The 72089-nt window shown below is 43.2% G+C and overlaps 1 long non-coding RNA gene across 1 annotated transcript; it reads left to right on the top strand.

Moving 5' to 3' along the window:
• The first annotated feature begins 20137 nt into the window (after positions 1–20137).
• LOC146831423 (uncharacterized) lies at positions 20138–49696 on the top strand. Its single transcript, XR_014961287.1, has 2 exons — positions 20138–20450; positions 48677–49696. It is a non-coding gene; the product is annotated as an uncharacterized LOC146831423 (long non-coding RNA).
• The last annotated feature ends 22393 nt before the right edge of the window (positions 49697–72089 follow it).

Genomic DNA, 72089 nt, shown 5'->3' with positions numbered 1-72089 from the left:
TTTCCTTACACCTGAATGAGGCCTGTCTCCCTTGCACAATGCTGTCTCCACCCCCTATGATCATACTGCACCAGTGAGGACAGAACTGGTTTGGGCTGGGCTCAGAGACGCTTGCACAAAGAGAAAAAATACATTTTGGGGTATAAGCATTAGACCTAAAACCCCAGACCTTTAGACTACTTCTGGAAAGAAGAGGAACATCTGCCAAGGACAAAAACTCTGAGGAGCTGTGGGAAGGTGTACTGCCACTTTGCTGTGTGTTGCGTGGGGTTGTCCTGCAGTTGCTGTTTCTGCCAACGACAGGACAAAGACTGGAACTTTACTTTAAACCTGCTTGAAGAAGATCTCCAAGTGCCTGTGCGTGCTTGCCTCCTGTTCTGAAGTCGTAGGGCCACAAAGACTTCACCCCAAGCTCCCCTTAACTCTGCTGCTGGGAGTTCTGAACTGCCAGGAGGTGCCTGCTCTAGTTATAGGCCTCTGGAGGTTGTTCTTGCTACTGGGAGCTGGAAGAAACTTGAAAAACTACACAAATTGATACATCCCCCTTCTTGCAGCAGTTTTCCCAACACAGTACCGTGGTGCGAGAACAATTGCCATGCATTACCCCGCTTCTGCCAAAACTGATGCAGCATCTGTTGCAGCTGCAAGAACTGAGGCATCGATGGATCACGGCTGAAGAAACTGACGCAGCGCCGCTCGACGCCGCCACATTAATCGCCGCCGCATCCCGGATTTCCACGCTTCGTACCTGTGCGGCAAGTTTTTCTGATACATCAACCGCGGACCAGAATCGTCTTGAGTTGACGCATCAGTTGCCCCTACAGACCGGACATGACGCATCACTTCTCCTGCATGCAGCAGAAGTGTCACATTGCCTCCCCATGGTCTCAGGAACTGACGCATTTCTTGGTTTTCGATGCTTCCCATCTCTGCGGCTGTTTGACCGTGTGAATTTTGTCGCAACTACAGGTACTTTGAGAGAAATCACGCATTCATAGTTTTCTATGGCCTCAGTTGCTTGAAACCTTTTTAAAGTCATATTCTTATTACATGTATGCTGGATTTTTGTCATTTTGGACTTGCTTAGTTTAAATAAAGATGCTTTATTTTTTCTAAACTGGTGTGGTGTCCATTTGTGGTGTTATCATTGTATTACTGTGGGTTTTGAATACAAATACTTTACACATTGACTTTGGGATAGGCCTGTCTGCTCATGCCAAGCTAACCAGGGAGTGAGCAGGGGTTATCTAAAGTGTGTATCTCCCTTACCCTGACTAGAAGCACGGCTTCCTGCTTGGACAAAGGTACCTACCTCTGCCAACTAGAGACCCCCATTTCTAACATTATTCTATTCCCTCCATATAATACATGGTCTTGCTTATCAGATAGCTCATTGAATGAGCCTTAAGCCACTCATCTTTCTCAAGTAGATAAAATGAGTACTATTACAATGGCTAATAATAACATGTGTCATTTACAAAACTGTAGCAGCAAATGGGACATTAGAAAAAGTTACATGTGTTGTCTTGCGCCTCTGTTGCTGTATAATTGCTGATGTCTCATAAAATAAGACTGAATAATAGAATTTAATCATGAACTAAGATGGCGCTGAACACCTGATCCCAGGAGATGTTGCTACTGCTACTACTAGTACTGCTTCTACTACATTTAACTAGTCTGAACCAAGCATTGGAAACCAGCACAAAGACCCCTGACAAAGATTTAAGGCAAACACTAAGGCAATCAAGCAGGACAGTCTCAGGGACCGTTCATACTACAGTGCTGGTCTCGAAGCATACAAACTTGCAATAGTGTAACTTTCAAATGTGCTGCAAGGCTTCAGTTATACAAACTAAAAGACAGCAATGACAGAGGAGGTAAATAAATACTAGGGGCCCTATTACAATGCCGGTTGGACGAGTGTCCGATCAGCAATGTAGTGGAAGCGGGACCACCAGACAAGGAATCGGAGGTCCCGCTTCCATCATTTGGATGTGACCGCCTTCATGGCGGCTTGTGCTACTTGAGAAACATCCATGCACTGTGTGGCAGGCACCATGCAGCGATGCATGGATGTTTAGGGGGGCACCAGAGGTGCCACCCAAGGCCTGTGGCGGATGACCATGGGGACAGGGGCCCTGCTAGGTGCCCCAAAAAAAGCCTTTCCGCCAGCCTTTCTTATGTCAGAAGAACCAACATGAAAAGGCTGCCGGAAAGGTGGATTGCAATCCCCATGGCAGTGACTGAGAAGGCACTGCCTCCATTGTGGGGAATGCAATCTGACAGACTGACGTCCCTACGGGCTCCTTGAGTCCATCAGAAGCTGTCAGTCAGTCCCTCCATCAATGCGGTCTGATCGACTGCATCGCAATGCAGTGGTCTGACAGTGGCCACAGATGTCGGTGGGACTGACACAGACAGGCCATCAGCGCGCCCCCACTGACATCGTAATGAGGCCCTAGGTGCAAGGAGTGAAGAGAGTGAAATGATTCTGGGTGGAGGAGCAGAAGAGGGAGATACTACTATCTTAGCCACCACAGTCATAGCTATCAGTAACGCAGTGGCTCCAGATCCAGGGTGTAAGGAGTCCATGTGACCCAATGATGTCTGTCTTTTACTAGCCCCGCATGTGGGTATCTCTTTTACCTCACTTGGTTGCCATCATACACACTGTTAGCCACATTCAACATAAGGCACCACCCTAACTATTGCATCCACATGTCATATTCTAAACTTCCATCAGCAAACACCTTCATGCCAGATTTCACTCCATGAAGACTTAGCTATGTGTCTGTCATTAGCTCCATCCTCCAACCTACTTACAAAATCACAAGGGTGACTTCCTGGTAGTCAGTGCCAGCTTTATGGTGGTGCGACTGGTGCTGGCACACTAGCTGCTAAGCTCGAGACGAATGTGGGGGCACCATTGTGTTAAAGGCTGAGGTGAGACAAGAATAGTTGGTAGAGATCGAGGTGTGCCTGCCATTTTTCAGGGAAAAGCAATAACAGCAAGACAACTCTGGTGGTTAATGCACTTTATGGAGAGATCTGTGATTTGTCTACTCACACAGTTTTGATTCATCATAATGTAACACAGAGGCTTAATATTCCTGCTGCAAAACACAATGTGAAACATGTAGATCACAAATTTTTATTTTATGTAGATAGCTCAGTGTGTTACTGCTTTTGTCACAGAGATTCTTTGTCGCTTGCAGTTCATAAGGTACAATCCTTCTTATATAGCACAGTCAGCTATGAACATGCATCAAAGAGCTGCATTCAAACTGCAAGTTATAGGTTTAGAACTTATTGTTTGTTTCTTAATCATTTGTCAGCATATTAAAAGAGTGCATTTATGGTAGAAACTAGAGGATGTACTCACACGAATATGTTTAACCATGATGATTAAGACGTTTTAATAAAGTTTGATTAATGTAGGAACAAACTCTGTATAAACTATTGCATTTGTACTGATGAAGAGACCCGATGTTCCTAACCATGAGCTATATTTTCTATGTACCCCCTAGTAATCTAAATTTAATATATGGCCATCTTTATATATGTAGGAACTTATCTAAAGTCAAAAGAGAGATGAAATATAATGTATGCATTAATGTTACATGTAGGTAATTATCAAATGTAGTTCTCAATCATACTTGCCTTTGAATAATTTGATGATTATTAGTATGATTTAAGTCACATGAACTAAAATGTATTAAAGAATTTATATTTGTTTATATTAATTTGTACATACGCATATAAAATGTGCACCATTTAAATAAATGTTTAACTTAGCGTGACTCAAAAGACCTGTATTCCTTCATGCTGCTTTCTGTTAATTTGCTGTGCTCGTTTTGCTGACTCAACCAATTCTTACAGGTACTCACATACATTGTTAGTTTAGAATAGATACATTTTGTACTAGCGAAAGATATGTGGCTTGAGAACCAGGCCTTCATGACGAGCACATGGGAACCCTGTAGACGAATAGAGGACTATTATGTTTTAGCCTGAGCATGTGAAGGAGACGTTGTTTCCATGTCCAGTGTGGGGCTCTGTCTGGATGTTGCAATCTGCAACATGTGAATTCAAATGGAAAATTCAACAAATACAATGGACTTCTATGGATGATGTGACCAAACTCTTGGACTATGATATACTACTCACCCTGTTTGAGGAGTGGATCGCATGAGGAGCAGATGGCTTCGGTCTTTCTTTGTGGGCTGTGTTCTAGACTTCTTTGCTGAACCCTTTTCCGCAGACTCTAAGCAGATCCTTCCTTGGGCTACTACCCGAACCCTTTTATGCTTCCCTGACCACCCCCTGAATGGACTTTGAGATGATTACCTCTATGCCCCTAAGATTTCTGCTGTATGTGTGGCTTCGGCGAACACTGATTCCTGACCTACTGAAGACTCTTGTTTGAGCTTATGTAATGATAATGCTGGTGTTACTTATATTTCTGCACCTTCTCCCTATCTTCTTACAAGGAACTCTTTAATTTCTGAATCCCTTAGATACTCAAACCATTATGTGCCTTGGACTGTGCTTGGAAGACTTAGGTTGCTAATGTATAGAAAAGACAAATTGAGATTGTTTTCCAATCATCAGATCTTTAGGTTATTGTTCTGTGTAGCAGCAACTGAACTGCTTGTTTGTTTAATCCTTGTTCACTTACATTTCTTTTGGAGGCTTGGCCTCCCTGTTGTAATCTTATACCTCTACAGTATGGTCTTAAGAGTGATTTATTTGAACTTGATTGCTAATTTTTAATAAACACCCTTGAACTTGGTTACCCATTCCTGGCCCTCATTGTATAGCCACTGTTAATCATATTGTAGTTGATGATCATGCAATGCTAACTCTCTTTTGCCTCAGTGTGACTTATAAAAGATCAATTGGAGGACCAAGATAGAAAGTAAGTAAGATTAAAGAGATCCAGTAAAGGTGATAATCAAAATGTTGTGGTCCAGAAATGCTGGATCATCACTGTTTTACGTTTTAAAATCTGAGCTTACGATGCAGATTTACTAACACTTTGCAACAGGGTTTGCATCACAAAACTGAGGCAAATTAGCCACAAAGTGTTGATTTGCAATGTAATGCCCAGTGCAAATCATGACTTGCATTGGGATGTAACCCTAAAGTAACACAAAATAGTGTTGCATGCTACTTCGCCCTACTTTATGTCAAGGGGCCAGGTAATACTTTGGCATTCTCATGCAACCACCGATGGATTTTGACACTAATCCTCATCTACTAGCATTGGTAGAATGGGGTTTGCGTCAAAATAATTCTATTTGTTAGAGATGGGCCAGGAGTCCCCTCCAATCACAAGCAAGTGCCAACCTTAAACGTGGTACCACTGAACACTCTGGAACTTTCGAAGAATAGATAAAGGATTCTTCCTGCTGTTTGAGACCTGTGAAGGGACCTGAAAGGCTCTGTCTGCGTCCACTTGTACTAATGAAAAAGAAGTGGAATTCAAGGGTTAGTTGGCTACAGGGTCACAAACCTCAACAGAAGAGCCCAGCTGAACAGTTCAACATGGACCTGTCTTAGACCCTGCTGATGTCTTCTGCTGGAGTGAGTCAGTGAGTTCCTGAGGCCCTTAAAACTTTGGCTGTGTCAATGTGTGCTCCTCCTAACATCCTGAAAAAATGGGACTTAGAAGCTTTTTAGCTCCAAACAACTTCAGAGTTCCAGGAGTCGATCCAAGCCAAACTGGCCATGGTGCGTTGTCACTGGGCTAAACCCTGCTCTTAACATTTCTGCTGCAGCAAATCTGTTTCAGCTGGACCTCACAGAGAAGGTATCTGGGGTTGTGGAGTCATCTTCAGCTACACCCTGCATCCTTGCCCCACTAGAGGACATGCCAAATCTTACAGTGAAGAAAAGAAACCATCCAAGTAGGTGTAAAATGGGCATATATTGGAGTCTGGGATTTCACCAACAATCCCTGAGCAGCTCCATATCTCAACTGATAAACTTGGAACTCTCCAAATTTCTAATACAGACCAATGAAAGATCAGAAAAAGTGCAATTGAAAACCATAACATATCCCCCTCCCCACAACAAAATAAGAAATTTCAATAACAGGAAATATGCAAATGTAAACATCAACAATACTAGTAAAGGAAATTAAAAAACAGAGAAAATTGCATAAATTAAGAACTTGCAACTAAAACCCTAGAGCAAAATGCAATCACTCAAAAGGAAAAATACAAATCAGTTTATGTGACAATCCGTCCACTACACCAGTCTGCTGCATTACCTCTGACTGTTCTTAAATCTTTTTTGTGTAGGTTCAGCAACTCTGGGAATGCCCCCCACCCTCCAAATTCCCCAAAAAGAGACTAACAATATAATTTATATATAGGCAGGCAGTCCGCTTCTTCATTGCTCTGGCGGAGGTGTTCTCCTCATTTAGAAATGACCACCAAGCTGGTAGTAATTTCTAAAGGATTGTCAGGAACTACATCCATTCACTTTAATGGACAGTATTCACAACTGCATGTTCCGTGGTGCTCTTTGTGCCATGTCACAGTATCTAATGCTTCAGCAATGTGTGGTGCGTTAATATAAGTTACTATTCATAGGTATCTGAAGATTATTTGGCATGTAACCTAAGTGTGGGTCCTACCACTAGCTAATTATAATGAGCTAAGGGCCAGATGTACTGAGGTTTTTTGCCGGCGCAAATGGGTTTTAGACCTGTTTGCGACCGCAAAAAACATGTGACCCATGTACTAATCCTATTTTGCGAGTCACAAATCAATTTGCGACTCGCAAAATAGGATTAGCAACTTGCTATTAGGAAGGGGCATTCCCAGGGCGTCCCTTCTTAATAGCGACTCCTGAAGCTATATATGACTGTTTTGCAGCCGTAATTGCGGTCGCAAAACAGTCACAGTTTACCACCTTTCACAGAAGGGTGGTAAACCACTCGCAAATGGGAAGGGGTCTCCAGGGGACCCATTCCCCTTTGTGAGTGGCTCTCAAAATATTTTTTAAGGGCAGGCAGTGGTCCCAGGGACCACTGCCTGCCCTTAAAAAATGAATCTGAAAAGTTTAATTTCTATTTTTTAAATGCATCCCATTTTCCTTTAAGAAAAACGGCTGCATTTGAAAAAAAACCTGCTTTATTTAAAAGCAGTCCAAGACATGATGGTCTGCTTACCCCAGCAGGCCACCATCCCAGGGAGTGCCAGCCATTCCCAATGGGGTCGCAAATTGCGACAGTCTCATTAATATGCATGAGGCATGCAATTTGCCACCCCATTGGGAATCGCAAACAGTGTCTGAGACACTGTTGTGCATCCCAATTTGTGAGTCGCAAATGCGACGCAATTTGTGAATCGTAAATTGGTGAATCGTACATCTGGCCCTAAATGTGGTTGCCACTCCCACCCCCTAACCCAGGGTGTGCACTAAGTGAAACTTCAGCCATAATCTACTGAATCAACTCTTACTCCTGGCTGTCAGGAGGTCCCACTCAGAGCTATTCCCGGTATTATAAGAGTGCCACAGAGGCTGATCTAGTATGCTAGAATAGTGCACACTGCGCAATGAGGTCTAGAGATGTGTGGCTTTTTGGAGGGTACCCCCCACCCCTACTTCCAGACTATCTTCAGCAGCCTCCAGTACGCTTTGGAAGCTATAGGTCAAGAATAGGTACACATACATATTTTAAGTCTACCAGGAACGCCAGCAGAGTGGGAAGTACGCCCCTATGTTCTTTCACTGATATATAAGAAAACAGTTATATCAAATTAAGGAAAAACATTTGCATGCAGAAACTAAGTACTTGAATGACACAATTTGCACAACAAGGCCATCCTTGTCTCAGCTTCTGAGCTAGCTACTGGATTAATGAGGCCACCAGTAGCTGGTTCAATGCCCTGATGATTCTGGTGGGCACTCCAACGGAGAGATGCATGATTTGTCTCTGTCACGTTCCTAAGTCAGGACATCTAGCACCTTGTTCAAGCCATCCCTGCTAAACTCCTGTGATAAACTGGTTGATTCTGTCTTGGTATGGAACCTGGGTTTTATGTGCATGAGGCTAAGTTCTATGTGAGTCATTTACCTGTTTCTCACCATTATTCTGCATGAGGTTGATCTCCATCTTCTTCCCATAGGGCCTGATTCACAGAAGTAACTTAAAACAAAATCCTAAACTTACTACCATTTTGCTTTTCACAGAAGGCACTTACTCATTTTGGTATTCACAGAAGGCACTTACTCATTTCGGTATTCACAGAAGTTTGGAGTCCTAACTTTAGGACTCCTAAATGCCTTCTGTGAATACCGAAAGTCTTAAAGTTAGGTTTTTCTCAGTTTAGGAGTAGTAAAGTTAGGACTCCTAAATGCCTTCTGTGAATACCGAAAGTCTTAAAGTTAGGATTTTTCTCAGTTTAGTAGTAGTAAAGTTAGGACTCCTAACTTTAGGACCCCTAAATGCCTTCTGTGAATACCAAAAGTCTTAAAGTTAGGATTTTTCTCAGTTTAGGAGTCCTAAAGTTAGGAGTCCTAACTTTACTACTCCTAAACTGAGAAAAATCCTAACTTTAAGACTTTTGGTATTCACAGAAGGCATGTAGGAGTTCTAAAGTTAGGACTCCTAACTTCTGTGAATACCGAAATGAGTAAGTGCCTTCTGTGAATACCAAAATGAGTAAGTGCCTTCTGTGAATACCAAAATGGTAGTAAGTTTAGGATTTTGTCTTAAGTTAGTTCTGTGAATCGGGCCCATAGTGTCTAGAAAGTTTGGTAAATAGGCTGGTAGATCAAATTCAGAAGTGTGGTCCTGAATAATCACAATCTTCATCGCTGGGTCTATTAGGCCGAATTTGATATCATCATTCCGTATTCTTAGATGTAGGGCAAAGCATGTCTTTATTTTAATTGCAATTTTGTGAGAAAGCTCCACTGCAATGTGGGCCCAGTGGTGGCTTCTCTTTTAGGGTATTACTCTGTGTCACCACATACGATAACTTCATAACAAAATGCTCTATCCTGCAGTGCTCTTTCTGTTGTAGTTCAAGAGTCTTTGAAGGTGGACAATTCCTGCAGCAGGGATGAGTAACGGTATAAAGATTGAAGTGCATGTTAAATTGAATGGCTGTCTGTTGATGGCCAGCCTGACATCTGCACTTAAGGCCACTCCAATTGGCACTGTCTTAGGGAGACGGGAGAACAAAGACACAGCCCCCGGTCTCCGAATGAGCGCTGAGTTTGCCTGCTCCAACTAATCCTGGCACTGCTCCCACGTTGTTTACTATTATGAAATGCATGAGAGCAGCATCTGGATTGGTTATGTTAGTTGGTTACAAGCTCGCTATGGGCCCTTGCACAAGAGACAGCAATGAGGATGGGAGTAATAGAAAATGAGAAATTACTGTGTGCTCTTGTTTTGAAAGGAAGATAGTGATTGGCCATGTTTCCATGACTTACTTTGCTAGTGAACATGAACGTCTTTGCAGAAAGCAAATAAGGGCATTTTGTGCATGGGTGTACTGCATAGCCGACAGCATTGAAAGAGCATTCTGCTTCTCTCTCTGGTCATGGATAGCGTTGATGAAAGGTAGTCTTATTCATGCATATGTGCGTTCTCAGTTTGTCAGTAATCTAATCTGTCCAGATATGGATTGGTAAATTAGGAGCTTACTTTCTGCATTTTATACGATTGAATCCTGATAAGGCTGACTCAGCCTTCAATCTATTGGAAACTTGTTGGATGACATGTCATTGAGTACAACTGAGGCATATGTGCTTTCAGAAAAAGTGTATAGAGGTTTTTGAAGCTTAATGGCATATCTCAGACATACATATCTTTTATATGTGGATGTATTGAATGTAGAGATTCTGTACATTCAGTGACTGCATTGCATTCAATCTGGCACACTATTTGTGTTAGAACATTTTTGTGTGGACAGTTTGCCTGGGAGAGCCTCGTTGAACAATCGATTGCAGTGATATTCATGTCTGACATACTTTTCCATCGCACTAGTCAACAGCCTTTAAGCCTCTCCGCTTTTAATAATCACCAGCTGCCACTTTGTGGACCACCCAGCTCTTATGGTGGAATATGTCACCGTTTGTAGAATGAGTCTAGTGTGTTAGTGTCTCAGGAAGGAGGCATGCTATGATCGTCCTGAGATTATTCATGGATCTGGATGTACGAATTCTGAGTCTGTGTGCTCTCTGGATTTCCAGCATCCCTGGTACCAAAATATGAACAGCTCAGGCAGGAAGGACACTAGAAACATAATCATGTTATCTGCCTCCATCCCTTCCAGTAGTCCATTAAGTAAGATATAGTCCCTTCATGAGCGACAATTTAAGTCTATCACTTTCTGTTATACTCGACGCAGTTCTGTGCTCCAATCTGGCTACAGACTGTATAGTCTGTCCAGACGATCTAAATGCTTATTGGTGGTGATCCAAGCTAAGGGACATGAAGTATGCAGGGAGACTGTGTTGGGAGGAAGAAGAATACTTAGGGCCCGATTTTGAGTTTGTCGGGAACGGTACTCCGTCACAAAGATGATGGACTACGCTCTCAACCAAACTGAAAGTCTGCACGCCTCATTTAGATTCGGGTAGACCCAGTGCCGTCTTGACACATGCAAAAAGAACAATTGATGGAAAGAATTCAGACAATGTCATACATTCACCCCAGTAAAAGGATCTGGGCATAAATCCATTGTTTTTTTGCTCCCATGCCATTCTAGTCTAAACCCAGCCATATGCAAATCAGTCTTGACCCTGCTCCCTATGGGAAGAGTACAGCTCAAACTGCTAGGCTAGGTCCCAGGATGCTTATTTCCGGTCTAGGGAGGACCTGGCTTGGCAGTTCGGGCTGCCCTTTTTCCGTGAGGCACAGGGTGAAGACTGATTTGCATATGGCTGGGTCTAAACTGGGGTGGCATGGTGAGCAAAAGAACGATGGATTTAACCCAGTTCTCTTGACTGGGGGTGGATGTCTGATTTGCTCCGCATTCTGACCATCATCTGTGTGTCTTTTGCTTTCTTGCACTAAGTGCGCTGGGTATGTCCAGACGTGGGTCCCGGGCTCACTGTAAGAGTGGATTCAAGCTAGCCTGGCTGATGAGCGGTGATGCCCCAAAACTGTTCCCAGTATGCTAGTTTCCGGTCAAGGTAGAACCTGGCATGAGGCACAGGGTCAAGACTGATTTGCATATGGCTGGGTCTAAACTGGGGTGGTATGGTGAGCAAAAGAAAAATGGATATAGCCCTGATCTTTTGACTGGGGATGGATGTTTGAGTTGCTCTGCATTCCGTCCATCATCTGTGTGCGTTTTGTCTTAACACATTGGCACACTGGGCAGTTGCCCCGGGGCCCTTTTGAGCATAGGAGCCCCATGCAGACCAGATGTTAACACTAATTTTCTGTTAAACATGTTTATTCTTGTGTGTGTTTGTGTAGGCAGGGCTCAGTGCACTGCTTTACCAGGGGGCCTATAATGCTGTTAAGATAGCCATGGGCAGAACTGCAATATGTTGACAATGAAGACTACTCAGCCTCAACTGCCGACATACACTTCCAATGCCATCTGAGTTTTTTCCATGAACCACAATGACATCTGTTCCTGCCAATGCAAGATATGCCAACTGGGCCAGGGGAAATCTGTAAATGTGGTGTACAGGTACTCTGTCAGGGCAATGCAGTACTTTACTCACCCTGATAAAGTAAATCCCACCCCCCAAATTCAAAATCAGGCCCTAGAGGTGTAATTTTATAGACTATTGAACAGATTTCATTCTGCGATGTGGGAGTACAAGTCAGACTGAATCAAGATCAAAAGCTAAAGCAAGTGAAAGAGTTTCTCCACAGTTACATAGTGCTTCGAGTAAAACTCCCCACTGGCATATACAGTAATCCTGCAGATCCAAACTCCAAGTTCAGGGACTAAGAAGGCTGTGGCCAACCAATTCTCCTTTTGTTTTTACATCACCACTAGCCTATTCCTTTGCTTCACTGGATCAACAGCTGCTTTGTAAAAGATGGACCACATTAACCAGAATTGACTGGGAGGGCTACGGAACCGTGTTGCACTTAAAACCCAATATTATTCGATGCTAGAAGGAAATTAGCACCAGTTCTCTCGGTGGGCTCTTGCCCACAATGCCTATCCCCACCCTATATTGCAGATGTCTAGGAGAAATTGTTGATAAATCCTGCATAGGTCGGTATCCTGTGGTCGTTCAAATAGTCATTTAGATAAGAAGCAATCCGCTATGTTGAGGTGTCATCAAGTGTTGTGCATGGGTCAGACAACAAGAAATGTCCCTGCAGATGTCATACATTGGACTCCGGGTTGGCTGGGTATGTACAGGAGAGATTGATGTCATGGATTTTTGCTCTGTAGGTCTAGTTGCCAGATGGGCTGCTGCTTTTTCGATGTCAGCATAAACCTCAAGCCTCTGAAGGCCAAGGCCCACCATTAACTGCCCTTTTACTCACCGGACACACTGTTGGGTGTCACCTGCAGTGGAACACCCATTGCCCTGCCTCAATTGTGCACAGGATAGAATGGGAAATGCTTTGTAACATCTTACAAGCATAATTTCACATTGGAACAATATAGAGAGAAAAGATTTAGGCTGTCTGAACTCAGAATGTAATAACACATCTTTTAGTAAAGATGTTTTTTAAATTGTGTGTTTGAAAATGACACTTTTAGAAAGAAGGCATTTTCTTGTATAGACCATTCTGTGTGGCTCTGCCTGTTTGTTGATTGACTGTCTGGTTTTGGAGTGACAGGGGCTGGGGATGTGCATTCACTGTAGATAGCCACTGGGGGGCTGAGGTGTGCCTGGCCCTTCCTGGGTGACTCAGAGCTGGGCTGAATAGACCATGGCTAAATTTAGAGTGGTGGGAGGCGATTTCCTTACACCTGAATGAGGCCTGTCTCCCTTGCACAATGCTGTCTCCACCCCCTATGATCATACTGCACCAGTGAGGACAGAACTGGTTTGGGCTGGGCTCAGAGACGCTTGCACAAAGAGAAAAAATACATTTTGGGGTATAAGCATTAGACCTAAAACCCCAGACCTTTAGACTACTTCTGGAAAGAAGAGGAACATCTGCCAAGGACAAAAACTCTGAGGAGCTGTGGGAAGGTGTACTGCCACTTTGCTGTGTGTTGCGTGGGGTTGTCCTGCAGTTGCTGTTTCTGCCAACGACAGGACAAAGACTGGAACTTTACTTTAAACCTGCTTGAAGAAGATCTCCAAGTGCCTGTGCGTGCTTGCCTCCTGTTCTGAAGTCGTAGGGCCACAAAGACTTCACCCCAAGCTCCCCTTAACTCTGCTGCTGGGAGTTCTGAACTGCCAGGAGGTGCCTGCTCTAGTTATAGGCCTCTGGAGGTTGTTCTTGCTACTGGGAGCTGGAAGAAACTTGAAAAACTACACAAATTGATACATCCCCCTTCTTGCAGCAGTTTTCCCAACACAGTACCGTGGTGCGAGAACAATTGCCATGCATTACCCCGCTTCTGCCAAAACTGATGCAGCATCTGTTGCAGCTGCAAGAACTGAGGCATCGATGGATCACGGCTGAAGAAACTGACGCAGCGCCGCTCGACGCCGCCACATTAATCGCCGCCGCATCCCGGATTTCCACGCTTCGTACCTGTGCGGCAAGTTTTTCTGATACATCAACCGCGGACCAGAATCGTCTTGAGTTGACGCATCAGTTGCCCCTACAGACCGGACATGACGCATCACTTCTCCTGCATGCAGCAGAAGTGTCACATTGCCTCCCCATGGTCTCAGGAACTGACGCATTTCTTGGTTTTCGATGCTTCCCATCTCTGCGGCTGTTTGACCGTGTGAATTTTGTCGCAACTACAGGTACTTTGAGAGAAATCACGCATTCATAGTTTTCTATGGCCTCAGTTGCTTGAAACCTTTTTAAAGTCATATTCTTATTACATGTATGCTGGATTTTTGTCATTTTGGACTTGCTTAGTTTAAATAAAGATGCTTTATTTTTTCTAAACTGGTGTGGTGTCCATTTGTGGTGTTATCATTGTATTACTGTGGGTTTTGAATACAAATACTTTACACATTGACTTTGGGATAGGCCTGTCTGCTCATGCCAAGCTAACCAGGGAGTGAGCAGGGGTTATCTAAAGTGTGTATCTCCCTTACCCTGACTAGAAGCACGGCTTCCTGCTTGGACAAAGGTACCTACCTCTGCCAACTAGAGACCCCCATTTCTAACATTATTCTATTCCCTCCATATAATACATGGTCTTGCTTATCAGATAGCTCATTGAATGAGCCTTAAGCCACTCATCTTTCTCAAGTAGATAAAATGAGTACTATTACAATGGCTAATAATAACATGTGTCATTTACAAAACTGTAGCAGCAAATGGGACATTAGAAAAAGTTACATGTGTTGTCTTGCGCCTCTGTTGCTGTATAATTGCTGATGTCTCATAAAATAAGACTGAATAATAGAATTTAATCATGAACTAAGATGGCGCTGAACACCTGATCCCAGGAGATGTTGCTACTGCTACTACTAGTACTGCTTCTACTACATTTAACTAGTCTGAACCAAGCATTGGAAACCAGCACAAAGACCCCTGACAAAGATTTAAGGCAAACACTAAGGCAATCAAGCAGGACAGTCTCAGGGACCGTTCATACTACAGTGCTGGTCTCGAAGCATACAAACTTGCAATAGTGTAACTTTCAAATGTGCTGCAAGGCTTCAGTTATACAAACTAAAAGACAGCAATGACAGAGGAGGTAAATAAATACTAGGGGCCCTATTACAATGCCGGTTGGACGAGTGTCCGATCAGCAATGTAGTGGAAGCGGGACCACCAGACAAGGAATCGGAGGTCCCGCTTCCATCATTTGGATGTGACCGCCTTCATGGCGGCTTGTGCTACTTGAGAAACATCCATGCACTGTGTGGCAGGCACCATGCAGCGATGCATGGATGTTTAGGGGGGCACCAGAGGTGCCACCCAAGGCCTGTGGCGGATGACCATGGGGACAGGGGCCCTGCTAGGTGCCCCAAAAAAAGCCTTTCCGCCAGCCTTTCTTATGTCAGAAGAACCAACATGAAAAGGCTGCCGGAAAGGTGGATTGCAATCCCCATGGCAGTGACTGAGAAGGCACTGCCTCCATTGTGGGGAATGCAATCTGACAGACTGACGTCCCTACGGGCTCCTTGAGTCCATCAGAAGCTGTCAGTCAGTCCCTCCATCAATGCGGTCTGATCGACTGCATCGCAATGCAGTGGTCTGACAGTGGCCACAGATGTCGGTGGGACTGACACAGACAGGCCATCAGCGCGCCCCCACTGACATCGTAATGAGGCCCTAGGTGCAAGGAGTGAAGAGAGTGAAATGATTCTGGGTGGAGGAGCAGAAGAGGGAGATACTACTATCTTAGCCACCACAGTCATAGCTATCAGTAACGCAGTGGCTCCAGATCCAGGGTGTAAGGAGTCCATGTGACCCAATGATGTCTGTCTTTTACTAGCCCCGCATGTGGGTATCTCTTTTACCTCACTTGGTTGCCATCATACACACTGTTAGCCACATTCAACATAAGGCACCACCCTAACTATTGCATCCACATGTCATATTCTAAACTTCCATCAGCAAACACCTTCATGCCAGATTTCACTCCATGAAGACTTAGCTATGTGTCTGTCATTAGCTCCATCCTCCAACCTACTTACAAAATCACAAGGGTGACTTCCTGGTAGTCAGTGCCAGCTTTATGGTGGTGCGACTGGTGCTGGCACACTAGCTGCTAAGCTCGAGACGAATGTGGGGGCACCATTGTGTTAAAGGCTGAGGTGAGACAAGAATAGTTGGTAGAGATCGAGGTGTGCCTGCCATTTTTCAGGGAAAAGCAATAACAGCAAGACAACTCTGGTGGTTAATGCACTTTATGGAGAGATCTGTGATTTGTCTACTCACACAGTTTTGATTCATCATAATGTAACACAGAGGCTTAATATTCCTGCTGCAAAACACAATGTGAAACATGTAGATCACAAATTTTTATTTTATGTAGATAGCTCAGTGTGTTACTGCTTTTGTCACAGAGATTCTTTGTCGCTTGCAGTTCATAAGGTACAATCCTTCTTATATAGCACAGTCAGCTATGAACATGCATCAAAGAGCTGCATTCAAACTGCAAGTTATAGGTTTAGAACTTATTGTTTGTTTCTTAATCATTTGTCAGCATATTAAAAGAGTGCATTTATGGTAGAAACTAGAGGATGTACTCACACGAATATGTTTAACCATGATGATTAAGACGTTTTAATAAAGTTTGATTAATGTAGGAACAAACTCTGTATAAACTATTGCATTTGTACTGATGAAGAGACCCGATGTTCCTAACCATGAGCTATATTTTCTATGTACCCCCTAGTAATCTAAATTTAATATATGGCCATCTTTATATATGTAGGAACTTATCTAAAGTCAAAAGAGAGATGAAATATAATGTATGCATTAATGTTACATGTAGGTAATTATCAAATGTAGTTCTCAATCATACTTGCCTTTGAATAATTTGATGATTATTAGTATGATTTAAGTCACATGAACTAAAATGTATTAAAGAATTTATATTTGTTTATATTAATTTGTACATACGCATATAAAATGTGCACCATTTAAATAAATGTTTAACTTAGCGTGACTCAAAAGACCTGTATTCCTTCATGCTGCTTTCTGTTAATTTGCTGTGCTCGTTTTGCTGACTCAACCAATTCTTACAGGTACTCACATACATTGTTAGTTTAGAATAGATACATTTTGTACTAGCGAAAGATATGTGGCTTGAGAACCAGGCCTTCATGACGAGCACATGGGAACCCTGTAGACGAATAGAGGACTATTATGTTTTAGCCTGAGCATGTGAAGGAGACGTTGTTTCCATGTCCAGTGTGGGGCTCTGTCTGGATGTTGCAATCTGCAACATGTGAATTCAAATGGAAAATTCAACAAATACAATGGACTTCTATGGATGATGTGACCAAACTCTTGGACTATGATATACTACTCACCCTGTTTGAGGAGTGGATCGCATGAGGAGCAGATGGCTTCGGTCTTTCTTTGTGGGCTGTGTTCTAGACTTCTTTGCTGAACCCTTTTCCGCAGACTCTAAGCAGATCCTTCCTTGGGCTACTACCCGAACCCTTTTATGCTTCCCTGACCACCCCCTGAATGGACTTTGAGATGATTACCTCTATGCCCCTAAGATTTCTGCTGTATGTGTGGCTTCGGCGAACACTGATTCCTGACCTACTGAAGACTCTTGTTTGAGCTTCTGTAATGATAATGCTGGTGTTACTTATATTTCTGCACCTTCTCCCTATCTTCTTACAAGGAACTCTTTAATTTCTGAATCCCTTAGATACTCAAACCATTATGTGCCTTGGACTGTGCTTGGAAGACTTAGGTTGCTAATGTATAGAAAAGACAAATTGAGATTGTTTTCCAATCATCAGATCTTTAGGTTATTGTTCTGTGTAGCAGCAACTGAACTGCTTGTTTGTTTAATCCTTGTTCACTTACATTTCTTTTGGAGGCTTGGCCTCCCTGTTGTAATCTTATACCTCTACAGTATGGTCTTAAGAGTGATTTATTTGAACTTGATTGCTAATTTTTAATAAACACCCTTGAACTTGGTTACCCATTCCTGGCCCTCATTGTATAGCCACTGTTAATCATATTGTAGTTGATGATCATGCAATGCTAACTCTCTTTTGCCTCAGTGTGACTTATAAAAGATCAATTGGAGGACCAAGATAGAAAGTAAGTAAGATTAAAGAGATCCAGTAAAGGTGATAATCAAAATGTTGTGGTCCAGAAATGCTGGATCATCACTGTTTTACGTTTTAAAATCTGAGCTTACGATGCAGATTTACTAACACTTTGCAACAGGGTTTGCATCACAAAACAGAGGCAAATTAGCCACAAAGTGTTGATTTGCAATGTAATGCCCAGTGCAAATCATGACTTGCATTGGGATGTAACCCTAAAGTAACACAAAATAGTGTTGCATGCTACTTCGCCCTACTTTATGTCAAGGGGCCAGGTAATACTTTGGCATTCTCATGCAACCACCGATGGATTTTGACACTAATCCTCATCTACTAGCATTGGTAGAATGGGGTTTGCGTCAAAATAATTCTGCTTTCTCAAGGCAGGCATATCATTGGATAAAAGCTTTATTTTCTCCAAAGTTTTCCATCTTTGCATATGTGCTTCTTTGTACAGCCAATATACAATGAGGGAAAAATTTTAAACTTTGTCAAAGCATCATATTTTGTACTGAAAAAGTACTCTTCCAATACAAATCCTATGCTTCATATCGTACACATACCCTTGCACTGTAGTTCAAGGTTGTGCGCATTGCCACAAGGAAAACTAAAGAGCACCAATGCTAGAGGAGAGAGCAACATTGCCATTTCTTTGTGTATATGGTGCTGTTGTGCTCTCTCCCTTTTACGAAAGCAGTGCGGCAACTTTGGTTACTACACTGTGGGACATAGTTACAAGAGAATTGCTTCACAGGAACATCACTTTTAATGACATTCCTGTAGCGCAATGCCCTGCTCCATATTTATAAAGTGGTGTTAGGACACTTTTTATGGCTGAACACTGCTTTGTGAATATGGTACCCTTTCACTCAGGCATCTGCCTGAAAGGGGCGTGCAATGGGTGTTGCTACAGCCATTGCTTTCTGACGCTGCCCCAGATTTACAACCATCTGTGAATCAGAGGCATCGCCAAAAACTGACGCCATGCAAGAGCAGGCGTTAAAAAGGGCAAACAAGGAGAAATACTTTTACTTCTCCTCGTGTTTGCTTTTTCTATTCTCCAGCACACATAGGAGTAACAAATTGTCATTATGGATTATTTATGTGCAGGAAGGGACACCTTCCTGCATATAAACAATAACTCCCTGCAACGCAGGCACACTTGCACTATGGTGCGAGGGTGCTTGAGTTGGCGCTAGGCATCTGATTTTAGCGCCAGCACTAGGGAAAACACAGGGGTGCGCTGTATTGTTGTCAATATGGCGCATCCCTGTATTTTGGAAATGTCAAAGCGCAGCGCTGCAAATTTTGGCGCAGCTCCGCACTCCGACATTTCTTTGTACATATGCCCCTCTGTCTCATGAAACTTAGTAAATGTGCCCGTTCGTTTCTCCAAACTACTTATTATTAATATATATAGGCTGCCGGTTTGAATGACATGTGAGTCCCATACCTGGAAGCCCTCATTTTGTGATGTAACATTTCGTATACATTATTTACACGCATATACGGTTCATTGTCTTTGTATAATACTTACTTGCGGTGTAAAGCACTCTGACACCCTACATCTTGTAGCTTAGTGCTGTCACCGAAATTAAATAAATGTAAGAGGGGAACTAAGGTGAGATGTGAGGCATCGCTGGAAGGTGAGAGTGAGGTAATCCGTGGAGAAGGAGGTCAGGGGAGGCGGGGCGCCAGCAGAGTAGTCACAACGAGCTCCACCAGCCCTAAAGGCAGCCCTGCGCTAACGACCACCTGTTTGTAATTCTTCAGAAGTAGAAACGTATTCATGACGCGAGAGAATGATCTACAGAAGGGTGGTGATGTGCAGAAGCTTCTGAAAAGACGTGTAACTTAATTTTCTCCTTAAGAGTAACTCTCACCACCAATTCTTTGCTGGAGGAGCTGCCACTGGATGCCAGCCACGGCCGTTGCACTTTATACCATAAAGGATTCTATGCTGGAAATATTTATGGAGGAAATTTCAGTGGACCACTATTTTTGTGGTGATAATATGTTACCTCCACTCTCTAATGAAACGTTTACAGTCATAGTGCTGGATACGATACCAGTCATCATGTTTGCAACTATTTCTTTTTTTTTGTCCCGGGAAACTTGGAGTGTCCATTACTTGTTTTCCTTGCGTGTAAATAATTTCTCCAACGTCGAGAGCACCAATGTTTTCCAAGCATGCGCATGCTGTTCCCTTCGCCCCGCTGCAGCTGGCCTGAACAGTATCTGGAAAGAGGCTGTGCAGCTGTTTCTCCGGAGCAGCTCCCGAAGGCAGGCAGCATAACCATCCGTCATCTGCGTGCCCTCCCCCTCTCTGCAGCCCGCTTCGCCATGCTCGGTTATGTGGAGTCATTGCGCATTAATCCTTTCCTGACATGTCCCTCTCTCCACGTAGCGACTGGGTTATGCTCACGCGCTGAACGGACAACTTGTACAGCCAGCGCGCGCGCACTTCTCCCCTCTAAGGGTCGTTGCTCAGAGGCTTTGCCTATCAACTTTCAGTTCCTATTGCAATCTTAACCCTCTCCCTTCATAATTTAGTCCTGCTGAACTCTGCAGGCGGTGATGCCCAGATCTTGATCCTGAGATCCTGTCTGCTGGTGAGTGTATGTACCCTTCGGATCTGTACAGCGAGCTCTATTAGAGGGAGCGTGGTACTCCTGGGGAATTGCTCATGGTCACGTCTTCGAAAGGCAGCGTTTGAGCATATTGAATAAACAGGACATCAGCTGGGGCTCCAGAGAAAGGAAAAATATGATCATAGTGCAAGCCCTTCGCACTGCCGGCGCATTTTACTGAACAGTGACATTTTCCATTTTTATGTTTTCAAAAGACTGTTATATTTAAACTATGTCACGGAAGCAAGCAGCTGTGGTTTGTGATGACGAAGCGGCCTTCTCTTTCTTATGATTGGGCGGCTCATTTCAGGAAGTTCATGTTTCCAAAAGTTCTGGGTTGTGTGGGCTATTTGGGGTTTGGGCGGAAAGTTTTTCATTACATTTAATTTCTGTTTGGTATTATTTAATTTATGTTTATATGTTTTATAATGTTTTAAAGTATTTGATACTTTTTACCTTTGGGTTGTGGGGTTTATTGGAGCATTCAGTTACTAGTGTTTAAGAAAAATGCTTTTAGCAAAATATTTTCAAATTGATAATAATTGATTAATGAACTAATTATGCTAATAGACTTTTTCACTCAAACAATCAAACCGTACTTGCAAAGTGCTGCTTATCACCCATGAGGGTATCTAGATGGCAGGCTGCTGGGCTTGTCGAAAAGCCAGGTCTTGTGTCTCTTCCTGAAGGTTGATGCTCGGAGTTGGAGATATAGGGCTTTACAGGAGTTGGCGGTGAGGTGGGAAAAGGAGCGGCCTTTGCTGTGACTCTGGCAGATGTGCAGTGTCCGTGCAAGGGCGAGGGAGGTGGAGATCAGGTTTCTAGATGGCTGGTGGAAGTTCAGGTGGTGGTTCATGTATGCTGGTCCTTGGTCATGAAGGGCTTTGTAGGAGTATGACAGTAGGTTGAATTGACATCTTTTCTGAACAGGGAGTCAGTGGAGGTTCCTCCGGTATTGGGTGATGTGGGTCCATTTGGGCAGTTGGAGGATCAGTCTGGCCGCTGAATTCTGTATCCTTCTTATGAATTTGGTTGTGTTTCCTGTGTACAGTGCATTACCGTAGTCCAGAAGGCTGGTGATTGAGGCTTGCGTGACTGTTTTTTTCGTGCTTATGGGGAGCCATTTGAAGATTCTTCAGAGCATATGCAGAGTGTGGAAGCAGGCAGAGGCTTCTGTGTTGATCTGTTGTTTCATGGTGAGTTTTCTGTCCAGGATGATGCAGCGGTTGCGGGCGTGGTTCTTGGGTGTGAGGTTAGGTCCGAGTTCAGCGGGCCACCAGGTGTCGCTCCAGAGGGAGGCATGGTTGCCAAAGATCAGCACTTCGATCTTGTCCATGTTGAGTTTCAGATAGTTGTCCTTCGTCTAGGCTGTGATGTTCCTAATGCAGTTGTGGAAGTTGGTCTAGGTGGTGGTGGGGTTTGCTGAGAGTGAGAGGATGAGCTGGGTGTCATCTGCATAGGATATGATGTTTATATAATCAGTTCTGATGATATCAACCAGAGGAGTAATGCAGGTGTTGAAGAGGGTGGGGCTGAGACTTGAGGAATGCTGCAGATGGTGCACGTGGGTTCGGAGGTGAAGAGGGAGACTAATTCTCTGCTTGCGTCCCATGAGGAAAGATGCCATCCATCTGAGTGCATCTCCCTTGATTTCCATCTGGTGCAGTCTCTTGATGAGTGGGTGGTGGGAAAGGGTGTCAAAGGCTGCGGAAAGATAGACCAAGAAAGGTCAGGGCAGCTGATTATCTTCTGTCTAGTAGGATGTGGATGTCGTCCAAGGGACTGATCAGGGCAGTCTTGGTGTTGTGGTTGGTTTGAAGCTGGATTGGGAGGCGTCTACCATGTTGTTGCTTGCCAGGTGTCCGGTGACCTGATGGTTGATGTCCTTCTCCAGGACTTTGATGGGGAATGGGAACAGCAAGATGGAGTGGTAGTTCTGGAGTTCGCTATGGTATGCTGAGAGTTTCTTGAGGAAAGGTCTGACATCTGTGTGTTTCCATGCATCGGAAAAGGTGGCTGTGATGATGGCTGGGTTCAGGATGGTGGTAAGTTGGTGGCTGATCCCGTTGCTTTCTAGGTTGAAGAGGCATGAGGCAGGGGTCAGTGGATGCTACCGAGTTGATGGATGTGGTATCCGATGTGGTGAGCTGTTCCCATGCAGTGAGATGTTGGTCAGAGGAGACTTCTGTTGGTATGAGGAGGCTAAGGAAGTCTGTGGGCTGGGGATTGAAGGTACTGTATATGGTGGATAACTTGTTGTGGAAGTGATTCGCTAGAGCGCTGCAGAGTTCCTGTGAGGGCGGGATCGTGTTCTCTGACGATGGTGAAGAGTTCCTTGTTGTGGTTCGCGCTAGCCTTGATGTGGTCTGCAGGGGTGTCATTTTCGTGTCTTTGAGTCATTGGTGGTATTTGTTAAGGGCTGACTTGAAGGTGGCTCGATCTGTATTGCCTCTGCTTGCGTGCCATCTTCTCTCCAGTTGTTTGCAGCTACGTTTTATTGTGCTGAGTTCCAGTTTGTGCCAGCTGGCTTGTTTGGTGGATCTATGGGTTTTGGCTGGTTTGATGGGGCTAAATTGGTTGGCGGCATTTCTGATCTAGGTGTTGAAGTTCTTGACTGCGTGTTTCAGGTTGGTTGTGGTGTCGGACTTAGTGGTGTTGAGGGCGTCCGTCCATTGGGTCTGTGTCATTTTGCTGCAGCCGGGGAAGGATGTACTGAGAGGGTTGGAGGTGTTGTGAGGTGATGCTTTGATGGTGAAGTGGACGATGGAGTGGTCGGTCCAGGTGAGTTCTGTGGTGTGGCTGTATCTGACTCTGTTGCTGGGTGTGAAGATAGGTTCCATGTGTGTCCTGGTCTGTATGCGAGGTCTGCGACCAACTGGGTGAGGCCGATGTTGTCCATTTGGTCCAAGAGGTTAGCGGAGTCCGTGTCTGTGGGGTCGTCCAGGTGGAAGTTGAAATCCTCAAGTAAGATGTAGTGCTCGGAATTGATGGCGAGTGGGGCGATGAAGTCTGTTATGGCATTGCAGATGCTGGTGCGTGGTCCTGGGGGTCTATAGGCACGGGTGCCTTTGATCATTGATTTGTTGTCGGTCTGGAGTTGAAAATTCAGGTGTTCTATGGTCGGTGTGGTGTCATCTTTGGTGGTGGTGCAGCGATTGATTCTTTGTGGATGGTGGCGATGCCACCTACATGTTTGTTGGTGACGTCCATGTGTGTCATCTTGTAGCCATTGGTTGTCGCAGTGATGATGTCAGGGGCAGAGGAGGGTTTGAGCCAGGTCTCTGTGATGAAGGTTACATTGGAGGCAATAGTGGAGATGGTGTTCCAGACTTCGGTGGTGTGTTTTCAGAGTGATATGGTGTTGATCAGGAGGCATCAAAGTGGTTCTTGGGTGTATCGGTCTTTCTAATATATTTATTATAATTTATCATTGAATATATATATTTTAATTAATTATATATTTTAAAGTGAATAAACTAATGTTTACATGGTATTTTGAATGTTATATGTCTTTTTTAAGAATCTTCATTTTATAAAAGTTAATTAAACATTTGTTTGAAATTATACTAATGTTAATACCAGTTAATTTTATATACTTACTATTATAATGTCGAAATTTGGGCCACAATATTTTACAATTGTAAATCTTTGTACTTTACATCATTAGTATGTAAAGTTAATATTTGTGTGATCATCGTGTTTAGCACAATATTTTAACAGAATAGTGTTTGATCAATGTTTCATCATGCAACCAATTCCATAGCCCAACCAGAGCAGTCATAGGGCCTAATTACAAGTCTGGTGGTCTTGCGACCTTCAGACTCACAGTGGCGTAGGTGTGGCGGTCCACTGTTTTGCTGATTTTGACTTTCAAAGTCGTATCGACTGTAGGCCACCGACTACACCAGGAAACGACTGGCGCACCTGTGCCACAACGCAATATGCTGTGCGGGGACTGGCGCAGTCCTGCTCAGCATATTATGAGTTTGTCCACCGCCAGCATTTCATGGTGGGATTCCCATCATGAAAAGACTGGGGATAAAGGAACCCATGTGCCACCCGCCATGGGGATACATTCATGGGGGCACAACATGTGTCCCCGTCTGTATCCCCACAAAGTTCCAGTAAGGCATGGACGTCACAATCCATGCTGTGCTGGAACTTTTTTGCCGTTCCCATTGCGGTGTCTGTTTTCCAGGCACCACCATGGGAAAGGCAAAGGACCACCGACCATATTATTAGTTGAACTTGTGTTGCATGAGTTCAACTCGTAATACGTCTGACGGTCATTGCACGGGTTTGGCGCAGCAGAGGCAGCATTGGGCCGTCAATACTTCGCCAAACTCGTAATCAGGCCCATAGTTTCTTCCTCAGACATCCTCATTATCATTGCCTGCATTGGAATCTCTAGATAATGTATATTCCCATCTTGCTTGCAGTTGTCAAAGAAACTGTTTGAACAGTGAAGAAAACCCTCCAGGGTCACTCTTCAGGGAAAGAAGTGCTTAAGATCTTCTTCATAGTCACCAGTTTAGATGCAAAAAGTGATTACCAGGCCACAGTGAGCTTGCTCTATGTGTATTTTCTGTCTAGCTTGATCTTAACAACGTGCTGTGCCTACTTACAATAGCTCACTGAGTAGTGGATGAGTTGATGAAAATGATTCTGGAGTGACGGAGAGTGAGCACAGGTACAGTCAATGAATTGGCACCCCATTAAATAATAAAGGGATGCTGATCTTCTCAAGTAATTCAACAATTTCTTAAAGTCACAGGAATCCAGCTATTGGTCATGCAGGTTTTTGTTTTGGGTATGGAACTGTGCAAGAATGGGTGGTCAGTCAGCCAACATCAAACTGTTTTTCCCATTCACAGAGAAAAAGGAGGAATCACTGAAGAAAGAGTACAAGCTGACATGTATGGAGACCCGAGTCGAGAAATGCCAGTGGTACAAAATTAAAATATTTAGTAGCTTTGCAATGGTTATAGAGGCACCCTGCCACACCAAGAAGTATGGTCAGAATCAGATAGAAGAAAACGATGTGCAAAATGAGAAATAGATATGAATTCACAAGAGGGTAATGACATATATCTGTAACAACTGTGGTTAACATTCCATTTTATTATGCTGCAGTAGTCTGTGCCATTACAGATGAATACCAACCATTTGCAAACCAAACTTGACCCTACCAGAAAAGGAGCAGTGCATCCCAAATTGCTAGGCCACGCCCCAACATTGCTAGAACACGCCCCGCTTCAACAGAACTCAATCATCACATAGATGTCCTTGTTGGCCTAAATGGGGGGATGCAGCTTGGATCCCTTTGGCACAGCAAACTTGAGGTCCACATTTATGTATATCCCAAATTGATATTTTTCCTCATGAGGCACCCTTGGTGGTACAGGCAAGTCTAGCTCTTTGGGCCTATGGACTTGGGCTGCATCTCACAAGTAGGACCCAATAAGGTAATAATTTGTCTACAGTTCATTTTATCTCTGTTCAGTCGAGGTTTGACCCAAACGTTATTCCAGACTGGGTCAGATTAGCATATTTACTTATTAAATTTAAGGCTTTTTCCAAATGCTGCATGTCACTTTTAGCACCCTAAGAGCTCCATTAGTAGGGAGCAGGGCACAGCTTAGAGCATTTGCGTTTTGAAAGATGAGAAGGGTGCTGGATATACCACACAGAGACATGCAGGTAGGGCCAAATTTTCTTTATTCCATTTTCTTATTGTACAGTCTCTGGCATCCCGTTTGTGAGCATATACTTCCCAGCCCTCCAGTATGGTTGATATGTGTGTGTGTTCTCTACCTCCATCACATCCTCTCCTTCCCCCATCCTCACAGAAAGTGGTGTCCATTGTCCAGCAGTTAGGCATGGTGGCCACTGTCTCCTGGTGACCCCTTCTCTGCATGACATCTCCCACATTCTCACAAAAACTAAATTGCCTGTTGTGATGATGAGGAGTGGAGTACTAATAGGAGGTTAGGTGGAACCGGAATGCAGATGCAAGAACAAGAGTGGCAGAGAGACAAAAGAATAGATTAAGAATTGTGATGTGTTCTGGTTGTCATATTTCTTCTATTAGTCGCCAGTGTTCCCTGATGTTACAGAGGTGATCACTGCTGGTAATCTCGCATATGGTGGGAACTACTGTAATCGTGTTGATGTGGTTACTACTACATCTCTAATAATATTAGTAGCTCTGTAGTATTTTCATTGAACAAAAGTAGCTCTTATTACAGAAAGGGTGGAGGCCCCTGGTCTAGACATAGTTCCGTTTGCATCATAGTGTACCACACTATAAAATATTTTTGATCTGCAATTAATAATGTAGATATGTAAAACATTTAGAATTAATCCAACAGTGTTTTATGTACCTTGATGCACAGCTGTCAACAGTTTACTATGCTAAGGGTGACTTCTATCCAGCCTTGGTGTGTCAGTCAACAGCACAAATCATTCTAGGAATCATAAGCTTGTCCTTATAACTGGGAATCTAGAGCTTCATATACTAACATGCTTATTGTTGATTCCTGAAAATAGCACTGACTGAAGGGCTCTCTCATGACGCGAGAACAGTTGACAACTGTGTCCACAACAGGGATAATTGATGACTCCAGGTCAGGTTGTGTTCAATCCTGGCTTTCCATGTAAAAAATCAGGGGCTTATTTATGAGCCCTTGTGTCACTTTTGCGCTGCCGGTGCGTCACTTTTTGTGATGCACCAGTGGCGTAAAAAATGTGCCTTGTTGCATCATATTTACAAAGTGATGCATCTAGGTAGATGTGTCACTTTGTAAACCCCTGCGCCACATTGTACCTGCGCCAGGTATAATGTATGCAGGGAGGGCATTCTGACGCAAGTAAGCCTCGTAGAAGTGACACAGTGAAATCTATGAGATTCCACTGTGCCACTTCTAGGACGCAAATGCGTCAAGATATTACGCCTGCCTCACAGCAGGCCTAAGACTGATGCAGGCACATTTGAAATGGGACTTGCCCATGTGAAATGACCCATTGCTAAAGCTGCCTCACTTTTGTGACACACTCCAGCAATGCGTCATTTTTGTGCCTACAGATACATCAGAAATACTGACGTATCTGTAACTCCTTGCGACATGAAGCGTCATACAGTAAATATGACGCATCCAGCATGTCGCAAGGAGGGCGCAATGAAAATTGACCCATCGCTGTTTTCACGCAGTGATGCATCACTTTTCATAAATGAGGCCCTCAGTTCTTTAGGGCATTTGCAGCCTTAGTTTATTTTAATTGAACCAATTGGGCCAATGCACCTGTAAACAGTTATTGCTAAAGGAACGTCAAAGACTGGGACATTTATGTCTCAATGATGTAGGCTAAAGACTATTTGATTGATTCAATAAGTGTTCAGGTTGGAGGATATTCCATAAATAAGTATCTGCACAGCCAGTAGGCCTGACGTTTTATATCTTTGTCACTTCTTCAGTGACTGCAGAGCTACAGTGTGTGGCAATGAGTTAATGGGTGGATGAATATGATTAAATGTCCTGACTCATTTGTGAGTCTTTCTTTCATCCATGGGCCCCTTGGTACAGGAATTAATTTGTCAGTTTACCAGACTGAAATGGAGTGAGTACATGAATGAATGGGTTAGTGTAAAGGAGTGAATAGGTGTAACAGTAAAAGTGTGAGCACAGGAAGGAAAGTGAGTTTACATGTGTGAATGAGGGGTAACAGTGACTGAGTGAGTGAATATACGATTTAATGCATGAGTGTACAAGAGTGAATATTGTACTAATGAATGGGTGAGTTCATGAATGAAGGATTGAGTGTACAAATTAGGGTAGAGGGACTGAGTAAGTGTAGGAATGAGTGCATGAGCGTACTGTGTGAATGGTTGGGTACAGGAGTGAGAGAGTGTACAAGTGTAAATGCCTGAAGAACTGTATGAGTGCATACCAAAGGAAATGAGAAAGTTTACAGACATGGGGCAAGTAGGGAAAGAATGAATCAGCGAGTGTACATAAATGAAAGAGTGAACAGGAGAAGGAGCCCAGCACTGAGTGAATGCAGCAGAGAGTGAACAACTATAGGAGTGGGTGCATGAAGCCATGTATGCGGATTGAAACAGTGAGTGCAGGTAGTGTGAGGTAAATGGATGACGTAGTACTTGCTGCCTCATAGAAGCTATTCAAAAACAAATTAAACAACATTTCCTGTATGTGAAATATGTGGTTCTATAAAAAAAGTCACTTGAAATAAGGATGTTAATATTATTACACAGATTGCACAATAATCAAAACAGCAACCTTGTTGTGGGCGGGGAATAGGGTTAACTTTAGATCACTTCAAGACAAACTCAACCTTTGAGGATTCCTCGTTTTTGCAAATACGCTATCATGAATTGTGAAATGTAAATTTTGAATTTGCAGATTACGTCCATGCACCATTAAATAAAACACATTACAATCAATATTATGAATTTGAATAGCTAACTAGAGCAATAAACAGCACCATAAATTAAAGTCAGAAATTAGTAAAACTTAAACTTGATAACAGCATGCCCTACAGCATGATGTGCTTACCGATGAAAATAAGAAAGTCGTATAAAACATTTAGAGTGCATAAAAAAAATTGAAAATACACTAACCATTCACTGCATTCCACAAATTGGAAAATATTATTAGAATTTGTGCGGAATGGCATTTATTTGATGAACTCCGACAAGGTACTAATATGTTTATTTAAAGCCATTGGAAATACATACAGCAGCAAAAGATGTCTGATGGTAAAGTAAATACTTGAATTGAGATACATAAGAGGTAAAAAGACATCATGTACTGCTTAATGCAGCAGCCCAAAGGTAGCTGCTAGCAAAACAAGTACTTCTTAAGAAACATTCTATTCTTATTCTATTCTTCCTTATAACATTGGTAATTTCATGATAGAAACACTGAAAGAATATGCCCATCTGAAGAGGATATAGTGCCACAGAATATAGAACATCACTTTGAACCTAAACTATTTATACCACACACTATCATAATTTAATAGTACTCCAGTGTAAACATGTAGGAGAGTGACTCTTTCTGCAAGGTTAGCCCCCACGTTTTGCCTGATGTGATTTTGAACCATAATTGGACTGGATCCCTGCTAACCACGTTCCCAGTGCAAGATCTCCTTCCCAAACATTGTACCATCATTGGCACCACTTGAGCTACCCATGTATGTCCCTAGGAAATGGTACCCCTGGTACCTAGGGCATGGGTACTGAAGAGGATCCTCGGGGGCTGCAGCAGTGGTTGTGCCACCCTCACCAAGGTTATGCATTCTGCCATTGCAGGCTGCATATCTTGGTGCAGAGAAATCTAAAGAGTTTACATAGCACCCATGCACTGCATGAGATATAGGTAAGTCACCCCTACTGCAGGCATTTAGACCTAAGGCAGAGTGCACTAAATCCTATGTGAGGGCACATCAGCATGAGTAGATATACCCCTGCAATGTCCAGTCTATTCTGAGATATTGTAAGTGCATAGGGAAGCCATAAGGGGTACATGGGCTGGATGCTTGCCAAAACGATTCTCCAGCTCCATGATGGCTTCACTGATTTCTAAGGTGTTTGGTACCAAACATCTTGTCTTAATAAATCCTCATAGATGCCAGTGGTGGATTTATTAATAAATTCACACAGGAGACCTTTTTAGAGGGTCCCCTGAAAACCTACCACGCACTGGTGTGGTCTCTGACGTGTTGTCGCCAGCGGTCACCACCAGACATGATTCTGAGCTCATAGGGTGAGAGCCAGCACTCTCAGAGCAAAGAGTCAAAGCCTGCTCTGGGCAGAGGTGCTTCACACCACCTCCAGAACAGGATGGAATGGGAGGGAAGGTTCACAGGCGATTCCACCTTTGAAATTCATCCCAGGAATCTCCACATAGAGGGGGAAAACAAGCCCCCTTTCCTGCTCCACGTCTGTGGGGAGGAGAGGTGGGACAAGTAGTTAAATTAGGAGGGGGATCCCCACTTATCCTACACCACCTCTATGGCAGGGCAGACGAAGTGAACCCCTCTCCTGAAATTCCACCATCGTATGATAGTAGAGAAACAACCTATCAGGGCTAGGGTAGTGCCCCTTCCCACAGGAAGTGGTCACTAGAGGGTGTAGACACCCTAAAGGTAGGTAGCCCGTTGGCTACAACCTGTCTCTCCTTGTAATGCCCCTAAATTCAGAATTTTGGTGGCACCCTGAGACCTGAACATCGGATTCAATGGACAAGAGAAAACCAGGACAAAGAAGACCCACTGCACGATAACTGAAACCCTGCTGCAGAAGAAAAAGCACCAAACACTGCCTGCTGCCTAAAGGACTCAACCCTCACTGCCTGCTGTGTCATCCTAAACCTGAAACAACTCAAAGAACCCCAGAACAACTCCAGCCTTCAGGAAATCACAGGGAAGCTTCCTTGGAGTAAATGTATCACTCCTCAGCACACCGCAGGCACCGATCCCATGAATTCTGGTTTGCCGACTTGCTACTCCCCGGAAACCTTGATGCATCACCAAAGCAAGAAAGAGTAAAACTGTTTTGGAGAGTCAAGTCTGTCTCCAACCCAAGTTTGAGAGACACCAGGACCTACCGGTGCCATGGAGTACCAAAACCCGGGGTAAAAGACCCCCAACAGCAAACACCAAGAAGAAGAGTCCACACCAGACTCCCAAAACACCAAAAGCAACCACTCATTGAGGGACTTTGAGACACCCGACACCCACTTTCTGAGTGGCCCAGCTGTTCAGAGAGCATCTCTCCAAGTTGCCTGCTGCTGACCGCAAGGACCCCAAGATGCACAATGCCCAGCAGACCTATTTGCTCTGCACCTGGCCCCACTGGCCCTGGCACCAACCAACTGGCTGTGCTGCTGTGGTCAGTACAAAAGGGGGTGGTGATGGACGGAGCATCAGAACCAATCAAACACTCACACCCAGTCAACAGATCTGGGTTTGATCCATCACCGTTCTTTAGCCCACTCTGCCACCCCAGTTCAGACATGGCCATATGCAAATCAGTCTGACCCTGTGCCTCATGGGAACAGTCCAGCCCGAACTGCCAAGCCATGCCTTCCCTGGACCGGAAACAAGCTTCCTAGGACCGGTTTCTGGCATTTCAGCCGTCTTCAGCCAGGCTTGCTTGAATCCAGTGACAAAGTGAGCAAGGGACTCACGTCTGAGCATACCCTGCCAACTTATGGCGAACAAAGCAGTACAAAAGGGGGTGGTGATGGACGGAGCATCAGAACCAATCAAACACTCACGCCCAGTCAACAGATCTGAAACCGGTCCTAGGATGCTTGTTTCCAGTCCAGGGAGGACCTGGCTTGGCAGTTCGGGCTGGACTGTTCCCATGGGGCACAGGGTCAAGACTGATTTGCATATGGCTGGGTTCAAACTGGAATGGCATGGTGAGCAAAAAAACGATGGATTTAGGCCCAGATCTCTGTACTGGGGTGAATGTATGACATTGTTCTGCATTCTGTCCATCAATTGTTGTTTTTGCATTTGTCACCCCGAGTGGGAAGGGTATGCTCAGACGTGAGTCCCTTGCTCTCCATGCCACTGGAATCAAGCTATCCTGGCTGACGAGGGCTGAATGCCCGAAACCGGTCCAAGGATGCTTGTTTCCAGTCCAGGGAGGACCTGGCTTGGCAGTTCGGGCTGGACTGTTCCCATGGGGCACAGGGTCAAGACTGATTTGCATATGGCTGGGTTCAAACTAGAATGGCATGGTGAGCAAAAAAACGATGGATTTAGGCCCAGATCTCTGTACTGGGGTGAATGTATGACATTGTTCTGCATTCTGTCCATCAATTGTTGTTTTTGCATTTGTCACCGTTGTGGGAAGGGTATGCTCAGACGTGAGTCCCTTGCTCTCCATGCCACTGGAATCAAGCTATCCTGGCTGACGAGGGCTGAAAGCCCGAAACCGGTCCTAGGATGCTTGTTTCCAGTCCAGGGAGGACCTGGCTTGGCAGTTCGGGCTGGACTGTTCCCATGGGGCACAGGGTCAAGACTGATTTGCATATGGCTGGGTTCAAACTGGAATGGCATGGTGAGCAAAAAAACGATGGATTTAGGCCCAGATCTCTGTACTGGGGTGAATGTATGACATTGTTCTGCATTCTGTCCATCAATTGTTGTTTTTGCATTTGTCACCCCGAGTGGGAAGGGTATGCTCAGACGTGAGTCCCTTGCTCTCCATGCCACTGGAATCAAGCTATCCTGGCTGACGAGGGCTGAAAGCCCGAAACCGGTCCTAGGATGCTTGTTTCCAGTCCAGGGAGGACCTGGCTTGGCAGTTCGGGCTGGACTGTTCCCATGGGGCACAGGGTCAAGACTGATTTGCATATGGCTGGGTTCAAACTGGAATGGCATGGTGAGCAAAAAAACGATGGATTTAGGCCCAGATCTCTGTACTGGGGTGAATGTATGACATTGTTCTGCATTCTGTCCATCAATTGTTGTTTTTGCATTTGTCACCCCGAGTGGGAAGGGTATGCTCAGACGTGAGTCCCTTTCTCTCCATGCCACTGGAATCAAGCTATCCTGGCTGACGAGGGCTGAAAGCCCGAAACCGGTCCTAGGATGATTGTTTCCAGTCCAGGGAGGACCTGGCTTGGCAGTTCGGGCTGGACTGTTCCCATGGGGCACAGGGTCAAGACTGATTTGCATATGGCTGGGTTCAAACTGGAATGGCATGGTGAGCAAAAAAAGATGGATTTAGGCCCAGATCTCTGTACTGGGGTGAATGTATGACATTGTTCTGCATTCTGTCCATCAATTGTTGTTTTTGCATTTGTCACCCCGAGTGGTAAGGGTATGCTCAGACGTGAGTCCCTTGCTCTCCATGCCACTGGAATCAAGCTATCCTGGCTGACGAGGGCTGAAAGCCCGAAACCGGTCCTAGAATGCTTGTTTCCAGTCCAGGGAGGACCTGGCTTGGCAGTTCGGGCTGGACTGTTCCCATGGGGCACAGGGTCAAGACTGATTTGCATATGGCTGGGTTCAAACTTGAATGGCATGGTGAGCAAAAAAACGATGGATTTAGGCCCAGATCTCTGTACTGGGGTGAATGTATGACATTGTTCTGCATTCTGTCCATCAATTGTTGTTTTTGCATTTGTCACCCCGAGTGGGAAGGGTATGCTCAGACGTGAGTCCCTTGCTCTCCATGCCACTGGAATCAAGCTATCCTGGCTGACGAGGGCTGAAAGCCCGAAACCGGTCCTAGGATGCTTGTTTTCAGTCCAGGGAGGACCTGGCTTGGCAGTTCGGGCTGGACTGTTCCCATGGGGCACAGGGTCAAGACTGATTTGCATATGGCTGGGTTCAAACTGGAATGGCATGGTGAGCAAAAAAACGATGGATTTAGGCCCAGATCTCTGTACCGGGGTGAATGTATGACATTGTTCTGCATTCTGTCCATCAATTGTTGTTTTTGCATTTGTCACCCCGAGTGGGAAGGGTATGCTCAGACGTGAGTCCCTTGCTCTCCATGCCACTGGAATCAAGCTATCCTGGCTGACGAGGGCTGAAAGCCCGAAACCGGTCCTAGGATGCTTGTTTCCAGTCCAGGGAGGACCTGGCTTGGCAGTTCGGGCTGGACTGTTCCCATGGGGCACAGGGTCAAGACTGATTTGCATATGGCTGGGTTCAAACTGGGATGGCATGGTGAGCAAAAAAACGATGGATTTAGGCCCAGATCTCTGTACTGGGGTGAATGTATCCCATTGGGAAAAGTCCAGCCTGAACTGCCAGACGGGGTCCTCCCCGGACTGTAAACAAGCATCTTAGGACCAGTTCTGGGGTATCACCACTTATCACCCAGGATAACTTGATTCCTGTGGCATGGTGTGCAGGGGACCCATGTCTGGGAATACCTGTCCCACTTATGGCAAGAAATGCATAAAGGACAAATGATGAACAGAATGCTCAACAATGTAAAACATTCACCCCCAGTACAGAGATATGGGACTAAATACATCATTTTTTCACTCACAATGCCATTCCAGATTGGACCCAACTATATGCAAATCAGTCTTTACCCTGCTCCCCATGGGAACAGTCCAGTCTGAACCTCCAGGCCAGGTCTTCCCTGGACTGGAAACAAGCATCTTATGACCGGTTTCGGGGTATCACCCCTCATCAGCCAGGATAGCTTGACTCTGTTGGCATGGTGAGCACGGCACACACGTCTAGGCATACCCGTCCCACTTAGGGTGACAAATGCAAAAAGAACAAATGAAGGACAGAGTGCTGAACAATGTCAAAAACTCACCCCCAGTACAGTTGTCCAAGATGAAATTATTTGTTTTTTTGCTCACCATGGCATTCTAGTTTTGACCCAGCCATATGCAAATCTGTCTTGACTCCGCTCCCCATGGGAACAGGCTGACCGGAAGCACCAGGCCAATGACTCCCTGTACCGGAAACGAGCATCCTAGGATCGGTTTCAGGGATCACCCCTGATCAGCCAGGATAGCTGGACTCCAGTGGCGTGGTGAGCACGAAATCCATATATGGGCATATCCGTCCCACTTAGGATGAGAAATGCAAAAAGAACAAATGATGGACGGAATGCTGAATACTGTCAGGACATGGCCTGGCAGTTCGGGCTAGACTGTTCCCATGGGGGGGCAGAGTCAAAACTTATTTGCATATGGCTGGGTCTAAACTGAGGTGTCGTGGTGAGCAAAGAAATGATAGATTTCGGCCCAGATCTCTGACTGGGGGTGAGTGTTTGACATTGTTTAGCATTCCATCTACCAATTGTTCTTTTTGCAAGTTACAGAATTTTGCCATTAGTGTGATACATATGCCAAGTGTATATGTGAAAAAGTACCTCTCGGATTGTCAGGGCAGCATTTTGTCATGATTTCCAGCCTCCCAAATGCCAGGGATGTTCACCCTTGCAACAAGAATGACCTTCAATGTGCCACTGACAACATTTGGCATAGGTTCAACCATGCCAAAAATGTTCTCCAATATGCCAGCAAGTTTCCATGGATGCAGCTATGTCAGGAATTACTTCCAGCACCAGCATTTTGTCATGGGTGTTCCTATACACCAAGTGTAATCTGTAATGTGCTCTGGTTTGCCAGTATTTTGTCAGAGGTGCCTGCTATGTGAAGAAATGCCAGAACCATGCTTGCCTATTTAAAGCAAGGATTTTATTCAGTATGACAAGGCCAACGACAGACTCGCTAGCATAACACCACATTCTCAATCATTCTCACTCAGATTCATTCATTCATTCACAATCATTCACAATCACTCACTCTAACTCTGGCTCACCCACTCACACTCACTTGTACTCACACATTCATTCTCACTCAGTCTCACTTGTTCTCCGTCACCCTGGCTTACTCATTAATTCACACTCACTAACCTTCATTCTTACTGTCGCTCACTCATACTTTCTCACTCACTTGCACTCAATCTTATTCTCACTCACTCATTCTAACTTATTCTCACTCACTCTGAAACCAGCTCATTGTCACCCACTCTCACGCATTGCAGATCTACTAAGATATGTAATTGCTGCTCTTTTCCCCAGTGCTGATGAACAAACAGGCTGCCTAGTACCACACACACGCACACAGACACACACACAAACACACACACGCACGCACGCACACACACACACACCCCTTCACACTATTTTGTAAAGGTGTGTGCATGATATCTAGCATAGGTTTTGTACTGAAAGGGTACTCTTACAGCACAAAATATTATGTCTAGACATACTTTAAAACTTCCTACACATTACATGTGTGCTGTACAGTGCAATGTGTGAAAGGTTAAAAGAAATTAAAACATGTATTTCTCCAACTTACAGCCTGCCTCAAAGAAGAAATATTTTTGGGGCACCCCCCCCATCTCCCAGTTTTAATGGCTAGAGCTTTGCATTAGAAACCATGAGTTTTAGCACAGAAATGCAAAAGTACCACCCATAGCACACTTCCTTGATGCAAAGTAGAGCAAATCAGCAGAAAGCTCAATTTGTGCTACTATAAAGCTTTGCCCTGTAAAGTAAATACTTTATCAAGACTTTGTGGCAGGTTGTGTCACTTTTGTGACTTTTCACTGGTGCAAAGTCTTGATAAATCTGTCTCTCCCTCTCACTTACTTTCATGCACACCCAAACATGCTCACATATACAGGTACATGTACACACACACACATGGGCTCTCTCATGCAAACACACAATCACCCACATGCACACAACATACGTTTTTCAGAATTTTATTTTATGTACCACGGCTGCCATGAAGGTCCTGTTCCAGCTTCTGATATTTAATTTTTAATTACACTAATAGTGAATCAAACACTGTTATTCACTATTAGAATAAGTAGAAATGAGCAGAAAAGGAGAGGCGGGCCCTGGCGCCAATAAGGAGGACACTTCTGTGTTCCTGGCATTGATGTTGCCACCGCTAAGGCCAGGGGCGGCAAAAGCATTGCCAATGGTTGCAAGGGGGCAAATCAGATGTCGCAGTTTCGACCCCTATATGACGACCATGGACACTATGACCTTTTGAGAGCAACGTGTATAATATCTTTCAGTATCATTTAGTAAATTAAGTAAAGTTCTTAACAAGGCATGAAAGTAATTATTTTCCATTGTTAAGCGTCCCAACATGGGTCAAAGATCAAATGTTTGCTAATTGCACAATAAATGTTTCGTATTACACTAAATAGTTGTTAGGGGATGTCTTGCTTTTTCTGTGGCAAGACCCTTGGTCATGATCTATTGGCCTTAATAAAATCAGTTGGGATCGAGACCTGCAATAAAATAAGAACATCTTCCTGTTAACCAAATTACGTTACATTGTATTTTAAGAGGCTCAAATAAGAACGAATTACTTCATTAGCAATTGTAATCTTAAATAGGGCACACACATTTGGAAAAAATACAGAAAATACACCTTATTGACCAGGGTTAGTAGGTTGCTATGTTAAGAATTCTGTGAAAACGTTTTTATTGAGATGGTGTTTGCCCTAAAATTGGTACGCTAGTCGGAACCACGAGGGCTCCACAAAAGTGATGTAGAGTTATATAGAGTGGCATAGAGTTGAATGCAATAATGTGGACTGGAGTAGAGTAAAGTGGAATAGGGTAGAGGAGCGTACAGTAGAGTGGAATAAAGTGGAGTGATGTAGATTGGAGCTGTGTAGAGTAGAGTGGCATAGAATGGTGCAGAGTCGAGTGGTGTAGAGTGGTAGAGTGTGACATTTTGTGGAGTGGAGTGACTTGGAGTAGAGTGGAATGGCGTACAGTGGTGTAGAATAGAGTGGCATAGAGAAGAGTGGAATGGCATGCAGTGGACTGGTACAGAGGGGAATGGCATAGAGTGGAGTGACATAGAAATGAAGTGGTGTTGAGTGGAGTGCCATACTGTGGAGTGGTGTGAAGTGGCATAGAGTAGAGTGGAGTGGCATCGAGTAGAGCAGAGTAGTATACAAAAGAGTGGCATAGAGTAGAGTGGTGTAGACTAGAGTGCTATAGAGTGCCATTGTGTTGAGTGATGTGAAATTGAGTAGAGCGGAGTGAAGTGGAGTGGTGTACTTTGAAATAGAGTGCTGTAGAGTGACTTAGAATGGAGTAAAGTGGCATAGAGTGCAATTAAATGGCATAGAATAGAGTGGGTTAGAGTGAGAGGCAGAGAGTGGAGTGGCATAGAGCGGCATATCGTAAAGTGGAATAGAGTGGAGTGGCATAAAGTACAGTCTCCTAGAATGGTGTGGCTTAAAGTAGCATGGATTAGAGTGGTGTGAAGTAGAGTGATGTAGAGTACAGTAGAGAGGTGTGGCTCACTAGTTAGAGGCGGCAGACCCGTAAGCAGAGAATCGGCCAGGGACCAGGGTTCAATTCCCGACGCGGCAGGGTCGTGGACCAGTGTCAAAATGGACTCGATAATTCTCGCCTCGGTACCTACTCTAACCAGGAACACACTCGGCAACTCTGGGCATTAAGCTTGCCTCATCTCTACAACGGCCCCCCACAGACGCCGGGGATGCCTGGTTTCACCTTGGAGATACCCAGAAAGGGACCATCTCACAGGGATAGCCAGGACGGGTTCCCCAGCGGTCTACAGCGCCGGGACGCCCCGTTGCTGGGGCAGCTGTGCGCTTTACAAGTCCACAACACACATACAGTGGCGTAAAGTTGAGTGGCATAGAGAAGAGTGGAGTAGCTTAGAGTGGAGTGGTGTAGAATAGAGTGGCATAAAGTAATAGAGTAATGCGACACTGAAAGCATTGAGTTGAGTGGCGTAAAGTAGAGTGGCATTGTGTGGATGGGAGTGCCGTAGGATACAGTTGAGTGGCATAGGAAGAGTGGCAAAGAGTAGAGTGGAGTAGAGTGGTGTAGAGTGGCATAAAATAGAGAGGAATTGTGTAGAGCACGTGGCATAGAATAGAGAGGATTGGTGCAGAGTTGAGAGGTGTAGAGTAGATTGGAATAGCATAGAGTTGAGAGGAGTGAAGTGGAAGAGAGTAGAGTGGCATAGAGTAGCTTGGAGTAGAGTGGCTTAGAGTGGTGTTGAGTAAAACGGCAAGAGTACTATTTTGTGAAGTAAGGTGGTTAGGAACAGAGTAGAGTGATTTAAAGTAGAGCAGAGTGGTGTAGAGTAGAATAGAGTAGCATAGAGTAGAGTGGTGTGGAGAACAAATGGTGTGAAGTGGTATGAAGTGGAGTGACATAGAGTGGAGTGGAGTGGAGTAGAGTAGAGTAGAGTGTCAAAGAGTGGGGTGGAATGTAGTAGAGTGGTGTGCAGTAGAATGGCGTGAAGTAGAGTGGAGTGGTGTATAGTGGCATGAAGTGGATTAATCTGAGTGATATAGCGTGGCATAGAATAGAGAGGCACAGAGTAGAGTTATGTAGGGTAGAATGCCATAAAGAGGTGTAGACCCGAGTGAAGCAACAGAGTGGCAAAGACTAGAGTGACATAGAGTAGAGTGGTGTAGAGTGCCATAGAATGGCAATTTGTGGAGTGGAGTAGCATAGAATGGCGTAAAGCGGAATGGCATAGAGTGGCATTGAGTGGAGTGGTGTAGAGCTGCATGGACTGGGTTAGAGTAGAAGCATGGTGTGGAGTGGCATAGAGGAGAGTGGTGTAGAGTGATGTGGCATAGAGTAAATTGGTGTAGAGTAAAGTGGCTTAAAGTGGAATGATGTAGAGTGCCGTAAAGTGGCAATGTGTGAAGTGGAGTGGGTTCCAGTAGAGAGGAGTGAGATTAAGTGGCATAGAGTAGAGTGGCATGGAGTACAGTGATGTAAAGTAATGAGGCATGGAGTGGAATGGTGTAAGGTGGAGTACCTTAGAGTGGAGTGGCGTGTAGTGGTGTAGAGTAGAGTGGCAATGAATGCCGTTGAGTGGCATTGTGTGGAGTAGAGTAGCATGAAGTGGTGTATATTAGAGTGGTATACAGCAGAGTAGAGAGGAGTGGTGTGGTGTAGAGTGGAGTAGAGTTGCTTAGAGTGGTGTAGAGTGCAGTAGAGCGTCATAGAGTGGAACTGAGTGTTAAAGAGTAGAGTGACATAGAGTGGAGTGGCGTAGAGTGGCATAGAGTAAAGTGGCTTAGAGTGGCATAGAGTAGGGTGGCATAGAGTGCAGTAGAGTAAACTGGTGAGGAGTAGAGTGGCGAGGAGTAGCGTAGAGGAGAGTGGAGTTGCATAGAGTGGAATGGTTTACAATAGAGTGCTGTAGAGTAGAGTGGCATAGAGTAGGGTAGAGTGCAGTGGCGTAGTGTAGACTGGCACAGTGTAGACTGGCGTACAGTAGAGTGCTATTGAGTGCCAGTGTGTGGAATGCTGTGGTGTAGAGTAGAGTAGAGTGGTGCAGTGTGGAGTGGCATACAGTGGAGTGGTGTATAGTAGAGTGGAGTGCCATTCTGTGTAGTGGAGTGGCATACAGTGAAGTGGTGTAGAGTAGAGTAGAGGGTTGTAAAGTACAGTGGCACACAGTAGAGTGCCACAGAGTTTCATTGCATATAGTGGAGTGCTATAAAGTAGAGCCATAGAATAGAGTAGAGCGGTATGGAATGGAATGGCATGAAGTGGCATTGTACGGTGTGGAGTAATGTGCAGTGGTGTAGAGCAGAAAAGAGTGGCCCAGAGTGGTGTAGGGTATTGATTAGAGCGGTGTGAAGTCAAATGTCCAGAAATAGAGTACAATGGAGTGGCAGAGAATAGAGTGGCATAGAGTGGAGTGGTGTAAAGTAGAATGGAGGGTCATGGAGTAAAGTGGAATCGTGTAGAGTAGAGAATTGTAGAGTGGCATATTGTGGAGTGAGGTAGAGTAGAGTGGCGAAGAGTAAAGTTGCGTAGAGTGGAGAACAGTAGAGTAGAGTGGCACAGAGTAGTCCAGTTGTGGATGTAACTAAAACATCAATAGAAATTGCAAATGGTGTGAAAGCAACATAAATAAGCAATATGCCTGTGTAGGAAAGCACATTGCACATCCAGGAATAATACTGAAAACGCTTATAAAATAAATTTAAAAAGGTGCATTGCAAAAAGACGAGGAAGAAAACATGTACTTGGTTCATGGTGCTGGGAGTGAGCTAACACAAGAAAGGAAGGAAGCCTCTGGGAGCAAAGCAAACAACAGATTATAAATTAGAGTGACAATGAAAAAAAGGAATGGTATGCTGTGAGCGGGTTGTAAGTCTACTGAATTGTAAGCAATGCATCTCGCAGCACAGCGCATGCGCTATCAGAATCAGAATTAATATTTTCCCTTCTAAATGTGCACAAAATGAATACTACATGACAGTATGCTTCGTAGCATAGGGGTGTTTAAATTGCAGAATCTGGACAGCATTAGCTATATTATAAGTTTTGGAACACATACTAGGCACGGTCAGCAAGTTTGTGTACAGGCACTTGAACGGGTTACTATAAACACCACTTGAGTTAAAGTATGAAAAATTATTTCCATCCTTATTTTTCACAGTCTCAAGTTATTGTTGGCAAAAATAACAAATGCCAAAAATAAGTGCGAACAGACGTTCCATATGTTCATTATAAAAGATGATATGTACCGCGAACATGACAGACAACCATTATAATAATGTCACACCTGTCTGCTAAAGTGAAGAATTAATTACACGACTTGTAGATATTCTTAAACAGGCTGAGATTAAAAAAAAGTGCGAAAATGAACACAGAGGTTCAAAATACAAATGTTTCCAGTAACAATGTTCCTGATGGATAGTCACTGCCGCACTTACATTGAGGATAATAAACCCACATAGCCATGCAGCAATTTTGCTAACAGCCATTATCCATTCCTATAACTGGGGAATATCACATGGCATCAATGCTCTTCCAGGTTTGAAATTTCCAATGTTTACCACCTGATGTAGTAGGATAAACACAAGGTGAACAGTCTCATGAATTGGCTGCTTAAGATCATGTGGCACTCCAGAGTTGGGATCAGCCTGAAGGGACCAGACATGCACAACTCCTCAGCTCTGCTGAAAGGCCGAGATGGACTAGGAGAGAACAGCATCCTTCATTCAAGCTGTGGTGTACGTCGTTCAAGATTTTGACAGTGTCAGTTTGAATGCTGCAGCTGTCGCAAGAGCAGGATCAATAGTCTACCCAAAAATGTTCCTTGATGGAAAAAGACATACATTGATGGGAGGAGCACATTCTAATTGCTTTCCCAAGACAAAATAAGTTGGATACAGGCCTAAAGTTGGAGAGGAGATTGTAGTAGAGGCTTTGGGGCAGATTTACAAGCTCCTTGCGCCACTTTTGCGTCACATTTAACATGGGAAAAGTGACGCAAAAGTGGCGCAAGGGGCTTGTAAAACTGCCCCTTTGTTTCTTACAATAAGGATTAGTTGGGCAGTTATAAAGAGATCAGAAGGGGTTCCTGGGGTCATACTAAGCATTTTCATTGTTTACGCCCGGTGTAAACAATGAAAGTGCGCTCTAGTAGGATAAAAGGGCTGCCCCCAGGGCATTTGAGAACTCGCGCTGCCCTGGGGGCAAAGCATTCAGGTGAAAACACCGTGGGGCTTACTTACAAGCGCCTTTCGCCTCCGGTGCATCGCTTGTTTATATACTCCCGTGTTTTCACAGTGCAGGTGGCACATGCCTGCACTTTTACAAGGGATTATAGATCCTCTTGCAGACGGGTGCCATCATTGACCTATAAGGTGGCGCACTGTGAGTGTGCCCCCTGAGAGCCTCTTTGCCTCTGCGCCCACGTCTGTAATATGGCAGGGGCGCAGAGGCAAAGGAATTCCCTCATTTGCATAGGGCACACCCATATGCAAATGAGGGGACGCCCCCTGAAGGCAGCGCTGGAACTTAAAGCGCACCAGCGCTATCGGTATTACTGAAGGGGACGCACAAGTTTCTGCGCCCCCTTCAGTAACAACAAAGAGCACGCAAAGCTGGTGCAAACGCCCGTTGCGCCCCCGGGGCACTTACTGTAATATAGCCCCTGGGTGGCAAAGACTTTATACTTGCACACCAAGCCTTTCTGAAGTGGTGTAAATGTCTTAAATGCAGTTCACAAGGAGTCTGTTCAAGAAGTGATTGGTTGGCTTGGGGTGTTTTAAGATGTTCGAGGGTTCATCCTTGCTGAAGCATGAGAAAGTACATATTGATAGTCTTAGTAGGTAGTATTTTCTTTGAAGTTTAGTTGAATGTCATAATATCTCTGAGATTTTTTGTATGAAATAGGAAAGACAATCAGTACATTTAGTGACTGAACTGCAAATTGTTCATTAATGTAAGGTGAACACTAATAGCGATGTCTATTTGTGCGTGCATTAAGTTAGTTGGCTTTTGTCGTGAAAATAGATCTTTTGTTCTGCGTTTTCGATATTTCAGCCTAGGTTAAAGTATAATGCATTCAGAGCTGTGCAGTTTATTTTCTGTGCAGTGGCGGCCCGTGGAAGGAGTGCTGCGGGGCGGTGGGGCGGGCGGGTGAGGAGCAGGGTGGGGGCTAGTAAACTAAGGAATACGACCCAACAGAGGTAAGTAAACAAATAAATAAATAAAACGAATTTCATTGTGCACGCTGCATTGCCAAATGCAATGCAGCGCGCGCAAATACATTTGTTTTATTTATTTATTTGCTTACTTACCTCCGTTGGGCCGTATTCCGTAGTTTACTACCCCCCACCCTGCTCCTCCCCCACCCCGCCCCACCGCCCCACAGCACTCCCTCCATGGGCTGCTACTGTTTCTGTGTTAAGGAATTCTCTTAGTTTTATACATTTTCCTGTAAAGCACATTTGTCTTCTATGTTGTGGTTTTTTTTTTATATTGAGAGATGCTATGGGGACTATAATTGATGGTGATGCTATTATATATACTGTAGTGTCAATGTCAGCCATTGGTCTGGATAGGCAGAATTTCTTTATAAAAAAGATCTGTAACGCCGTAGTAGTATGTTGGTTTCGTTGGCGAGGCCAGTTGTTCAGGAGTTATGAGTCGTGGATAGCAGAAGAGTGGTACTAGATATTGAAAAGGGAATAGCATTAATTCCGATTAGAGGAGTGAAGCTGATCGCTCTCTGTTCCGCAAATACAAGATCCATGATTCATCTTTTGTTGTACCGGAAGCACAGAATACTGGGGAAATTTATGTCAATATCATGAAACTCCCAAATGCTAAGAAAGGTTTTCTTTTGGAATTGCCCCATGTCAAGTTATTTGGCAACAACATTAGGCAAAGAGCTAGCCATTCATAGAAATCATCATTAAAGTATCTTAGAGTTTATGGGATTTTTAATGGGTATATGGCGTTGTATGTGGGATATGGATAATGCAGAATTAAGGCATTTAAGATGTGAATGACGGCAATACCTCCCCATTTTTGATTTCTGTCTTCGAGTATCGTGGCGCATTCCAAAGAAACTAGTAAATTCGAGCTGGCTTGGCAGTGGATATAGGTATGAATTTGGCAATTTAATATGATCAAGATAACCTTGAATTGTGCATTTTAGTGTCCAGGAGCCACTGTGGCAATATCAGGGTAGTGGAGATATGATCCTGTCAATGTTGTGAGAGAGGTGTTTTGCTGTAGCCTATTTAAATATTTCCAAAGGTTTTCCTAGGAAACTTGGGAAGACTCAAGTAGAGACAGTTGAATCCAGTCTAGTACTGACTGTACACTGGCAGTAATAACCAATGACCGAGACTCGATGAACAGAGCACCAAAATGTACTTGTATTTTTAGGGACAAAACACAAGTTGAAAAAGAGGGTAGATTTAAGGATATACAGAAAATGAAATGAATGAACGAAGGAATTACATATTTAAAACATAATACAGCTAACAAACTAGAGTTTCCCATCTCTAGAGCAGAAAAATATCAAGGATGAGAAAGGATTAGACAAATATCTAGGTATCTTTTTTGCAATTGCAAGATAATTAGACTCAGATTTGATATGCAAAGGAAGATTGTTCCACAGCAGTACCAAAAGATATCAAAGATCGACTAACTATGGTCTCTAGGAATTATGAAAATACTACCTGAAGTAGAGTGTATAGCCCAATTTGTCTGATCGAGCAGCTCCGAAGAATTGATGAACTGAGAAATTTGCCTGTTGACTTCCGCCTTCTAAAATTTAGGCAGCAAAAGGCAATAAGGAAATGAGACAAAGGTTACTGAGATCAGATAGATTTGCAGATGTTTGTGGAGTAATGGAACTAGCAATTCTTGTTTCTGACTAGAAGAAACAGAGGCAGTTCAGAACAGGAGCAACTTTGCTAGAAACCAGACGTACAATATAAGATGGGTTGAGATCCAGAGATAGACCTGATTTTGTTTGACAAAAAAGTTGTGCATTTCTGATTACAGACACAAGTTCGAAATCGGTGGAAAAAATGCTACTTTGATTCTTGGACACCAATGGAGAAAGAAGAGCGATCTCCTAACGAACTTGTAGTCATGGAAACAATTGAAAGCATGATTCCGAATTTTGTTATCAAACAATAGAGAGAGATAATCACACAAAGATTGGGATGGTAAAATAGTAGTCGATGGATGAGTAGGAGTGCAGAGGTACTCATTCTTGCACAGACATGTTGTGCAGATGGACATTGTGCTGTCCCAAGATAGCACATCTACTGTAGAAATGGTGAAGCAGAGGAATTAACTCTTCATCCCCAAGATTAAAAAAATAGGTGAATCAGTATGAATATTTTCCCTTCTAAATGTACACAAACGTAATACTATGACAGTGTGCTTTATAGCAGAATAGTGGTGTTAAATTAAAGTATCTGGACAGTATTAGCTATTTTATAAGTCTTGGAATACATACTAGGCCGGGCCAGCAAGTTGGGTACATGCTTTTATAAGCATTATTATAAGGACCACACTAGTTAAAGTATGAAACTAATTTCTGTCATTATTTTTCACAGTCTCAAGACATTCACTGGCAATAATAACAACAGGCAAAGATACAAAAAATAAGTGTGAAAAGACCTTCAATAGGTTGATTATAAAAGATATGTACCACGATCATGACAGAAAACCATTATAATAATTATCACACCTGTCTGTTAAAGTGAACAATTAATTTCACAACTTTTAGATATTTCTAAGCATGTGAGATTTAAAAAAGTAAAAAAATGAACACACATTTTCAAAATGCAAATGTTTTTAATTTTTTTAGTGTATTCAGAGATTTCCATTAACAATGTTCCTCAAGGATAATATATGCCGCATTTACTTTGTAGATAGTAAACCAACATAACTATACAGCTATTTTGCAAATTCAATATAAAAAATATTACGGAGTGCAAATCATTTAAGAGGAACTTGAAACACCATTACAATGTATTTTTTTATAATTTTGAGGGATGAGATGCTGTGCTGCTTTTATGGTACTGTCTCGCCCCTTCTGTACCCCCCTCTGGCCCGACTAATCGAAGGATCTTATTTTACTCTGCATTCCATTCTTTGATGTTGCAAATATGATACAAATATCTATGTTTCGAAAGTGTTTTCTCTATCAGGATGGCTCATAGGCCTCTCTAGAAATGACTGTTTTTTTTTACCTTGCTACCAAAGTCAATCTCTTGAACACACACGCTTTACAGGTTTGCAACATTGTTTAGGGCAGACCTTCTCGGTATTGGACCTTGCAACTTTGCCCGCTAGTAGATCTATTTCTTCATTCACTCTCAATAATTTTCAATCTAGTAATGCAGCTAGGACTGTGGACAAGATATAGATCTTGGCGGGATTACTGTCCTCACTCCACGGCAGAGTTTCCAAGTACTACGTCAAGCTGACGGAATCCCACCCGCCCTATTTAGAAGTACGCTGGCTATCTCTACGTCCACCTCCACAGAGTGTTTCCCACCACATACGCGTCTCACCACTGCTGACAGGGTGGACTCCTCTGCTGGCGAATAGCACTCCATTGCCGTCAGGACGGCGGGGTTGAGCTTAGCCTATTTATTTCTCACAGTTGTGCTGGCAGTGTTCTAGCGGCGGTTTGTTGATGGAGGGATTCCGTCGTGGGACGTGGTCAACAATGGACTAGGCCAGTGGCTGTAGGATGGATCCTAGCATCACAGACCTGATGTGATTTGCTTAATTGTTTACTCCTGCACATCACACTATGAAACACACTCCATTTCAGACGATGATCCTTACTCATTCCAGCTCAGCAGAACTTCACTTCGTAGCAGAGCACTTTACCACTGATTTCAGGGGTTTTCTGGTTTTTGCTCTTTGTTTTATGTTCATTTACTTATTTTTCTTTGTAATCTTGTGAATCATTTAATTTATTTAAATTCATTATCTCAAAATGTCAGGGAAGAAAAATACCTGTTTATTTGAGGGTGAATTGTCAGTCATGGTTGATGAAATCATTACAGTAGAGTCACAATTGTGTGATGCCCAAGTATAAATGACATCTATAGCACACAAAAGGCAAATGTGGGCCAGAATAGTTGACAGTGTGAATGATGTAGCAAACAGCCTGCACACACAGGAGGAAGTTAGAAAGAGGTGAAACAACCTGTGGGAGAGAGTGTGTTCCCTGGCCTCCAATATTCATCTAGTGACCCAGATGACAGATGGTGGTTCTACCCCTTACAACTCTTTACCTGAGAGGAGAAGGTCTTGCAGATCCTACATCTTGAGGGCTTGACAGGAATCCCTGGTGGAGTGGAGACCGGTACATTAGACTTTTCAAGGTGTCACTAAACCTAAATATCCTGTTTGCTTTGAAATTAGCTGTTGCTAATGTGTTTTTGCAAATTTCCTTTAACATACAAGCCTAAATATATCAGTAACATCTTGTTTGGCTTGTTTGTTTGAAATTATTGTGTTGATGGTAAGATAACAGGTTTCAATCTCCATTACATTTCACATGATGTTATGGTGCTTGTAAACGTTTGTATAAGAAATAACATATATGTGTTTCTAAGAGTAAATGTCTGTTCTCTATGTACTGCAGATTTTCCCAGGGTATGTTCAAGCCACAATTTTGCAAGTGTTGTGAATGTATCATTGAAATAACTACAACAACCATGGTGCCTTGTTTCTGATTTGTGAACATCATATTGCAATCTAATTTTGCTCATTCTCCCTTTTCAAACTTTTCTCACATATGATAAAGTGTCATTTATAGATCAATCCCTCTTTAATGCTCCTTTTTGAAAATTGTACATCTTGAAGTTTTGAATGTTGCCCTTTTCTTGTCATGTAATTGAATTGATGTCAATGTTTGCACAAATCAAAGTTTGTTGATCAAACAAATTTAGGTATGTAAATTTGTAGGCTGAATATCAGTGCTATATGTGACAAATTTACTCTGCACTGTTAATATGAGGACGTAAGCTAAATATCCATCTAAGTTGTGTTAATGTCTGTTCTTTAGCCTGCAAGACCTTGTATTGGTAAATTTCACATTTCTCCTCTTTACCGTGTTGTGTTGAATGGTTGGTGCATATCATGTATATTTACATAATATTTTTTTACATTTCAGGACATCTTCTTACCTATGTATGTGAAATTTTTTATATGAAATTTAAACTGCTTGTGTAACTAATTAAAATCCCACAGAAATGAATAATCATGATATTGATTTCCTTTTCCCTTTTAGGTTGCTATATTTTTGGCTTACAACTCATTGTATATGTAATCCACATTTTTACATTTATAATTGATCCAACAGTCAGAGCACGTGGCGCACCATCTGCCACTGAGGAAACCGCCACTCCATTGCAGGATCAAGCCTCCAGGGATGACTACACTCCTGACAGTCCGTATGAAGAGAAGCGGTCTGGTTAATCTGGACTGCTTGGGCAGACGGCTCCAGTGTGTCTCACTCGGACCACACCTGCACCTCCCACCCCAGCTGTTACAACACTGCGGCTCAAGGATACCTCAACTTTCTGTGTCCAAACCAATGCCATGCCAATCTTGTTCCCCCCAATCCTGGTTGCTGTTGATACACCACCATCTACAGTTCATCCAGGGATCAGTGGGATGGGGTACACTGGGTGAAGGCCACAGGGTAGTGGGGGTACGGGTCATGGGATGGACACTGTGGGCCAGCATAGTGAGGCCACTGGGTTGACTGTCACTCAGGCCCCTTCAACCAAGTCTTGGGATCCCTCCATCAGTCCCAAGACATGATGGGCCAGGTCCTCACAGATATACAGGACATGAAGCAGTTGCAGAGGGAGCACAATGTACAGATGGAGAATCTGAACTCCAATTTGGGCTGTTGCAGGATATTTACACCCATATGTACAAGCCTTTTCCAGCACCATCTTACCATTTCTGTGGTCCAACAACATCTGGACTAACTACATCTGCCTCAACCACAGAAAGGGAGACCCTGCCACAACAGGAAAGACCTGCACCCACTTCAGTCCTGCAACTGTGGATTCACTAGTCACCCGCAGGAGCACACTTTCATCCGGATCACCAGGAGAGGATGGCAAGACCACCACCTCCAAGAGATACAGAACCCAATTTCTTCCAGTGTGTGTCTACCACTCACTCTGTGGACTATCTTCTGGACACATTTACATTTCTGATGCCAGTCGTATTTTGGACATTGGACTTCAAACTATTTTGGTTCTTCAATATGGTTTAATTCACCATGACTGACTTTTCCTTTTTTGGTCTGCATCCTGTTTTGGTTTATTTTGTTTTCTTTAATAAAAGTAAGACTAACAAAGTCAAAGACTGGTGTTGTAGTCCTTTTCTGTATTTCTTCATTTTTTTCTTTCCATCATCAATTAGAAAATGTGAACAATCAAATTATTGTTTTTTATTAATGAATTAGAAGTAGGTAATGTTTGGCATACATTTCTACCATGACAATATAATACAAAGACCAACAACTAATAAAGTAGTAGTTTATTAAATTTGAAGAAGATTGGTCTGTCTATATCTTCTTAAACAAAACAAACTAGACATAATACAAATACTCAGTTTCATTTTTACATTTCCTATTTCACAGCGAGCCATCATGGAAGAAGGGGATATAATCAAAACAATCAGATTCTATAGGCAAAATATTATTGAATTATGTTATCAGCTGGAACCAGATATTCTGCCTCAGAATAGGAATTGCATAACAATAACACAAATAGTCATAAATCCTGGCAGTACTCAATTTGGTGGTCACAAGATCATTCTGATACACTATTGCAGTATCTTGGGTAATATCACAACCTACTTTAAGTTGTGTGCTACAAAAGGTTAGTTGTATAATGATGAGAAACATCAACAGCTTCATACATTTAACACAAAATGAGCATTTTGCCAATGTGAAGGGACATTAGTATCCTTTGGGTCGACTACCAAACGTGGTTAGAGCAAATCAAGCTGCACATATTGGCTTAGTGCCAACATTCAACAAAAAAGTCTAATGCAATTTTACAAACTTCCATTTAATCACTGTGCAAGTTATCTCGGTACAAGGTATGTACACCCAAAGCCTGTGGGTGTCTTCCACAGAATCCACCCATGATTCCTTAGTACTGTACAACAGCAGCATATAACTGTGAATGTCCAACTTTTAAATCCCCGAATGAAGATGGCATGGTTAAGGGTCCTAAAACAGAGAAAAACAAGAAGGTTCATTAAATTACAATAGAAAATAGACACCTTACAAATAAATATATTTGAGGACACATTTTCTAAGTTCAATCAAAGATGAAAAATGCAAATGAACACAGTAGTCAATGTGTCAAACCTTTGATCAACAAACATCTTTGCCCTTGATGTCACTTTACTTGGCCTTTCAAACAAATGTCCAGCACAGAGTTTTATCCTCAATACATTAAAAGTTGGTTTTACATTTCCTAAAATAAATGGCAAAGATATGTTTACACTTGTGAAGAAGTGGTCAATTCCTTCCTCTTCACCACTATCATCTTCATTGGGCATTTCAACAACCTTAACCGGTGGCTCTTCATGGTCTTCCTTATCTGCAATGTATGGGATTTTCAGTCGCAGGACTATGTTGTGTAACATACAGCATGCAATGGTGTCTTTGCACACCTTGTCATGTGAGTAGAGGAGGTCTTCACCAGTCTTGTCCAGACATCGAACTATGGCCTTCAGGAACCCAAACACCCTCTCTACTGGCCTCCCTGTTCTTCCATGGACCTCATTGAAGCGGACTTTCACTAGCGTTGTTGGATTCCCCAGTAGTGCTACCAACCAGGGTCGGGTAGGATAAGCTGAGTCTCCCATATGAGATAAAAAATAAATGAGTAAAACATTTACAAAAATCAAACAATATAATGGCAGATAGTACTTACCAACAAGCCAGGCCCTCTCAGGAGATTTGCAGGGGTATGCTGCTGTACAAAGGAATCATGCGTTGATCCAGAAAAATGTGCAGTCAGGTTTGTGATATACAAATTTGGTAAGCAGACAAGTTTCACATTGATTAAATGGAAGTTGATTGTGGTACACTTGTCCTCTGGTGTGCGGTGGTGCTGGAGCAGAGTTTTCTGTTGAAAATTTATCGAGTTTTAAACTCCAGTTTTGTCTATATGTTATGATTTAAAACGATTAATTTGTAACGACTAATTAATAGTTTGTTTTGTCTGGACTAACCAATATTACTAATGAGAGGAACTACACGTGGGATGCATATATGTTGCTTAATAATAATGTGCGGTTTTATTCACAAATGTTATTTGTTTTGTGTTTGTGCGTTTTAAATAACGTGTACTAATGCTTTATTGTGTCGCAGAAGGCTAGATAAGTACATACACATAAGGGTGTTAGAGGGGTTTAACACTGTACAATCATTATGATGTGGTAACGTTGTTTTTGTCTCTTTTAATTAAGATGGTCCGTTTTGGCCTAGATAAAGATGGCTGCCATTTACAGCCTGCACTCGAGTGATCGAATTTTGATGAGAGGCCTTGCTGAACATGGTCGAGAGTCACCTGACCACAGCCTTTGCCTGGTTAGAAAGTTTTCCGTGAGGACAGCAGCTCCAGGAATGAGTCCAATTGTCCTTGGACGAGGATAAAGCCACAATGAACAATGACAATGCTGCGGTGGCTCTGCTAAGATATCAAGGAAGAGCATTTACGAAAGAAACATTTGCAAACTCGAGTTTCCTTCTTCCGTCTTTTTATTTTTGTGATTTTTCCTGAGCAGAGGTTTTCAAAATGTATCTAGAAGACTTCCTTTCCTGCTCGCTCTGCTCGGTGGCTCAACGGATATCTAACATTTGTTTGTTACCTTTATTTGCAACATACACTATAAGTATGTTAGACTAGAGAGGGTCCATGTTCGTTCGCTGGTTCATTCTTTCATCGTGTTTGGACGTTTCCTATGCTGAGGACGGCGGCTCGAGAGACCTTACCGAGAGACCTGTCCTGTCCCATTTAGCTAGAATAGGTAACTCTGAGAATAACGATTTTGCTAATGATTGACTTTACATTTGAATTCATTTTAGATAAACAAGCATTTGTTTGAATTACAGTGTCGGGTGTTTATTCTTTGTCATTTATTGAGTTTCAGATGTATTTCTTATGTTTAAAATCATGACTCAAGGCAATGTCATTATGGTCACATTGACCTCATTGTAGATGCAGATTGGTTTAGGTTTCCTCTCCTTTATTCAGTGTGGATAGAGTAATAGTGTGAATTTAGTGATATGGGCTCTAGCGTATGATGTGTGATTGCGTGTGTGACTGTAGATTTACTCTGTCCGTGGAAGCAGGGAGAATTTGTATGCGCCGATCTGCAGCAGTTTCCTGGTAGCAGTATGATGGTTATGATCATTGTCTTGATCTGATTAGATTGCTTGTACATAGGCTTTGATTTATTGATTATTGATTAATGTTGGTATATGTACTAATACTATGTTGCGGTCGTCATGTTGAGTTCTATGTAGTGTGTGCGGCTTCTGGAACTTGGGAGCTGGTAACAGTTCCGTAGTAGGGCAGAGGGAAGTAAGTGCTGCTCTCAGGAAAAACGGGATTGTTGGCCCTGTACGTATGCGGGGAAAAACGTGTGACAATTGAAGTTGCGCGTCACATTGTCTGGGTTCGGAATCAGTGACATCGTCGTGTGTTACTATTAGGGATATATTTTCGGTATAAAAGGAGTGTGTATGGTAGCGAAGGTTATCTGTGAAACTCTGGTATTAAGTCCCAGGGATCCGTAAGGTTTGCCGTTAAAGCTTATCGCTGGAGGAGTAATAGGTATTCTCTAAGCTTGTTTGAAGAACTGGGCAGAGGTAAGCTGCTTGGTTAATGTGTGTTATAATTCTGTAGCGGGACAGACTGTTCGCTGTTCTCGGGAAAGGCAGGATACTGTGTGCATGTGCTATGCATTTCCTGGTGTGAAAGTGCGTGAATGTATGAGCATTTAATTGATTGTAAGACTCTTTGGAGCAGTCCTAGAGGAAACAGTTAATGGATGCATGTTAGAAGGGCAGAGTAGAGGGATGTACTACTATGTCAATGAAAGTGATTATTCCGTGGTGGAGCAGAGGTAAGCGCTGTTCTAGAGAGAAGCGGGATTCTTGTGAGAAAGATTTCTATACTATTCTGTTGTTAGCGAAGCAGACAATGGAGATGTTTATATGTTGTAACTAATAGATTTTGTAGAATCTGAAACGAAGTCTACTAAAAAGGCTTTGTAAAGGAGGGGTAGACGAGTGACAGGAGAAAGAGCAGAAGAGTTTGCAGCGACTGCTGACGTCATTCAGACCGCGCTGTGATTGGATAGTGACTCAGAACAGTGCTCGCGCTAGGATTGGTGCGTTGGTGTGAGCCGCGCAGGGATTGCAAGGAGTACAGAGTGACGTAGACGCTCCAGGATTGGTGCGTTGGTGTGAGTCGCGCTGTTATTGGACAAAGATCGTCAACTGTACGGAAGGGACTAGAGAATATTGGTGAACGTTAAAATGTATTACCAACCAGAGGAAAGGAAGAAAAAATCTTTGTTAGGTAAAATAAAGAAGTGGTTTGACAAAGATAAAAATGTGATAACTAGAGAAGGTGAATTGTTACCTCCGACGAGAACTCCTGCATCCTTTATGGTTGCGAAATATGGGTATCATACCTGTATATGGTTGGATAACTGGGCTAAGTATACTAAGGATGATGGTGTCTTAGCATTCCCGGAACATGGTTCATTTAATCTGGCCGTGTTGAGAAATTTACGAGAGAAGATGATGTGTCTAGAGCCTAGACCAAGGCTGACACAGTTTGAGGCGTTGGTGGAATGGGAAGATGAGGTGCATGAGCGAGAAAAGCAGAGGAGTGGAGGCAATTATAGGTCCTTTTTTGGGAGGAAATATGATCGTGAAACTCATCATAATCGGATGAGGAGATGGCGAGATGCTAGTATGTCAGAGGGATTATATCCTATGAGGACTGTTGATGAAGCGGAAGGGAGGAAAGGTGCAGAAAAGGTGCCTGATGCAGAAGTGAGAAGGTACGGAGTTACTGATTATGAGGATGAGGTCTTGGATGACATGATTTACAAGAGACCACCTCCGTATAGACCAGAACCAGAAGAGAGTACGCCAGTTTCTACTCCTGTAAGAGATACTTTGCGAATTATTAAAACTGAGGTTGTGACACCTGATCTGAAAAGTAGTAGCTCTTTCACGGAAAGGGAGAGAGAGAGAGAGCGAGAGAGAGAGAATCGAGTCAGTGAAGAGAAAACAAGAGAATTAGTCAGAACCACGTCTGAGCTGACTGAGAAAATTCACGAGCTAACGAAAAATCTTGAAGCAGTTACAGTGCCTGTAACTATTGGTCCGGTTGTGCCCATTTTTGATAAACAAAGAATGGGTGAAAATAATTTGACAGTTCCTTATGTTGGGAATGGTTTGGTTGGTACTTGTACTTTGGAGGAATCAAGAGTGAGAACAGGAGGAAATGATTCAAGGCAGTCGAGACATGACACATGTAGTGGAGGATTAGATGTGCAGCCTAATTCAGGATTGAATACTGGTTGTTTGGGAGGAACAATTTTGGAACCACAAAGGATGACAGAACAAGTGGGTGCAGTGAAAAAGTCTACTGAAATAACAGCTGAAGATTTGAATGATTGGTTGAAAGTTCTTCAAAAGAAGGATAAAGATTCACAGGCGATTGATGTAGCCAGGTTGCGCATGGAATTGGAGGAGCTTATTGCAGGGACAATTCCTACAGACATACTCAAAAACCATCATGATGGAGAATTGTTATTTATGTGTAAGAGCATCACCTGGAGGGCTAAGAATACACATGAAAGGTTAAGAGCAATAGCGAGTGAACAGGGAGTTGACATGGATAAGGTGAAAGTTTTGCAGAAACCTTACAGAGTGGATTTTACAGATAGAGATATTGAAAATCTAAATGGTGCTGGCAGAACAGGACAGATTAAGGAAATGATTGCCTTATTGCGAAAATGGGGTGATGTAGAAAAGTGGAAGGATAGGTGGTACAAGAAAAGGGAAGATTCAGTGGACAGGACTTATTCAGCTTTCCCTGTAAGAGAAAAAGAGAAAACAGTGGATGCTTATCCAATGAGAGAGATTCCTGGAGGAGGATATGTACATGTCCCATGGACTAGACAGGATATCTTATCATTTACGAATGATTTCCCTCGACTGAGAGAAAAGCCTGTCGAGTGGTATAGGCAGGTAGACAGGTTTGTGAAATTGTCAAAGGTGCTGTGGATTGACCTGAATAGTCTGTTTGATATAATTATTCCAGCAGACTTGTGGGCAGAGTGTAAAATAGTTGTAGATTGGCCTGCTAAAGAGTATCCAAGAGATCCGAAAACAGGAGCACCAGATCCAGAGGTCATGAAGAAATATGATCAGGTAATTGTGTTCCTGAAAAATAAAGTACCCCCAAAAGAGACAGACTGGGTTAAGATAGATCGAACACATCAGGAAGCAAAAGAATCAGTTCATGCTTTTTACGAAAGGCTGATACTGGCTTTTAAACAGTTCAGTGGAGATGAACACCTGGGTGATAAGGATTTGAGTCATTTTGTTTACAGGTTTGTATATGGCCTGAGACCTGAAATAAGTGAAAGAATACGTGAGCATACAGTTGATTGGCAGAGTAAAAAGATTGATGAAATCTTGAGACATGCAAAGTACTTCAGTGATGAGATTGAGGCAAAACAGAGAAAGCTGAAAGAGAAAGCAATGTGGGCACAGGTGAAAGTTGCTGAAAGGCAAGAAGCACAGTTGATGGAACAGGCAAATAATCCAGGAGTTAGACCCAGATATGCGGGAAAAGGAAAGGGGAATTTAGAGGAGGCTAAAAAGAAATTCCCATGTCAGAACTGTGGACAATTCGGGCATTGGAGATCCGAGTGTACCAATCCACCATTAGTGAGTAATGAAAGTAAACCCTTAAATCAACAGGTGCAGAACGAGGGGTGTAATCAACAGCAGCAACAGCAGAAGGTTGTCAGACAGCAGAGTCAAGAGCCAAAACCGCCCTTGCCGCAGAATAGAGGGTCCCAAAAGTATAACCAGGACTCAGGATTCTACAATGATGAGCAGGTAAACAAACCGAGACGTTCTAACCTGGTACAGCAGTACTGGTTAAAGAATGAGGGGAGTGAGTCTGAAGGGGACTATTGACGGTGCCGAAGAGAGGAGGAAGAGTGCATACTTGGTGCAACTCTAGAAATAGACCAGGCAGGACCATTTGTAGATGGGAAAATAAATGGGGAGAGTGTTACTTTTTTGGTAGACACAGGAGCGATGAGATCAACTGTCAGGTCAGCATATATTAGAAATCTTCCTCTCTCGGACGAAGCAATCCAAGTGGTTGGTGTAGCCAATACACAGATTAAGACTCGTCTTACTGAACTAGTAAGGGTAAGAATAGGGAAATTTTCAGACATGCACAGATTTGTGGTCTGTGACACCAGTCCAGTGAACTTGTTAGGTAGGGACCTATTGTGCAAGATGAATTGTACAATTTTTTGTACTCCGGATGGAATAGCTTTTGAGACACCAGATGAGGATGTTTTGTACCGGATGACTCTAGATAATAGAGAGAGTGAGATTGTTGGTACATATGCAGTGTTTAATCCAGATGATTTGCCTCAGGAGTTGAGACACACAGTGAAAACAGCGGTTTGGGATTTTACTGGAAAGGATGTGGGATTGATGAATAATGTAGATCCAGTGAAGATTTCAGTGAAAGAGGGGATTGTTTATCCTAATATCCCACAGTACAGACTGACACCAGAAATAATTGAAGGAATAACTCCTATAATTGACAAGATGATTCAGCAGGGTGTTTTGAGAGAGTTACTGAGTAGCCCGTGTAATTCACCGATAATGGGGCTGAAGAAACCTAATGGAAAGTTCAGGATTGTGCAAGATTTGAGAAAAGTTAACAAAATTGTGGTGGCATGTTGTCCTATTGTGCCAAATCCTTCAGTGATTTTGTATCAGATTCCTCATGATGCTGAGTGGTACACAGTGATTGATTTGTGTCATGCTTTCTTTTCAATTCCATTGCATCATGACAGCCAGCCGATTTTTGCATTCCGGTTTGGCCAGCGTATTTTAGCATGGTGTCGTATCCCACAGGGGTATACAGAGAGTCCTTTGATATTCAATCAGTTGTTGAAAAAGTCACTGGAGAGTTTGATCATGCCTGAAAGCTCAGTACTAGTGCAGTATATCGATGACTTACTTGTGGCATCGAAGACACGTGAAGCTTGTGAAGTAGATACCATAGCTTTACTGAATCATCTGGCAGATGGAGGGTTAAAGGTATCTCCGGCCAAATTGCAATTTTGCAAGAAAGAGGTGCATTACCTTGGACACAATATTGAAAAGGGTCTGAGAAAGGTGACCGATGACAGGATCAAAATTATCAGAGGAATGAGAGCCCCGATGACCCAGAGAGCAGTGAGGATGTTTCTGGGGATGGTGGGTTATTGTCGTCAGTGGATAAGTAATTTCTCTCTGATAGCAAAGCCACTGATTAAGTTGACCAAAAGTGAGGTGAGAGACCCATTGGAACTGGATGGGGAACAAATGGCAGCATTTGAAGAGTTGAAGAGCAGAATGTGTGAAGCCCCTGCTTTGGGAATGCCAGACTATGAGAAAGAGTTTGAGTTGTACTGCAGTGAGAGAAATGGGTGTGCACTTTCTGTGTTAATTCAGAAGCACGGACAACTGAGAAGGCCGATTGCGTACTTCTCATCGACACTTGACCCCGTAGCTGTGGGTTTGCCAGGTTGCCTGAAAGCGGTAGCTGCTACATGCAGAAGCTTGGAACAGAGTGAGGGTATAATAATGGGATAACCTGTAAGGGTGTTCGTACCTCATGATGTGGCAATTCTTTTGACAAGAAGCAGGACTCAGTACATGTCACATAGTCGGCTGACTAAATATGAGAAAATCATTCTGGGAGCATCAAATGTGACTCTTGAGAGATGTGTGAATGTGAATCCAGCAACGTTGTTACCAGATGCTGATAATGTGAATGTGGGAGATGATGTTGATCATGATTGTTTGGATGTGCTTGACTACTGCACAAAACCAAGACCGGACATAAGAGACTTGCCGTTGCCTGAGAGTGATCATGTGCTGTTTGTGGATGGATCGTGTTTGAGAACTGATGATGGTGTGCTGAGTGCAGCATATGCAGTGTGCAAAGTTTCAGAAGTTATGGAAGCTTCGCCTTTGAAAGGAGTAAGATCTGCTCAAGTGGCTGAATTGGTGGCATTGACAAAAGCTTGTAAGATTGGGAAAAATCTGAGAGTGACTGTGATGACTGATAGTCAGTATGGATTTGGAGTCGTTCATGACTTTGGCCAGCTTTGGCTACAGAGAGGTTTCTTGACGTCGAGTGGGACTCCAATAAAGAATGCTGAAGTGATTGGGAAATTGCTTGAGGCGATACAGCTGCCTAAAGAGTTAGCAGTTGTGAAGTGTGCTGCTCATGGACAAAGAGATGGTTTTGTTACTCTTGGTAATAGATTTGCCAATGACATAGCACAATATTGTGCTAAGAACAATCATTCAATTAATAGGGCACGAGAAAGGGAAATGTCTTTTTGTTCTGTGATGTTTACTAATGTCCTAGAAACGTGGGATGAAGTGAAACAGTTGCAGGATGAGGCAGGAGATGAGGAAATGAGAGATTGGATCAAGGCAGGTTGTGCCCCGAGAGAAACAGATCATGTTTGGATCTACAGAGATGGTAGACCAGTCATGCCTAACTCAATGTTGTCGACAATGGCAAGAATGTATCATGGCCAGGGACATTTGGGAAGGGATGCAATGATCAGGTCTTTTAAGCAAACCTGGTACAATGCAAAGTTCAGGTTGATTGCAGAGAGCATCTGCCAGAGATGTTTGATTTGTCAGCAGTTCAATACTGGGAAAAAGACAGTGGTGAGTCTAGGAACAATAGGCAGAGAAGGAGGTCCTTTCACAAGAATGCAAATAGATTTCATTGAAATGCCCCAAGTGAACAAATTGAGGTATGTTCTAGTGGTAGTCTGTTTGTTCTCAAGATGGGTGGAGGCCTATCCGACTAGGAGAAATTATGGAATAACAGTTGCAAAGTTACTGTTAAGGGAGTTGATTCCTAGGTACGGGTTCCCAGTGACGATTGAGTCTGATAGAGGTGGACACTTCTATAATGAGCTCATGGGTTTAATTTGTGAAGCATTGAGCATACAGCAGAAGCTACATTGTGCATACAGACCAGAGGCTTCTGGAGTCGTGGAGCAGATGAATGGCACAATAAAAAACCGAATTGGTAAGATGTGTTTAGCCACTGGAATGAAATGGCCTGATGTCTTGCCTCTAGTGCTGATGACTATTAGGTCTACTCCAGATAGAACCACAGGTTTGAGTCCGCACGAAATCTTAATGGGACGTGCGATGAGACATGCATTTGTGCCTGTCAACAAGATGATGACAATAACTGATGACATGATTTTGGATTACTGTAAAGGCCTGGCTGACGCAGTTCATTCTGTGTTTCACCAGGTTGGAGAAGACGCTACCACACTTGAGAAGAAGCAAGCCCATGATCTGAGTCCAGGGGATTGGGTGAGGATTAAGGTGCACAGGAGAAGAAATTGCTTGGTTCCAAGGTGGGGAAGGCCGAGACAAGTCATTCTGACTACGACAACTGCAGTGAAGTGTGCCAGTGTGAAAAATTGGGTGCATGCGAGTCATACTCTGAGAGTTCCAAATCCAAAGGATGGGACTGGTAAGGAGTATTTTGAAGAGTCAGATTCCAGTGATGATGCAGAAACTGAACCAGTGAGAAGGGGAAGAAATCCTGAAAGAGGTGAAGGTGAAAGAGAGTTGAGTGATTCTTTCCCCTTTCCAAGAGAGGCTTCAAGAGAAACATTGAGAGTCTCAGAGGAGAGATCGGATTCTGTAAGAGTGCCTGAAGTTCCAACCAGCAGTAGAAGAGAAAGGAGCAGTTCCACAGAGATTACACCTGAATTAGATGAGGAGGTTGAAAATCCACTTGAGATTACACCTGAAGAAGTAGGGTCAGTAGAAGATAGAGAGGGACAGATTGCGGAAGACCCCCGAGGAGGTGTAGGGAACATTCATGATAAGCTAGGTGAAGGGACAAGTAGACAGCAAGAAGATTGCGTGTCGGAGACCCGAGGAGGGACAGAATTAGGGAAATCTCAATCGGTGGTGGAAAAGACTGTGGAGCAAAAGAGAATTGTTCATGGACGAGAGGCAAATGAGACAGAATCAGATGAGAGTGAGAATGAGAAATCAGAGGGTCGAGTTCTGAGAAAGAGAACTTGGATTGGAGAGAGAAATAATAAAGAAGTGAGACCGAAGAGGAGTGTAAGAGGAGATCTTTGGCCTAACAGAATAAAGAGGCTAAGGTAGAGACTGACACGAGCAAGTACAAGTTCAAGTTCATCGAAAGCTGAACAGGTGAACGAGGTGTCCAGTCAGAATCAAGCAAAAGGTGAAAAACAAAAGGTCACAAAAGAACCAGAGGAGATCAAGAGAATCAGAAAACCTAACCTGAAGTATAGGTCACCGGAATGGACGTACGTGGCACTGTCTGAAGGTGAAGAGGCAGAAAGTCAAGGAAATCCAGAGGGGACCGTACGAGAAGTGGTTGAGGAGAAAACTGTTGGAATTCTAAAAGTTATCCTGACTGATATTGGAGAAGAGTCGGATGCACAGGATGTTGTTGATGATCTAATACAATTTGATGTTGCTGAAGAAGAAGTGAAAAGTGATGTAAATCTGAATTGAGTGAACTGAAGGAGTCACTTGGAGAAAAGTGAAAAGAGAAAATCTGAAATTAGCTGTGTGAAATAATCTAGAGTTCTAAAACTCAGTAGTGGAGTAGAAGAGGCTAAGTCAAAAGACACTGCCAAAGTAGTAAAATGGCTAACACAGAAAATAATCAAAGTAGATGTGCCTTTTTGAAAAGATGGTGTAGAATGTGCTGCTGCTGTACTGGATTATTAATGCTATTATGGGGTGTTTTAGCTTTATTAGTTACTTTTAGAGTTACAATAGACGCTTTAGGAATGCATACTGAAAATGTGACCAATGTAGAGAAGAGTTCACAAAAAGTAGTTCCAACTAGAATTAGTAATACATACGTGCATAAGGATAGGTCAATTAATGATTTTTCTAGTAATGTTTTTTCAAAGTTGTTGTATGAATACGTAAAGACAATGGAAGTTAGGGATTGCTACGTTTGTATGCAATTACCTGTATCCATTTCAGAGGGTGTTACTTATCACCATTTGCCAGCTACGTATGGAATTTCATGTAGTGTGCTAAGTAGTGTTTTTTATTTGTTAGGGAAAATAGATTATGAAATGTCTAACAAAGATAACATTTTTGGGCAATTGCCTATGGATAAAAAGCTGAATCCAGCTAAAGAAGCTAACATTTTTGGTGAGATTTTTATTGAGAAAGAAGAATTAACCTTAGATTACATTTTTAGAAACAATTTAACTTGCAGTCTGAAAGAAGAGGAGAAAGCTTTCCTAAACATGGTAGAGGAAAGGAGAAAGAGCATGCATGAAAAGGCAGGGAAATATAAAGTGAGTGAGACAATTTGGGACATTGAGATGGGAAAGGAGTTGAGAAATGGAGCCAGTCCGACTTTGGCTTTAGATGCACCACAGAAGGGTAAATTATGCATTACCAGAAAGAAATCCCAATATGATACATATTTTGTTGGGACTAGTGAGTGTCATGATACATACTTCATTGCAACAGGATGGGGTTTTAAAGGTGGTGAAGATCCAGTTTTCCCAGGAGTGTATTATGTTTGTGGGAACAAGGCTTATTACAAGTTGCCTGACCATTGGTATGGCACATGTTATGTGGGCCTGGTCTTTCCAAAGATTTTTCATATAGATAGAATAGAAGATGTAGAACACATTAATTTACTAACACGTTTTAAGAGAGAAACTTGGTCAGAAATAGTGGGTGACATTTTTGGTGCTTTAATTCCAGCAGTGGGAATTTCTTTGAATGCATATGGAATTCGGAAACTGTCAACAGTGGTGGATCGCTTATCGACAAGTACCGCTGGAGGGTTTCTTTTGGTAAATACGGAAATGATTGCCGTACGAGCCATGTCTATGCAAAATCGACTTGCCCTTGATATTCTTTTGGCCAAAGAGGGTGGAGTTTGTGGAATGCTGAAAGTTCAACATTGTTGCACTTACATTCCTGACGAAAGCAGAGACCTAAAGGTCTATATCAAAAATGTTACTGATTTACATGAAGAATTAGTACCACTTGAAGCTGAAAGTGTCTGGACTAAAATAGCTAATAAGATAATTGCTGTTAAGAGTTTTATTGCTAAGATAGGTAGTACCATTATTGGTAAAATATTATTTCCTTTGACATGCATAATTGTTGCTTTATTGATATTAAGATTGGGGTGTTTGTGTTGTAAAAACAGGGGAGGGGAAAAGAGAATAATTAGAAGCAATGCTGAAAAGAAACAAAAGAGGTCAAGGAGAGATCCACAAGAAATAGAATTAGAAGAGTTAAGGGAGAGTGTGTATTTGGAGTCAAGGAGGGATGATGTGAGAGAATCTGGTGTTTAATGTTGTATCATAAAGACATTCTCGATTTCTCCTAAAAATTGGGACTAAATTTTTCTTTTTTGGGTGGTTTTGTGGTGATAAGATATCACCAAAGGGGGGATTGCTGGAGCAGAGTTTTCTGTTGAAAATTTATCGAGTTTTAAGCTCCAGTTTTGTCTATATGTTATGATTTAAAACGATTAATTTGTAACGACTAATTAATAGTTTGTTTTGTCTGGACTAACCAATATTACTAATGAGAGGAACTACACGTGGGATGCATATATGTTGCTTAATAATAATGTGCGGTTTTATTCACAAATGTTATTTGTTTTGTGTTTGTGCGTTTTAAATAACGTGTACTAATGCTTTATTGTGTCGCAGAAGGCTAGATAAGTACATACACATAAGGGTGTTAGAGGGGTTTAACACTGTACAATCATTATGATGTGGTAACGTTGTTTTTGTCTCTTTTAATTAAGATGGTCCGTTTTGGCCTAGATAAAGATGGCTGCCATTTACAGCCTGCACTCGAGTGATCGAATTTTGATGAGAGGCCTTGCTGAACATGGTCGAGAGTCACCTGACCACAGCCTTTGCCTGGTTAGAAAGTTTTCCGTGAGGACAGCAGCTCCGGGAATGAGTCCAATTGTCCTTGGACGAGGATAAAGCCACAATGAACAATGACAATGCTGCGGTGGCTCAGCTAAGATATCAAGGAAGAGCATTTACGAAAGAAACATTTGCAAACTCGAGTTTCCTTCTTCCGTCTTTTTATTTTTGTGATTTTTCCTGAGCAGAGGTTTTCAAAATGTATCTAGAAGACTTCCTTTCCTGCTCGCTCTGCTCGGTGGCTCAACGGATATCTAACATTTGTTTGTTACCTTTATTTGCAACATACACTATAAGTATGTTAGACTAGAGTTGGTCCATGTTCGTTCGCTGGTTCATTCTTTCATCGCGTTTGGACGTTTCCTATGCTGAGGACGGCGGCTCGAGAGACCTTACCGAGAGACCTGTCCTGTCCCATTTAGCTAGAATAGGTAACTCTGAGAATAACGATTTTGCTAATGATTGACTTTACATTTGAATTAATTTTAGATAAACAAGCATTTGTTTGAATTACAGTGTCGGGTGTTTATTCTTTGTCATTTATTGAGTTTCAGATGTATTTCTTATGTTTAAAATCATGACTCAAGGCAATGTCATTATGGTCGCATTGACCTCATTGTAGATGCAGATTGGTTTAGGTTTCCTCTCCTTTATTCAGTGTGGATAGAGTAATAGTGTGAATTTAGTGATATGGGCCCTAGCGTATGATGTGTGATTGCGTGTGTGACTGTAGATTTACTCTGTCCGTAGAAGCAGGGAGAATTTGTATGTGCCGATCTGCAGCAGTGGTACTAAGACAATGTGTGTGCCATCAATTGCTCCAACCACATGTGGTATGTGGCGAAGGTATAAAAATCCCCCTTGACATTGGCAAAATCCTGGTTTGTAGAAAACTGAATAAAGCTGTTGATGTGTCTCATCATTGAAGAAAGAACTTCTTGTAGAACACCACTGAAAGTTGGTTGTGACAGTCCCCCAGATGCTGCAACAGTGTATTGAAACGACTTTATGGCCACAGAATGGAGTGCTTCCATTATTTTGACTTTTGGTGGTATTGATGTGGGAATCATTTTGTGAGGCAGAAGATTTGTCTGCCACTGATGACATAAATCAAGAATTTTTGTCTATTCAATCTGAATTTTTTGATAATATCCTACTCTTCCACATTGGCAAGGTCTGAGAATGGTCGAAAAACCTGAGGCTGTTGTCTCCCCACTTTCTCCTGGGCTCATATGTCTGCATGAAAAAAACAAATTGTTGTAAATGTTTGCTAACATATTTTCCATTTAAACCACACTTTATATCTAGTTTTCAATACATGTACATTTTCATACATAATTAGACAGAACCTTACTTTGTTTAGTATTTTTTTTAATTTGCTTTTCTTACATATGTACATTTTTTAAATATGTAAATAATACATTGATAACATAATATTTACACATTTTTATTTTTGTATTTAACATTTTTATGTACAAAAACTGTCAACGGCGGAGTCAACACCACCACATGAATCTCGCTGCGATCCACATTAATACACTACATTACACCTTTTTATAAAACAAATGACGAACGTTAGCATATTTGACATGTAAACAAAGTAGCCACCATTTTGTGTGGTGGTGACGTACTTAAATAGTCACAAACACGCTATTCCACATTGCAAAATGGTGGCCGCCTGACCTTGCTGTCAGGATATTTGTAATTAGTTGACCGTAGTAGACGTTGACTGCATAGTGGGCGTGAAACTCCACGACGTACCCAGCCATAGGCTAGCGTGTTTGAAAGCAACGTAGGACAGCCAATGGATGTGTCCACTGCCATAGACGATTGCATACATTGTGTACATGTATGTTGCATTTCATCAAAAGCTAATTTGCCTCCTAACACTGCAGCCAAGAAGACCTCCTCAACGTTTGCTGCTGTTTCTGACCTCTGAGAGGCATGAAGCCAGGAAGAGCAGGTGACAGGGACCAAGCCTTCTCACCAGAGGAGCTGGAGTTGCTGGCAACTAAGGTTTTATCTCTGTACAGCCAGCTCTATGGCTCACCAGAGGAAAAGGTACATGTTTAAAATGTATTTGTAAATCGTATTATAACTGGGTTTTTTTAAATACACAGGCTAGAATGTCCCTTTGAGTTCCCGAGTGAAGTGTAGTGATTGAAGTGAAGTATCACTTATGTTTTACATTACATAAAAAATAATATAGTGAGTTTTTAAGCACATTATAATTAGAGAACACAACATTAGTCTGTGTTGTGTGTTTGGAGCCCTACATTTTATTTGCTTTGTATTTTGAGATATATAACATAACATAACATGTGTATTTGTAATGCACACGTTCACCCCCAAAGAGGCATCTTGGCACTGAATAACAGATGTTTATTGTTACCCAACTCAATGGTGTATATCTATGTATAAGTAGCATTTTCATGTAAAATGTAGAAATTTCACATCATGTAAAAATAGAAAACACAATTGATCTTATTCAGTGCTTGAAATGGGAAAATAGAAGTGCAGGTACTCTGTACCAGAGTACCTGCTTGTTTCTGCGAAGTGCCGGTACTCTCCAATTAAAAGTATGCCATTTCTCTTGAGAAGTGCCGGTACTCTCCCCCTCAAAATAAAAAAGTGCCGGTACTCCGTACCGGACAGTACCGGCCCATTTAAAGCAGTGATCTTATTACTAGTGTACACACATATGCATTTTTACATACCAAATGAAAATTATGTTTGCTATGTGTACTATCCCACATATCACTTAGCCTAGATCAGGTGTCTCCAACCAGTCATTTGGGAGGTACCAATATCTCCCAGACACCTTCAGAGTAGCTCACAACCTTGAGTTATTTTTCAAATGAGCACAAGGTCATATTTTCATTTCAAAGTTAAGGGAAGGCTGTGTTCATGTCACAACATGATCATAAGGCTGCAGATAGCAGGGCCTAAGAATGAGCAGTGCTCAGTCAGATTTGTGGGCCAGGCTGGGGCTGAGTCACAGAGGTGAACAAATGAAGAACTTAGTTATTGGACTCTTAGAAATATTCCTTGTCACCTCAAAATTGGAGTTGTGAACAAATGATTCTTCTGAGTGTTTTTAAATGGGTGACAAATGAAATGGAGAGTTATTACTTACACAAACAGTTTAATTTTCATAGGCTCTCAGTCACTCGTACACATACATCCCCTTCATACGCACACATGTTAATACATCCCCAAAGACCACGTTCTCACTGACACACATGGCAGCCCTTTCATAGTTCCCTTAGTCATAGTAGGTAGTTTAAACCATAGTATCTGGCTCTATGGACATTAGGATTCAAGTCAATGTAACTGGGTGTGAAGGTGTCTGGTTACAATATGCAAGTTGTGTAGTCTTCAGTATGTCACAATGAGAATCACTGATGATAAGTAGCTTTCATTACATAAAATGTTGAAGCCCCCTGGCCTAATTGATGTCACAGGCCTTCATTATTCAATTTAAGAAATCACAAGGGTAGTCAACAGGTTACAACAAAAGCCTTAAATATTGTTTTATTTTGCCAGATTGAAGAATACCATTTAATGTGTAGTAACATTTGAGTAATGCTTGTCATTAATGCAATAAAATTGTGTTACATCAATACAGACAAACAACAAGTCATTTCCTTTCTTGTATCCATACAAGCCAACACCCATCAGTAAAAGGAGATATGGAAAGCCATTGCCAAGAAGGTGTGGACCCTGGGGGTCTACAAGTGGCGAAGCATCCATTAACGCAAGAGGTGGGAGGACCTACGAAGCTGGACCAAGAAATTATCAAATCCAACTTGGCAAGTCCTACCAATAAGGGAAGCATGTGCGCTGCACCCTGACCTCCTAATGGCCACATACTTGCGGTGGCCTATCTGTACTTTGATGGGCAGTTAAGAGCCCAACAGCAGCATCAAGTGGGTTAGTTGTAGTGTGAGTTCAGCATGTTAAATAGCTAATATATTGTCACAGCAACTAATTTAGCCATCAACATTAAGGTTGACACATGTCCAACGCAGAAGAAGAGTTCTTGAAGGCGTATGTTGTGCACAAGTTGTATGATGATGTGCTTTGTATATACATTTATGGAAACGGATACCACCTGATATCTGTTCACTATCTAAGGACTGTTCAGAGCAGAAACATGGCTGCCTAAACTACAAAGACACATCAGATTGTTTTGTATCATAAGGGACACTTGTACCAAACATGTCACTAGTCTTTATAGTGTCAGGTGTGATGCTCATTCACTATTGTGGATGATGTACTGTTAGCCCTATTACATGTGAAATAACATAATATGTATTTATGATACAGCAGATGTTCCAAACATCACATTGGTAAGGTGGGATTCTACACAAACATGAGTGAGCATGTGTGCCAAAATCACTAGGCACATCAGAATTAATGGCTACATTTTGAACTCAAAACATATCCTAAAAGTGTTGGGGATCCAAAAAACGTTTTCATACATGTAAAAAAATAACAGATTTGCATGATATCTTACACCTTCACAAATGTGTATGTAAGCTAGTCTGTTTTTGGACAAATAATTGTGAGAGGCATAAAATGTTTGTAGAAACACAGACAGGAATGTCACATTGATGACAGAGTAACACATACCTAAAACCTTTGTTAAGTATCCTTTGTTATTTCCAGATGATAAATCAATGATCAAGAAAAATAGGATACTTAAAGGGACTTTTACAGATGGAATGTGCCATCGCATGAATGTTGGAGTATCCATTCTGGAAAAATCTAAATCAGGCCCAAATCATGACTCATTAGCCAAATGTTTCTAATGCATCACAGTGTATGTAATATGTTGCATATTGTGAATTACATTTGAATCTTTGATGTAAAAGTTATATATGAATCAGTACATGTAATATTTAATGTGATGTTGTCCCAATTTTTGGCTAAAATGAAAGTCCACATATTTTGTGAAACAATTTCACAATGGTAAAACAAATTTCATATAACTAGAGATGCGTAGGAGTCAAATGTGTAAATGTTTTTGCTCTGTACTGAAGTGGATTAGAAGACTTAGCAAGGCCTACGTATTTACTCATGCTGTAGATGTCAGGTTTTTGTTCTGCGGAATCCAGACGCATCAATAAGCTCCACCTCCGGACCTTCCGAACACCCTGGAGGACATAAAGACACAGGGTGTTCGAAGGATACGGCGAGGGAAAAAACCCCTATCCGGGGAAAAACCCTTAGGAAGGGAAAGGGAAGGGTCAGCAGGGAAAGGATGCTGAAAAGACAAGACACACAGGTTAATATCTTGATCACATTCTACGCTCAATAAAGTCTCGCTAAAGTAAATGACTGTTCACCTGAAGGCACTCATCGTAAGGCCTGCGTTTCAATGAATCACTCCTGATCCTCCCTCTCCCTGTAGAACACAAAGAACCCCGTTAGTTGGCAGCGTGGATATCGCTCTCCTTCTCCCTAGTGTACTGTAGAGCTCTACTTAACGTACCCTTTCCAACTGAAAACCAGGACCCCAAAAATGGATGCAATCAGGATAATGTGCTTGGACCATAGACCCCTTGTTGCGGGTTCACCAATCCCCTGATGAGCAAACGAAAAAAGAACGGTCTCGGGGTATATTACAGCATATACTCCGGATGTATGACAATAATCTCCCTCCAAACTTGGATACCTCCAAACACGGTAGGGCGTAGTGATCAGCTACCGCCGTCCGCTTTGGCACCTGTAATCCCCAAGGTATTCTGTAATTTGTGACGGCAATGCAGAGGAACGCCTTCCTCTAACACTCCGCCACTTGTATCCGCCACTCAAAAGCCTCCTGAGGGCCACGGACAATTACTCTGCTCACACGAGCTGCCGTCCACTGCCAGACCTCTATGGCTGGTCCCCTGACAGTGAAATGGCTTCCTGACGCTTGCTTGCATCAAGCGCTAACGTCGGCCGACGGGCTGAAAACGATACCTGATCTGTTGTCTTTATGTCGGCCCCGATCTTCGGACGAAGTCGCCTCGTAGGCTCCGAAACAAACGAGAGCAGCCGCTCCCGTTAAGCTCCCATAATCGCGAACGTCTTCACCACCGTCTTGCCTTCCTATATCCGGGTACCGCAGCAAAGGCTGCTGGGAACGGTAGTTGAAACCCCGGGGAACCTGGGAAATGTAGTCTTTAGGTAGGCGCACGGCTTGAACCCTGACAGTATGTCCCCCTCCCTAGCGCCTCCTAGGGCCGGGTTTGGAGGGACACCTCCGATGAAAAGACGCAATGGCACGTGGGGCGTGCACATTGTTCCAAGGCTCCCAGGAGTCATCCTCCACGGAATACCCCTTCCAAGAGACCAAATACCATAGCACCCCCCTACGCAGCTGTGAATCGCGTATGGACCGCACTTCATACTCGAGACCGCCGTCACCAAGTACCGGTGGGGGACGCTTCTTCTGAGACGTCAATGCTTTCTTCAGTAGGTGCACATGAAACACTGGATGAATCCTGAGGGAACACGCAATCGCAGTTTGTACGCCACTGGATTGACCTGTTTCACGACAGGATACGGCCCAATAAAACGTGGATGGAATATGCTTCGCAGCTTAAAGCGAATGTACCTGGTGGACAACCACACCTTGTCTCCCACTTGGAATTGAGGGCCGGGGTTCCTGTGCTTGTCCTCCCACTGTTTGTATACCTCTTTGGCTTTTACCACATGAGCGTGCACTACCTTATGCACTTTCCTCAATGTACGCAAGTGAGTCATCACTGCAGGCTGGTTGCGGATTTCTGAAGGAATGTTGACGGGCAAAGTGTTGGCGTCATACCCGTAGTTGGCTCTAAAAGGTGACATGCCAGTGGAGCTATGCCAAGCGTTGTTATAGGCCAGTTCGGCCAACCATAACAAGTCCACCCATGATTCGTGAGCTTCTTTAGAATAGCACCGCAGGTATTTTTTCAGGGTCTGGTTCAGCCTTTCAGTCTGCCCGTCTGTCTGCGGGTGAAAACTCGTTGAAAGTGCTGCTTCTATTCCCAGGGCCCTACACCAGGTTTTCCAAAAACGGGCAATAAACTGCGGTCCCCTATCCGACACTATCACCTGGGGAATGCCGTGTAATCGGATGACCTGAGAAGCAAGTAGTTGTGCTGTCTGACTGGCCGTGGGAAGATTCTTACATGGGAGGAAATGACCCATCTTAGTTAGATTGTCTACCACCACCAGGATAGCTGAACACCCCTTATCCACGGGCAACCCTGTGATGAAATCTAGACTTATGTTCTGCCATGGTTGCGCAGGTGTGGGCATGGGCATTAGTAATCCTTTCGGTCGGGTAGTTTCCCCCTTAGCCCTGGCGCACTCCTCACACTCCAGCACCCACAGTTTGGCGTCTTTCGCCAATGAGTCCCACCAAAAGTATCTTCGAAGTAAGTGTACTGTCTTAGTCACTCCCGGGTGACCTGCCATGGGCGTTACATGACACCAAATGAAAGCCTTCTTCTGCATATCCACTGTGGGCAGGTACAAACACTCCCCCTGAAAAGGCAGCCCTTGTCTCACTACTCTTCCTGGTTTACTCGCTGCCCATCGATCCCATGCCACCAAAGACCTAGAATTCCTAACCGTTTCCAGGAACTTCTCCGCACGGATCACACACACCACCTTCGTGGCCGGAATGATGGCCTGAGGAGCGATGTCTGTTTGCACCCAGGGCACCACCTGTCGGGACAATGCGTCTGCTTTCCGGTTGTCGATGCCAGGTCTATAGGTTACCACAAAATTGTATTCAGCAAAGAAAAGCATCCAACGCATCTGTCGTTGCGTTAGATGTCTAGCCGAGGTCATATACTGAAGGTTTCTGTGGTCTGTGTAAACCGTTACTGCCTGGCAAGCCCCCCACAGATAGGGTCGCCATTCTTGAAAAGCCCGCTTGATCGCCAATAGTTCTTTCTCGGCTATCGTATAGTTGACCTCCGCAGGAGTCAACTTCTTGGACAGGAATGCTACAGGATGGAGATAGCCAGTGTGTGCATCCCGCTGGGACAACACAGCACCTATCGCTTCCTCCGAAGCGTCTGCTTCTACCACGAAGGGATGTTCCAATATCGGATGTGCCAATACCGGCGCTGTAGTAAACGCCCTTTTTAAGGCAATAAAAGCCTCATCTGCTTCTCTGGACCATACGAACTGTACCCCTTTCCTCAACAACCTGGTTATAGGGACCGCTGTGTGGGAAAACTGCACAATGAACCGGCGGTAATAGTTGGCAAACCCCAAGAAACTCTGCACCTCACGCACGTTTCTTGGGGCTGGCCAATCCCGCACAGCCCGGACCTTCCGATCCGACATCTGCAACCCCTTAGGACTGAGGTTCACCCCCAGGAATTCCACCTCATGCACACCAAACTCGCACTTGCTTAGTTTGACAAACAAGCGATGTTCTCTCAATCTCTCCA

This window comes from Triturus cristatus, chromosome 5_1 (assembly GCF_964204655.1).
Source record: "Triturus cristatus chromosome 5_1, aTriCri1.1, whole genome shotgun sequence".
Taxonomy (NCBI): domain Eukaryota; kingdom Metazoa; phylum Chordata; class Amphibia; order Caudata; family Salamandridae; genus Triturus; species Triturus cristatus.
The sequence above is the reverse complement of the archived record's forward strand: the minus strand, read 5'-3'. Positions and strand labels throughout refer to the sequence as shown.